Source organism: Zophobas morio, unplaced genomic scaffold (genome assembly GCF_036711695.1).
Source record: "Zophobas morio isolate AGI-343-1 ecotype UQ-CSIRO unplaced genomic scaffold, CSIRO_AGI_Zmor_V1 ptg000058l, whole genome shotgun sequence".
In the NCBI taxonomy this organism is placed as follows: Eukaryota; Metazoa; Arthropoda; class Insecta; order Coleoptera; family Tenebrionidae; genus Zophobas; species Zophobas morio.
The window spans coordinates 49921-122009 of NW_026972163.1; the positions used below are offsets into that span (position 1 = coordinate 49921).

Consider the following 72089-nt stretch of genomic DNA (forward strand, 5'->3'; position numbering starts at 1 on the left):
ACTTTGAATGTGGATAAGTGCTATTTTCTTACGTTTACTCGCAAAATAAAGTCAGTTTCTTCATCATATAATATTAATGGTCATGTACTTCTCAAAGCAGATTCAGCAAAAGATCTCGGAGTACTTTTTGACTCAAATCTTACTTTTATTAACCATATTGAATCTACAGTATCATCGGCATCAAAATCCCTTGGATTTATAATGCGTACATCGAAATTCTTTAACGATTTCTCTCTCCTTAAGACGTTGTATTTTTCGTTTGTTCTAAGCAAGTTAGAATATGCATGTGTGGTCTGGGCCCCATATTACGTGTGTCATCAGTTAACCATCGAAAAAATTCAACGACGATTTCTAAAATATTTATCTTTCAAGATCGATGGAGTATACCCACCTAGACATGTTGATTATGACAATTTACTGCGACGGCATAATTTTCAGTCGCTTTTTAGTCGTCGAAAAGAATATGGTGCTCATTTTATTTGGAAGCTTATTCACAATCGCTTAGACTGTAGGTTCAACATATTATCGCTTATAAAATTTCATGTGCCACGCTTGAACTCTCGATATGCATCAACTTTTGATTTTTCTACACCAAAAACAAATATACTTAGGAGAGCACCGCTGACAACTATGTGCCATGATGCTGATATATTTTATTATGATATTTTTAATGATAAAATGTAATTTCTTCTCTATTAGTTTCTTTAATTGGTTAGTACTTATTATTTTATTGGTTTTTATATTAGGGTTTTACATTTGGTTATTGTAGTTATCATAATATTTTAAGTTAATCATAGATTTGTGCGTAACATTTAATTTAGATTTTGTCCTGTAATAGGGTAACAACCTGTTGGGCAATAAAGGCTATTATTATTATTATTATTATTATTTTGGACACCTTTGCGGGAATTTGATACCTGTTTGACAAGCGTTATTTTGTTATTTTTTTTAAGATAATACTAATTTTCAATTATGATGTTGTACAGAAATTCCTTGGCCACCTCGTTGCTGTGATTTGCCAACTTTTGATTTTTTTTCTTGTGGCCTCATATTAAAATCACAATTGTGCAAACGCCGGTTGCAAATTTGGAGAAATTACAGCAAAGAATTGAGCAAAAATGTCTGTAGATTAATAACAATTCCATTGTGTAAGAAAATGTTTTCAGAAATTTGAGAGGAGGGTTTTACGATACATCGGTGCAGAGGGACAACATTTTCAACATTTATTGTAATACCAAACCTGTCTTTAATATAAATTTAAAAAAAAATAGTCTTATTTACCTCCTCATTACATTGGAAAAGCGATGCTAGATTAGACGATCGATGACGGCTGTCATCGATCATAAATTTGAATTTTAGCGTAGAAAAATCAATGACAACTTGATGAATTTTTTAAATGAACACTCGTTATGTATGATATTGTTACGTTGAACGGGTGATTGAATTCGGCGTAGGTTAAAACTCAACAATTTATTTCTTAACAACTCGAATATACACGAATAACTACTACAGCGAAAGTAACTTCGGCGTAGCTTGTCTGGACACTCGATGGACTCGACGTGATGACTTCATGAATGAATCCTGTTCCCGACGGTGGCCTCTATTTAAACAGCACGCGGTCCTTCTCGAAACGCCTACGTCACCGCTTCTGGACTTCTCCGGAAAAGAGATTCGCGACATCCGTTTCCAGGCCTTTCTCTTTAGCGCTCCGCCGGCCGCTGATGAGTCATCTCCAGAATAAACACACATATACTAGAAGACCCATAGGCGTCGTACCCGGGCGGCGTATGGGTTTCTTTCGTAACAATATTATGTGAAGGATAAAGCACAAAATGTTACTTTTATGAAACATAACTACACCAAAACTATGTACAGCCAATCAAGAAATTAACAAAATTCTGCGGTTTCAAAGTATAAGATTACAAAACATTATAATAGAAGCAAAATTGAGGATGCACAAAATTGATGAAATCCAAAATAGTAAGTACCTACTTACATAGACGGAAAATACATATATACACAATTACCAAAAGTATGCTGCAACAAAATCGACATTTAATCGTAAAACAGCAAAGTGGCAAAATTTTCAGTTCTCTACATAAAAATAATACATGGAAACCTATTTTATTTATAAATATTTCTGATCGAAGTTGAGCCCATTAAAAATTAAAAAGAATACCGAACGTTTGCTGTGCGTACACTTAAATTTAACTCATCAATACTTCTGACGGAAATAAATAGTTTTTATTACATATCTTTACAGTTGTAGACAAAATAATACATTGCAAACAACAGTAACAACACACTTAGGTTTAATAACTACGTTTATTTTCCTTTCGATTTCATATAGTAAAATTACGATTGCAGAGCCATGTATTTTCAAAGTACTTCAATGATTTTGTGTTGATCCAGTATGTCGTTCTAGTGGAGTCCAATATTTATCCACATCAAACATTACCGAATTATGCGATCGATAAGCTCCAGTAAAAATTTACAAGTCACTCCGTGCCAGTCGACCCTGGAACTTCTACTCTATTTTATATTACTCTTCAGATACTGGACATGATATAATGTAATGTAATGTAATACATACATACATTTTACTCTCCCTGCGTTGTTTTGTTCCAAACGCTCAAGTCACACAACAAGAAACTCGATAAAAGGTAATCGTACTGTTTATTAAATATTCATTTTGTTTTATTCCTGCAGGTGTATTATTTTGTGAAAAACAATTTTATACATAATTTAAGACAAAATTCTTATTTCGACATTTGGTAGAAACATAAATAAAAAAGCTCCTTTTTCGATGAAATTGTTGTACGAAATGACGTAAAACGAACATGAAGCACCAACAATATCTTTTTATTCATGAAACTCATCATTTATACATCGAAAATGAGCCTTTTAATTTATTTACAGCATAGCTTTTTACTCTCGCTCACATTACTGCAGTGGTGTAATAAATTATGCGTAGAGTCCTGCGTCGAATTTCACTTTTACTCGTAGACCTGTAAAATTATTTAAACTTTATTAACCTGTGGCAATTGTTCGATAATTTTGCAATATACAGGGTGTTCATTTTATCTGCCTGACAATTTTTGCATAGGCAGCATATTATACACTCCAGAGACGACTTCCTCCAATTTAATATTTTGTTAATAAGCAATCATAGTAATCACAGAAAAAAAATGACAAAGATGTCAACGCCAAATAATGACAAAATTGAAAAAATGAATACTCAATTTATTAATGGATCAGATTACAACGAAAACGAATTTATAATAAATGTTCAAAATGCCTGCCTCCACTATCTTCACAAAGTCCTATCCTACGTTCAAAATTTCTACGAACTCTATCTAACATGTCGGGAGTTATAGATCTGCATAACGCTATTCTCCTTTCACGTAAGTGGTTTTTATTTTCGATTGGGACATTATAAACTTCCCCCAAAGAAAAAATCTAATGGCGTTAGATCAGGGTTCCGTGGAGGCCAATCGTACTTTTCTTCTCTAGCAATAAGTCTTGGTTCAAACGCTTTGTGTAAATAGTTCTTAACGTCTTTCTGATAATGAGCGGGAGCGCCATCATTTTGAAACCAAATTATTCTTCGTATGTCTATCTCTACGTTTTCCAACAGTTCAGGTAAAATATTCTTTAAAAAATTTAGATACATAGGTCTGTTTAAATTTCCTTAAAAAAATGTGGACCAATGACGTAGTTATCAACTAACCATCGGATAAAATCGCGTTCTGTTGAATGTTCGACAATTGTCATTTGGTCTAGATGAAATCGGTTTGCCTTTAATATGTTGAAAACCGAACACAAACTAATCTCCATTTGTTTTGCAATCTGTCTTTGGCTCGCGTGGAGATTTCTGCTACAATTTCAATTAGAGCAGCTTCATTATCCGGCGTTGTTACAGTTCGATTTCTATTTTTTTTTTTTTGAATTGCCAAATTCTCGTAAATTTTTTTCAAGTTTTCTAAACGCTTGATTTGAGCGAGTTCTTCTATTGGAAAATTGGTTGGCGTAAAGACAAACAGCAGCATCAAAATTTTTGTCACACTTTCCCAATATTAATAGTATATCTGTTTTTTCAGAATTCGAAAACATTTTAAAGCAAACGAAAATTGAAAATATTTGGCTGACAGAAATAATTTGTCATAATTTTGGTTTATATATTAGCGATCACGAAACCTGACTTTTGGGAAAATTCACTCTGATGAGTTCATCACAACTAAATTTCAAACATGCAATTTTCATTGTTCAATTGTCATACAAATGCATGAAAAAACATGATTAAATTTTTCAGACGTAAAGACTACATGTTTTTGAAGTATAATACAAATTAAATTTTTTGAGAGTTCGGGTTTGTATAAGACGAATAAAACAATTAACTTCAAATTACTATTTATAGGGCATTCTTCTTTCTGCAGTTAATTAAATAAGTAATTTGTCTCATGTTTTTTTAAGGTTGTCTTATTATTAAAACAATGGAAAAGAAAGTTTTTTTTTAGTTTTATATGGTTTTGTTAAATAAATTGTGTAATTACTTTTTTATTATATCCGTAATATCCGTCATTTAAAAAAACTACATCAACTGCTAATTTGAAAGACTTATCACAAACTGTTGATGAAATCATCTTAAAGTATATTAGATAAATCTTTTGAAAATTCGCTTATACATCACGGTTTATTGTTAAGTTTCAGAAAAGTTCTATGTCAAAGACTTTACACACGCCTTTATTTATTAATTGAATCTTTTATCTTAAAAAAATTGTTAGTCTGTTTAATGTAAAAAACAACCACCAAAAAAGTGAAGTAGAAATTCTTTATTCGGGATTTTTGTTTTGAATTTTATTTATGATTCTTTTTGAGAACAAGTTTTCGTTTATTATAATAGAGTTATTTTGCAAATATCTGATCTGATGTTTTTTCAACATTTCATAGTTTGTACAATACGAAAATATTAGTTTCCCGTTGCCGCCTAACTGTTGTATATCACTATCGCACCTTGCAGGTAGGTATTATACTCAATCTGCAATTTATGTTTTGAGTACTATATGAATCATTATATTTTAATTCCTTATTAGATGTACAATATTATTAAAACTGGTGCAATGTTATAAGGTATATCTAAAAAATTAAAGGTCCAGGTTATACAATATTTTAACTGAGATTAAGTTAATCGCGCATTTCACGAGGCGTTTAGCCACGTCTGATTGGCGTAGAGTCGGTCACGTGGTACTTTAACACCGTGTTAAAAATGTAATTGCAAACAAATATTTAATTGAGCTTCTAATAAGCCGGCTTTAAAAGTGCCATATTTCTGCAAAACTAGTAGTTAGTTAGCACATTTTATGACATATTTGGTCTTGTTGTATACTCATCTTAAACGGCATAAATAAAATAATCAAACGGTGATTTACTTGGTTTGTAAGAGAACTATATTCTACCAAAAATTTAAATATTTTTCCATATATGTTGTACTGTAGGTATGTACTTAATTCAGGGATGAGGGAAGTTCTGTCTAAATAACCTTAGACCATATTTTATCTTTTTTGAAAAAAAGTACGAATACAATTTATATTTTCATAAAGACGGATTATTAATTTCATATAGATTTAAATGTTAATAACTAATGTTATACTCCTATTTTATAGCATACAATGAAGTATGAATTTTTAGGTACAAAATTAGTTTTTAAAATAAAATTTTACAGTTACCACGTGAAGTATTTCTTAATAATAATGATAATAATAATAATAGATTTATTTTCTACAGGTATTTTCACCCAGTTACAGAAAATAATAATAAATTAACTAATATATTTCTAAAAATAAAGTAAACTTAAAATAAAAGAATAGGAATGAAAAGAAAAGCCTACCATTTTTCTACATTTCCACCCTAATTACAATCCAAAAACCGAGATAACCTTTTCTTTAATAAAATTAATTTTGTCAAAATTTATATCACACCAAATTGATATTTTATTGAATGTTTCGCACATAACTACAACTGGAGATTTTATTAAAATGTTAGTCCTGCAAGTGTCACAATAATGATTTAAACCTTTTAAATTTAAATTACGTTTCATTCTGTACTTGTTTGTTTATGCGTGCTAGAAAAGTTTCAGTTTTAATGTTTTGTTATTTCTGTAACTTATATTTCAGTGGCGCTATACTCTGTCTAACGTTATTAACGGATAATATGTATAATAAGTAATTACATAAAAAAATTGTCCCTGCTAAATATTGACGAAGACTAAAAATGATAGAGAAAAGAATTGATATGTAGATTGTGTGACAGTTTTCGTTTCTAATGTCACGAGTCGGCACTGCTTGGAATAGAGAAAAAAAAAATGGTTTAGGCACCAAATGACGTAGTTATTACCAAATAAGTATCTATATATGTATATCGCCTGGTGGATGTTGCAGGGTTGCTGTCTGTTACGCCACTGCATTAATTAATGAGATATGATTTCATACATTGTGTTTTCCAAATTTTTGCTACCGTATTATCTGTAAGAGTCTACGGCTGTTAAAGTGTTAACAATCTCCTAGCGGAAAAATGCGGCGCTCTTGGTTATCTCTGTTTGACCAGAATCGAGTGAAATTGATTGCCACGAGACCCCCGGAGAGTAAATCAGGCCCGACAAGTAACACTTGTTCGGGCCCTTGTTTGAATGTGAACCGAACTGGCACCACAGAGAGAAGGAAAATGATGGCTCGTCCTCGGCGACGCTGTCGCCCATTTCCTTATAAATGTTAGGGAAACAAAAGTCGTGCATTTTAAATGACTGTCATCAATCACCCTAAATGCCCACGAATACTTTTAAATGGATGGTTACATATACTGTTGGAAACAAATTGTAAGAGTGCTCCATCATTTTTGGTCTGCAATATTGCTTACAGACAGGTGATATATTAAGTTCTCCTGCGTCTGCGCTTCGCCGACAGCTCCACCATGGAGCGAGAACGGTCTGCTGCTGGTGCTGCCGTGCTTGGTACAGTAGCGATATTGATTGGCCTCCGAAAGCCGCTGAAACTGGAGCTTACGCTCACCTGAGGCTACGGATTTATACATCGGCTTCATAAACTTGACTAAATAGACTACGTAGTTTGTATTCCTTCCAAGTAATTATTAAGTGCTACAGCGCCGGTAATCTTGTAACGTTTACTCATGATTTAGATAGTTGCCCACAGGACAACCAACTTCAGCGGTCTGGTAGCCGGCGCCGCTGCCTATCCCACAGAACTCGTGCAAAATTCATGAACGGGAGGGCCAGACAATATATAGTTATTACTACAGTAGGGGTCCTTACAATTACCTGAATACTTCAAAGTTTCTATGCCTAACGTCTCCAGAGGGAACTTATTATTACAGAAGGTAAAATTTTCGATGCAGTAATTTTGACAGATCTTCAAATTTTGGGACATTCAGAGTATAGTTTTTACCATTTGTAGTAAAATTTTGCTCAGTTTAAGAGGAGGTTTTACCCACACGGAAAGTAGCCCGTGCAATGGGTTATGATTTTTCGCATCACTGATTTATTATTGCTTAAAAATAGTTGAAAATTTAACTGAGTGTTGTCAAAGGATGTGGCATTTTGCCACCGTTCGAATTTTTTAAATCTAATAAGTAACTGTTGCAATAAAAATTCACAAAATCACATAAAATTGGCTTAAAAGAAGCGTCTGTAACTCGGCAATTAAGTGACGCCTTCGAAAAATTCAAATGGAGGCAGCAAGATCAATGTTTCGTAACTGTCTATATAAAATTGCGACGTTGTAAATTAGAAAATGTTGCTGTAAGACGAAAAATCAGAGCGCATGTTTTCGGACAAAATGTAAGCCGATTTCTGCTCGCCCTCACTTAACTAAGCGGACTGTGGATGTATATAAATGTGTGAATTTCTCTTTTTGCACTCATGACCTTTTTTGATAGCTTTCGCGCATTCACCAGAGTGCGGGAGGTCGAACTTCCCGCACACGTGCATTTAACTTCCCGTTGCCATGGTAACCTTAAAATACTCGGGTAGTGTCAACATTGTGACGTGTTGACGGCGCTGTCAATGGCGTTGTTTATAAATAACTCACAGTTAATCTCTTCAGTTTAAAGGTTTATTCGTCGCAAAAAATATTGTACACAACACGTTCGTGAGCCTGCTTCCCGCATTCACGCAAATGCGGCACTCCCTTCGGTCGTGCCTCAAACAAGCGTTCATGCGGGAAGCAGGCTATCCCGAACTAGTTGCGTAAATTACTATTTTCCCACAAGTGTTTCAAAATGATTCATGTATAGTATTTGCATTCTAATGAAAATATTTTTGTAACGGATTTTTTTCTTTAAACGTTTTTAAAATATGTGAAGGAACAGGTATCTAGACAGCAACCGTAGTCTTTTGTGTCATTGAATTTTGTTTAATCACTCCATTTGTTTTATTGAAATTTACCTCTGATTTAAATTATTCAGCTTGAATGTATCAGTTGTTCATTTAAAAAAGTCATCAAGTTGGCGTTACTTTTTTGCTAGAAGAAAACGTATAGAAAAACACATGTGTTATATGTTATATGTTATTAATTATTAATTGATACTGGTCTATATAACTGACATTTCAGCGTTCTCAGCTGTGATCGATTAAATTTGAGGTTAATTGTAGACATACTTCACAATGTTTACAAAAAATCAAAGCCAACTTGATGACTTTTTAACTGAACACCCGCAATGTTATCATCATTATTATTAAATAAAACTTTAAATCAAAACTTCCTCTATTGTATCCTGCAAGAATAAATCTTAAAGGTAAGAAAAGTTATATGCATCGAATTTCCCTTGGGTTTTGATGACTGATGTTTTCAAATATAAATGTTTTAATATAACTTATACAATTAGTTATAAAAAGTGAAAAGAAATGTTTGTTACTGAAAGCCAGGCACAGGGTATTGGTGATGCTGTACTTCTTATAAAATAAGTATATAACGTAATCTACGAAACTAACTACTGGACTGATTACTGTGACATTTTGGATGTGCTTTAACACTATCGTGTTAATCGTTAATCGCTGACCAAAATTTGTTCGTCTTCACCAACATCTCAAAATTTTTCTAAGTAATGCGTATTTAAATTTTATAAAATAGTTAATAAACTGAAGAAAATTTGAAAATACTTCTTAGAACATATAAAATCGACTGTCCCATAATTTTGTAAAGACTTTTGGACACGAGCATTCTAAATTTCTAATCAGAATTCACCTACTCATCCTTTAAAAAAAATGATGATATATCCAATTAATGAATCAAGCGATTTACTTTTTTTTAACGGCAAAGGAAGTTATGTCTAAATGACTTTAGATCAATTTTTTTAGACTAGTTCCAAAGCGTGAAGCTGAACATGTGGTTGGACTAATAAAGTCACAGCAAAGAAGTATATTTGCTATATATACATTCCAAATCAGATTTTCTTATAAAAATTTTGGGATGATTAAATGATTTTATTTTTTGGGGAAATGCTAATTGCATGGCGTTTTACCAATTTTGTGGTACTTTTAAAATACACTAAAAATGTTGGAGTTTCTGGTGTAATAGTTGTTAAAAAATTTTTAAAAGACTGTAGATACACAAACAAAAACATAAAACCTGTATTTTCATATTTCAAGAATTGTAAAAGTCTAAAAAAGAATGTAAAAATTATCTACTGAATTTTTGTCAAAATGAACTTACAATTACAATTTTTCCCTATAGTTGGTGACAAAGAAAGTAAATTAGACTATTTACAGCAGTTATAGATATAACAAATAATGGTAAAGTTTTTCGAAAACTATTTGGAAATGGAGTCCATCACTTTATGGATGTCGTTAGTCTTTAGCAGTGTTGAGTAGTAGTTACCTACTTTGTGTGGTTAACTACATTTTCAATTATTAACTACAACTAGTTGCAAAGAGTAACTAACTAACTACTAATAATTGGTACTTAAGAGTGAACAAATACTTTCTTCAAGCTGTAGTTAGTAGTTGAGTTTCTGTTAACTACTAACTACAAGTGGGAAAAGGTATTTGCTCACCCTAAACTGTAACAACTAGTAGTTGTTACTTCGGTAGTCAACTGATGCGATTATTGTTAATAAAAAATAGTAATTTGAACTACAAAAGATTCGGAATTCGTTAACTGATCAAAAATAAGGCTTAAACAGTCAGTGTAAATTTAATTTTACTTTTATAGAAAATAATAATATCTCTAAGTTGTATATAACAGATGTACAAAATTTGTGGCCATACAGGATGAGTCACTAAACTCATCGTCCTCGATATCTCATTAATTATTATCAGAGATAGAAAAAAAATACAGAGTTCTGTTTTTGAAGCATAGCACACAACTTTTTTTTTAACTTAGTCTTTTAAAATAGAACATCCTGTATAGTTTTACATACTATTGCAAATTTACCAGTGAATTATTTTCTTTACCAAATTTGCCAGATTATTTACCGGTCACTAATAAAATTTAAATTAAACATTATTTTTGTATTTCTCCTATAACCTATATGTATTTTCGATTGGTACCAAGTTAATTATTAGATAAGATAATAAACAATTTGTTTTGTTAAAAACTTTAGGACATCTAAATCAACATAGTAATATTCCAATTTTGAGGTTAAGTTAGTGAAAATTTTTGGCTTGTTGCATACTTGTACAGCACCAAATAAAAAAAAAATCTGTTCAATCAATAACGAAAAGTTGGTAATGCTACTAACCGGTTAACTTACTGGTTAATGACCACGTAAATACCCGATTCCTGACAATATTTTATATAATCTCATTAGATTCTTCATAAACTTTATAACCATTGTTTACGATTTTTTTAATCTTTCCATTGCCAAGAAAATTGGAATAAGGTGGCAACGTCGTATTGACATTTCAAAAATATACTGTGATTCTAGAGAGCGGATTTTATGAAATTTGCATATCCGTTATGTTTTGCATATAAGTCTTGATATTTAATATGTGAACGAATCATGCTAATTAAAAATGAGTACAGCTATAAAAAATTGCATATTTGCATATATTTGCCTTCTGCTGCATATTTCACGGAACGAGTGCATATTTTGCATTTTTATCAATTTTTGTGCTAATTTGAAAAAAAAAAAATTATTGTCATTCTATCGGCATTTATCTAGAAAGACGAAATTTTATGAATCATATTGGAAATATTGTCCTGAGCTTCAAATAACTAGAAAAGGTTTGGGTTTTATAGTAGTTTGGAGACATCACTGGGTGTTAAGCTTCAGGTAAATTTGCGGCCTAATTACTTTTGGAAATACCGTTCATTCCCAATATTTTGTTCGTTAGTGTATTAATGGTACGTTTAGTGGTGGTCGAAGGGACGTTATACTATTATCTATCATTGTGAGTTTGTATTGAAAGCATTTAAAGGGATACAGGTGTATCAATATGTCGAAGATAACACAAATTAATTTATGGATTAAACTTTTTCCTGAACTTCTTCAAGAACGAACTTTGTTTTTTTTACATCTGTGGACGTAGTACGCAGTTTTTCTATTTACAAATGCATTTACTTTAGAATCACCGGAAAAACTTTTTGTTAGAATATTTCGAAAAATATCTAAAAATAAATTGTTACCAAAATAGTAATTAAATAGTGGATTACTACTATTTTTTAAATTGATCTGTTTATATTTAATTTTTAGTATAAGAATATTATCTTTAAAAACGTGATTTATGTGTTAGTGAGATGTAATTAAACAGTTTGCAATGCGATTTATGTATTTTTTGTAATAAAACGTAAGCTCGGGAAACCTGTTTTTGAATTTTATAAATAAATTTAGTTCGCTTATTAAGCTTTTTTTTTTAATTTTTGGAGCATATGCAACTGCATATCTCTGCATATATTAAGACAGTTACTGCATATTTGCATAAATTTGGTGCATATCATATGATCATATTTCTCAAAATTTTGCTGCATATTTTCCGCTCTCTAGTGACTATAAAGCCTGAGAGATCAGTCAGAATATGTAAAAATATGTAGGATATTTCATTCTAAACAGAACACTCTATGTAGTTGAAAATAATTTTCGATTGTCTTCAAGAAACCATACAACTAACTGTCTTTGACTTTTTTTTATTTCTAATAATGAATGAGATATCGAAGAGCGCGCCCTTAATGAATCGCCCTGGATAGTATTTGTGTTATTGTTTATTTTATACCATACCTTTCGCAGTAACACTTTTTATACAAGGCTGCTGAAAGCCATTGCAAATAAACGTAGGACTGTGAAAAAAATATTACACCTAACTATTTTTTACTTCCCGATCGTAAGCTAAGGAGTCCATCGGGCGAATTGTCACTTTCATAGTACGAAACAAGTGCTTTCCCGTTTCCGTCTATCTGTCTGTCTGGTGTCTGTATCCATTTTTTAATCTTCGAGATTACCAGATCAATTGTTGTCAAATTTTGTCCGTATAATAGGAGTATCATGTAGATAGGAAGTTTTTTTTCTAACTTTTAGAAAATAAGATACTCCTGCACTTGTTGAATATGAATTTATGTCCAATTTTAACGTTATCGTAAACATTACATAAATAGTTATCTTCGAATGTATCCTTATATTTCGAAAGAATTCGACTATAATCAGGTACAAGCATCAGCGGCCGCATAAAAGAAAATGAAATTCGACTGATTTTGTCTCCTTTTAACAGAGGAGTGGACTGGGAAAAATTGAAAACGAAATGCTATAAGAATATGTAGTTTTAATAATAATCCTAAAAAAAAAAATACATACAAGATCAAGTCTGCTTAAACTGTTTAAAATAGTACTTTATTCCTTATAATTTGTTTTTCTTTTATATAAGTTTCGACAAGAAATGACTTTAATCTAACTTTTGAGCCGGTGCTTGTATTCATTTTTTAAACAATCGTTCAGACATTACAGCATACACTTCTAATTCAGCTTGTAAAATATTTTTGGCTACATTCACTCACATTTTTCCAATTGTCGTTTTCATAATGAATAACCTATCTTGTTTACTTGCCATAACTAGCTTCTAAATTAGGTAAGTCAGTATGTAGTGGATAAATGTTAGTTTTATACTGGACAAATGAATTATTTTACACAACATTTTTAGATAAATTTATTTACATTTCAAATATGCTCCAATAAGTTCAGATCAAAAACAGAAAAATATGCTGAATAACTAAATATTTTCAAAGATTTTTCCCATCATATCTTTTGAATAAAAGCAACTTCATCAAAAGAGTTACTCATACGATTGTGTTCTCTACTGAAAAGATACCTACTTGTGTCAGTCATCTTTTGAATACAAACGTCAACCGTAACGCCCTTTGTGGAATCAAATATGTATTAGTGCGCCAGTACCCTTCCGTTTTACCCTTCAACGTCAAAAGCCGACCTGTCTCAATCTCAATGGAGCTTCCATTATTTATCGACAACCGAATCCTGAATCTGAAATCTGCTCTCTGACGTTGGAGATTAAAACCGATTTTATTTATCTATGAGCGCGATGCTTTAAAATTTACTGAACGCTACACATGTGAGGAAGGGTGCATTTTTGAGTACACATTTTGTAGGTCACAAGGTTTTTATTCGGCAAATTCGGTAGCTGCCGGCGGTCGATTAATAACAAAATGTCTGTCGATGTATTTTTATAATAAATGATTCGTGAATTCGTGAATGCACTTGAAGCAGAACGAATTTTCCAAGTCATCGAATTTAATCAATTCAGATAAGGAGTATTGAAATCCTTGGTTCTAATTGAATTTTCTTATAAATGGATAAATTAAAAGCGTGAAAAAATGCTCATCTAATACATTAACAAAGATGATACCTCCGGCAGGGTATAAATTAATTATTAAGTGTAATTAATTCCATAGGCATATCTCATTTCAGAAAGCAGATGCCGATGGCAGGCTGTACCTAATGGGGTACTTGTACAGCGACAGAGTTAAATCGATTAGCGTTGGTTGTCATTTACAACAAGTTTCCCTGTGTGTGAAACAGTCGCACATATATTATCACTCTGATTTACTGGGTTAACGTAACGCGATTACGTTCAAATTGCTCAAATTAGTTCTTGCACAGATTGTTGTATCAATTAATTAGTCGGAGATCTCAGCTTTCTGAAAGCTTCCACTACTCCGAAAATATGAATTATGCTCCCGAAAGCTCATGCAGAAAGCTTACAAATTATTGAGCGGTATGTATTCGTGCCTCCTGTTTCCAGAATTATACGTAATCAAATTTATAGCTCGCAATTGAGAAAGTAAATTACCGTTAGCGAATTACGAGTGCAACTATGAATTGTTACAGTGTTGCTCAAAGCTTCGTTATATTCTAATGAAAAGTCACAATGCAGCATACCTACTTTTTACATTAATTATTACCCTTCGCATATTAAAATAAGCATTCATATTGTAGGTTTCAAAGTTAGCAGCACTAGCACGACTACGTTATTGTCACTGTAAATTTTCCTTTATGTATAAAACAGGATTTCAAGTATAATAATAACAACAAAATTTAACAACTCTGTTAATTAAAACTTGACATTACACTTTTGTATTGTTGCCTGCATTAATAACTGACTACAGGTTTTTTTTTTTATTTTTAGTAAAGTTGGATGTTATGTATTTTCAATAAAACAATCTTCACAATAATAGGTACATTTTTAATTCTTTTAAATTAAAGCTGTCGCCTTAATTGTACACTTTAAATCGACTGATTTTCACTACCTACAAACTTAATATTGGTATGAGCGTAATGTCAACAAGTAATCTTATTATACTTTCTCATAACAGAAACTTTCCTGTGCTACGAAATTGAACGAATAGTAAGTTACTACGTTTGAACATACATCAGTCGCGAAAATCACATCTGAAAAATATGTGCTTTAAAAAATATAAAATAGTAAATTTATTTGCACACCAAGGTAAAATAAGATTTTCTTGCTTTAAGAGGACTGGCAAAGGGCCTAGTCAAGAAAATTTTGTTTGTTTCGCTAGCCAGGCAAATGGACGAACTTCCACGGGAAAAAATTGGTTCAAGGTTACTTCGACAAAACTTCCCTCTCCCTTGAAGTACAGTCCAACGTTTCTTTGGAAAATTATGAAAAAAAAATGTCTTCTGGTAATCTTTATATAGTAAAAACCAGTATTGTAAATGACAAATTCCAAGGAGGTGCAGACATACGGACAATATGAAATATATGCAAAGCAAATAACCAACGGAAAAGAACGTATTATCAGTGTACATGCTTAACTTCGATTGTTTATGTTTATACATGTAAAGAATGTCACGTTTAATTTGAATTGAGTTGTCTCTTCAAAACAGAGGACTAAAAATTATTAATTTTATTCTTATATATTTGACCATAATTAAAAATAAAGACGTATTCTCACATTTTCTAGAAAATTCATAATTTGATCAATAAAAAATTGATCGAAGGCTGTAAGTACAAGGTTTCTATAAATGATTATAGGGTCGTAGTAGGTCATGTAAACCTGCCGCCTCTCAGATTTAACTGTACGGAGATCCGTACTAAGTGCCCAAGGTCCCAAGGACGTATGACAAAGATCACACCTGGACCACACACATGCGTATAACTGATTGTCTTCTCAAGACAGAGGACTAAAATTGTTAATGAAACCCCAATCGAACAAAATGTTATGAATATTATAATTCTTATATTTTATCATTAGTGGAGTTTTTTTTTGTACTGATTTAATCGGTAAAAAAATTGGTCAAAAGTTATTTCGACAGAACTTCTCTTGCTTCTAAAATACAATAAAACCATTAAAACGAATTCCGCTTTTTTGAAAAATTATAAAATTTGATTATGCGTATTTTACTTTTTTTATGAGAACACTTATAAGTTAAAATAAAGATATGTATGTAAGGTTAAAGTAAATGTAAAGAAGCGTGCTGGGCGTACGTTCCAAACGAGTTTTCCCTAAACAGAATTTTGTGATGACGCTACCAACATTTTTGCAAAGATACATATTATTTTGGATAGATGCAGTGTAATACTCGTGATAACAGTCAGTATTGCATTCCCAAATTTTCGGGAAAACGAAGAGAGCCGTTCCCGATTAAGTCAATTAAATAAATTGACTCATTCATTAATTTTTATGAGCGATCCTGTATAAGAAATTTAAAAACTTTTAACGCAACGATAAATCACAAGTATGGACTCATCAAATTTTTCACGTTTTGGATAGGATTTATTTGGCAAAATGTTGAGATGACGACATCAATTTTTTGGGAGGGTGTAAACGAATAAGTTTTCCTTAACGATGTACCATGATTACGATAACCTTAAAATATTTATAAGATTTCAGAGCAATCGGTTTTGCAGTTTCAAAGTTATATTGCAAAATATTTTTATTCAGTTTTAGATTGTTTAATTCGATTACTATAGTTTCTCAGCTTACGCTCAGGAAGTAAAAAAAATGACTCATAATTTTTTTTGAGCCACCTGTATAAGCAAATCTAAAAAATATTAATACAATGATAAATCACAAGGATTAATATTATATTTTGCACATTTTAGTTAGGAATTATTCAGCAAAATTTTGAGATAACGTCAACAATTTTTTGAGGGAAATAATCATATATATTTTGATTAAAATTAAAACGTCTGTAAGATTTCAAAACATTCGGTTTTGCAGTTCCTGATTTATTCAATAAAATAAATGGGCTCATTAATTTTTTTTTCAGTCACCCTGTATAAACAAATCTAAAAATATGAATGCAATAATAAATCACAAGTATATTTATTAGGCAAAATTTTGAGGTGAGGTCATCAATTTTTATAATACTTGTTATGTTATGTTATATTTATATTTTAATTAAAAGTTTACTATTGCTGTGACAACTTTAAAACATCTGCAAGATTTCAAGGCATACGCTTTTGCAGATTCAGTATTAAATTGTATAATGTTGTTATATAGTTTTGATTTTTTTTGCAAAAATTTGGACATTTCGGGTAAAAACTCAACACGGATTCATAAGCTACAGGTATAGGATTATGTTTTTTTGTACAATTTAAAGTCTATTTGCGCCATCACATTGTTGGTGGGGATGATTAGCGTTTTACCATCTACACGATGTTCATAATACACATATAAAATTTGACAACAAACGGTCCGGTAGTTTCGGAGATTATCTGCCTAACAAAAATCGACACAAATGGTGAACAGACAGCAAGTCTCCCGATGGACTCAATTATAATACTTCCTTAGCTTACGGTCATATTATATTCTATATTTGAAATAAATAATGTAATTAACCTAATTTGTACTGCAATTTGTTTTCTTAAACTTTTTTTTGTTGAATAATTTTAATTTTTTGCTGTAGGATAAAAAAAGTTGTTCTCCGGGTTTCAAGAAGTAGCCAGGTGAGACGTTGGCGGGCCAGAAAACCCTCACTTTCCTGCCTTGGTGTACAATATATTATTATTTAAGAATTTTAAAATTCATGGTTCAAAAATGCCTAACGCCGTAGTAACGAAGAACTTTTTTGGTAGTTGTTGTATGCACAAACAGTAGCAAAAATAGTCTAAACAAAGTTAAGTAAATTATTAATGCATATTTTTTAAAATGACTTATCTCTGTCGTTATATAACTTTTTTACATCGAGCGAACTAAAAAACCGAAAAATGTTACAAGACAACAAAAAACTTGTTACTGATTTTACATTCGTAATACCACATAACTGTGGTTAAAAAAAAACAGGAATGTATAAAAACGAATCGCTACAATTTATTCTGTCAACACCTTATTATGTTATAATAATTTACATCCAGACAGTCAATAGATCATTCCAAAGTAATAACAAGACGGTTCAAAAAATCTCAAACCTCATAAAAATGTACATCCGCATTTTAAATTTTGTTTTAAACTCAAACCTCTCTTTGTAACAATCAAGTAACTTGTGGTAATAGCTCTGAAATGTGGGTTACTTAATTAATGATTCCTCAATTTATGCGTTTCTTGGTGAGCGGTAATTACGTTCAATAAACCCATTACTTTTAAATATTTAGGGAGAATCCTCCACATTCAGAACGTCATTTTCCTCGCATCAAGGGGAGCATTATATTCGAGTTCTTCGGAAAATACATAATGCGTTGAAAGAATGAAAAGGTTTTGTGGGACCAGTGCCTTTGTGAATAGTAACGACTAGTTGACAGACACGTTGTCGATTAGGACTTGTTTAACAGCACAGAACAAGAGGGAATATCAGGTGCAGCCTTCTGTAAAAGCACAGATAATGGAAATGAAAATCTTCTACAAGTCTGAGGCGCTAATCAGTGCCTACTGTAAAATGTCTTTGTGTGCTACATTTCCAATTTCAGTGTTATCATTTATGAATGGTTAAATAGCTAAGTGGGTCTGCCCTTTGAATAATTTTCTACGATTTCGCCTGAGGTAAATTGCTGTTTGTTCCAATTTTCTCAACTTTTTGTTAACGGGCAATTTCACACTAATTAATATTTACGAAGAGTTAAGCCGGCGTTATTCCGAATTATTGTTAGCCATTAATCATCCAAAGGGTTTCTAATAAATATGCGTGTTTATGGAGATAATTTAACGCATTCATTAGGTGGGAAAACCTGGTAAATTCAACTGTCGGCGTGGAACTGCGAACTCTGATAACGTCAGGACGAATATTACATGGGGCGACACTGGCAATTAACGAAAATTTGCAAAAATACCTTTTCAAAATGTCATTTAGTTGGAGTGGGGTTCGTTTAGTCCGATGATGAATATTTATGTTTGTTAAATGCAAACCAGAGCCGTCGTAATTACAATTGCATGAGCCCACATCGAAATAATACAATGATTTTTTTATACAATTTTAAATTATTAACACTCCATTGTAGTTCATTAAACCGTCAGATCCGTTTTAATTGCATTCCGGCATCGATTTCTACATTGCCGTTTAAAAACGAATTTTTACAAGCAGAAAATTATGCAGTTTATTAAATCTTACAAACTTTTTGCAGAAGATAAAACATAAAGAGCATCCGGTGGCTGCGTCCATTTTGATTTTGATAAATGGTGCAAAGTAAAATTGCTTTAAACAAAAGTGCCTCAATGGGGTTGACTCCACGGCATGGAATGAAGCTTTCACGAGAAAATTGAAACAGTTTAATACCATATCGGTTGCTGGACAAGGGTGATATATGGACAGGTCGATGTAAAGCAAGCTGCATAGGCCATTAATCAAGGGAGGGCGTGAATCGAAATGTCCACCCGCTCGACGTAGAGCTTCATTATAGTAGTTGATATAACCGAATGGTACCCTTTAATTATTGAGAAGTCACTGTTCAATTTCCGGTGATACGTCATCAAATAATGACTCGCGGGTCAGTGTGCCGATGCTTGAACGAACCTCTAAATATATTAAACTTCTTTTTTGTGACCTGTACTACGATTCAGAAGCTTGTATGTACGTAGTAAAATGTGTTTTGTTGTTTTGTCAAATAAACAAAAGGTCATCCTGTCCACACAGTTTCCTTATTTTTTGTAGGGAAATTGCGATCCAAGATGTAATATTTACGAGGGCTCAGATTAAATTTAATAAATTGTATAAAATCAGACTAATAGTCTCCATCTTGGCGGTATTTACCATTGATAACACTACCATCTTTAAATAAACTGATTTTTTTTTAACTTAAATACTAAATGCAATGAGAGTTCCTTAACTAAGAAAAATGTATGTAAAAATTAACATGGGAGATTGTTTCTGTTCATAGATCCTAAGCTTAACAGTTTAACAGGAGGACCCGCTGGGATTGCACAGTGGCGAACCCCCTCAAAACTAATCTTACTACACGGAAAATTTGTTGTTCTGAACTTGGAGTCCTAGATTTTACGTAAAAATCGATGCTCAATTGTAATTAACAGTTAGAAAAGGAGGTTAACACATAAACTAAAAAATTGCGATTAATGAGCCTATTCCAGACGATTATACTAATTAATTTAGAATTCCGAGGTTATGATTTCGGCTTGATGTAGGGAGTCCGCTATTAAGAAATTAATGATGCAATCCTGGATTCAATTCATTTTCGTACAAATGTTTCGTTTTAATAGCAGTTGACTAACAAATGTGCCTGTTGGGACCTTGACGGCGTAGTGTCATGGATCTATTTTTTGTGATCACCTAAATCCGACCCTGACTACATGAATGCTACATAATTTTGAAAATTTTTGTCTAAATTCTACCTTGTTTCGCAAATATTTCATCAAAAAATGTGAATTTTCAAGTATGCTTGGGAAATATCAACTTTTTTACATCCCGAGTGCAAACGAAGAAAGTAGGTACTGTTGTAGGATAGGGTTCATGAGACGAATGGTTACCTGTCTGTCATCTATTTGTGTCGATTTTTATTAGATAGATCTCCGAAACTAGGGGACTGATTGTTGTCAATTTTTATATATCTTTACAAATACATTCGTGCAATATTTTGCCACAAGTGCCACGGTAGCTCATGTTTTGACGTACAACTAACTTTCGTTGGACGTGTGGATTTTTCCATTCGTTAGAATGTTAGGCTTCAGGTGTGCAAGGGTTGTCCCGTTTAAATAACTTTGGACCAATTTTTGAAGTGAAAATTTCTTCGGCGCAACTCGCATATTGCTCATTTTTACAGGTTTTTTTATAATTTTGATTTTTTTAATATACTTGGCAACAATAAGTCTACCACATTTCTTTATAAAGGGTTTTTATAAATGATTCTAAGGGATTTTAAAAACCCCGCTTGGCTGAAATTATGCCTCATTATAACAGTTCTTACTTGTCATTAATGTCATTTGTAACTTGTCATTCAAAGTCATGGTTTTTATTGTTTTAACGTTTTACAAGTGTGAATTACAATAATTCTCTTTGATATAAACTCAAAACAACAAAACAGTCGTTTTCAAAAATTTTAGTGCTTGCCTATGAAAATTTTGTTTTTGTGCCAGGAAGAGAGGACCGTGAAAATGGTTTACCCTGTTGAACAAGACACCTTCATTGTTATGATTGTCTCGATATCGCAATGGGACATTCGTAAACGAAGTGGGTGGGGGAGTAACCGTTTTTAGAAACATCGTTAGATTCTCACATTAGAGATGTAATCAACAGATTTGTTCGAACTAGCATTGTCAACAAAGAGAAATCTCTGGAAGACTTTCAGTATCTGAGGAAATTGTTGCTGATTTGAGACGACTCCTCAAACATTTTTGACAAGATTTCCTCAGCAGTCATGAGTTCCTGTTGCAACATGAAATTGAACAATGGATATTGACAAAGGATCAAATCATTTTCAACATTCGCTGTGATGTTTAACCGCAACAAATTTGTTTGTTTTCATGGTAATGAATTAGTTTTATTGCTTAATTAGATATGAAGCATTTAGGCAAGCAGGCATACAGATGCGTATGGTATTTGTCGTGCGTTCTTGGGCATTTAGTAAAGTCCAAAACTGAGAGGCGGCACGTTTTCATATATATAGAAAGCCTATACAACAGCAGGGGGTCTACACTGCTCAATGAGGGCTTTTTGACTGATCATGTCACGTAACATATTGATAAGATAAGATAAGATGTTTATTTGATGCTTTATACATATCAGTACATGCATTTGTCAATAAAAAAAGATTTAATGCAACACTTTTCTGTCTTGTACAGAATAGGTTATGGCTTCTTTATCCTACATACAATTTCACACATATGGCAACAAATACAATAAAATACAATCAACGTAGACTATCAACAAATTCTTTTGTAGTGTAGAAAGCCCCTTCTTTCATATATTGAACTATTTTTTGTTTAAATGTAGACTGTGTCAGTGTTTTCCACTCAGTGGGGATTTTGTTATATAGATGTATGTTACGTGTATTTTTATTTGTGTATGTGTAACAAAATTGTTTTTCAACTCTTGTATCTCCAATAGTTGAGAAATCATAAATACACACGGTAGCGTCAAAATTTCCAAGTTTTTGAACAGAGGTCGACAAGAATCCCTATGTTTTACATTGCCTATAATTCTTAGTGCTCGTTTTTGCAATTTGAATATCTTGATGGCATGTGAAGAGCCACCCCAAAGAGCTAACCCATAGGTCATGTGAGAGTGAAAGAGCGAGTAATATGCAGTAATTAATAGATTATGGTGCAAGCACCTTTTGAGCTTTCTTATTAGATAGATACATGATGATAATTTTTTTGAAAGATCATTTACCTGTTGATACCAGGTTAACTCATCATCTATTCATATACCAAGTAATATTACCGAGTCACCCTTTCGCTTTCGCAAATTCGAGGACACTAATAGATATTGTGTTTTATCTGTATTTAGCTTAAGCATGTTTGTTGTAAATCATAAGGTGGCTTTTTCTATGGCACATCTACTCTTTTGCAGAAGGTCCTCATGGTTGTGACCTCTATTTAAGACGCTAGTCTCATCAGCAAACAGGGTACTAATTGATGGTGCCAATGCATCGGGAAGATCATTTATACAGGGTTAGTCACGAGAGAATTACTTCTGAAAATTATTTTTACGCAACCCAAAATACGAATACCATGTACCATTTGATACTAACTGAATTTAAAATGAAATGTTTAATCCATGATTGCTTTGAGTTTGGCAATCTCATTTTGACAATTGTGGAAAAGGAGGTTACGCGAGTGTCCATGGTGGTACCGCAGCCAGTCGGAAATCTCCTCCGGCGCCGCTATTAAATTTGTCAGTGTGCCTCTTGATCTTTTACAACCGATTAATCACGAGAAAATTATTTCTAAAAATTCCTTTTACAGCATTTTATTCAAAGGTTACAACACAAACTCAAACAAGTAAGTAAATAATTTAACTACTAATCTGTTGAAAATGTTGGGCATTTTGGGGGGATGCTACGGCTTTTTTGTAAATGGATGGCCGAAGAATCCAGAGGTTGCAGATTTGCACTTCGAAGAGGCTCTAGGTGACGCAGAGATAGCGAATTAACACATGCACATTAGCGGCGAACAACATTGGTAGAGCACTTACGGCTTCAGTATAGCCCAGATTGATCTGACTGTATGTTCGTCGATCCAATGGGGCTCTAGACGCGAGTCAACGATGAAAAAAAAATGTTAAAAATTAATTAACGTCAAAGTGACACTGCCAAAGTCAAAGCAATCATGGATTAGGCATTTCATTTTAAATTTAGATAATATCAAGTAGTACAGCGTATTAGTATTTTGGGTTGCGTAAAAATAATTTTCAGAAGTAATTCTCTCGTGACTAACCCTGTATATACTGTAAATAGAAACGGTCCCAAAATTGAACCTTGTTTAATTTTAAGAAAAGTTGATTGTTCAGTGTTTACGATGACACACATGCGTTCTGTTAGTAAGATAACTTACCAACATCTCAAGAGGTTTACCCTTGACGCCATATTTAGATAGTTTACCCAACAGAATATTGTGGTTTACACAATCAAAAGCTTTGCTTAGATCATACAAGGTAATTTGCGAATCAAGCCCCTCATTTAAACCTTCTACTATGTCACTGACTATGTTAGCAACAGCTTTTACAGTAGAGCGTCCCTTCATGAACCCATATTGATGTTTTGATATGATGTTATGTTTGTCAAAAAACGAAAGCAATCTATTTTTTATCATCGTTTCGAATATTTTGCTTAGAACCGGCAAGATGGAGATAGGTATATAGTTTGTGATAGATGAGGGATCACCCTTTTTGAATATAGGTAGTACCTTTGCGGTTTTAAGACAATCAGCGTAACTCTTTTAGACTTAAACTTATTCCGGGTTATAGTAATGTTTCTATTTCGTCGGATGTATACCATTCCAGCTTCAGGTTTATAAAATAGTTAAAAATGAATTGAGTAATCGCGTGGCCAACGGAGAGTTAAATCCTGAAGTTAAATATAAAACCGGTATTCCTGCCCTTGTTTCAAATTTAAACCCCAACAATAATATCACCACCATTAATATTTACTATCAAAATACAAGAGATATTCGTTCTAAAACGCATAATTTTTATCTTCGTATGCTTGAATCGTTTTATGATATTATTATAGATAAAATATTGTACAACGTTGTTGATCAGTACTACATGTACTGTTTAAATCCTAAACTTAAACAATTTTTTTTTAAATTCAACTTCCTATTGATGCAACCCATAACGATAGGTCAATATCAAACGACGCAAATGTACGATAACATCGGTATTGCCAGGGCCGGATTTAACTATTCTAATGCCCTAGGCACCAAAGACTGGTGGTGCCCCCAACCCTCCCCAGGAATAAGGGAGTGTTTGCATAACGCCTTTATTAATTTTATTGAACAAGAATCTACCTTCATTTACAATTTATACTTGTAAATATATAGTCTAAAGTATTTATTATCTTATTAAATGATTCCAAGATTGCTGAAGTTGCACAGCATGAGTCTCCCGAAAGTCTCTTCAAAATGTCGTCATTTTGAATAGCAGATTTCGTAAGATTGTACCCGCCTGTTGAAGCCGAAAAAAAATTATACCCTGTTTGTATAACAGAAAAAAAATTAACAGCAATTTGACATTTTTTTTTTATTTGTGGCAATGTCAAAGGGCCTTTTTAAATGTATTAATAATTTACGAATTTTAATTTTATTTTAAACATAAAAAATTCTTCAATAAAAAATGAAATGGCGTTCACTTTTATGAAAATTACAAGAACTGAACACCTTTTCTAAATATGACTGACAACAATAACATTTACAGTACAAAGGTACTAAAATAAAAATCAAATTGTAATGCTACTGCACAAATTGCGAAGCGCCGAAAGTTTACTAAATCTGCTACTGTACGATGCTGAAATATATTGTTTCTTTAACGACCTGTTTAGAAAATCTCCTATTTAAATTCTCAGGAATTTCAGAAACTACTTTATGGTCTTGCACACGGTTTGTACGGCAAACCAACCTTTGTTAGCATAGGGATACGGGTTCTATAAGGTTCAGTATTCTGTACTGATTTGTTCGCAAACTGGCCACCTCTGCACATGTGATTTCCTGTTCAGCAGCGGTGACCTACCACAAAGAATTACTCGCACAATTAAAAATTTGTCAATGAGTACTAAGATAATAATAAAATGTTGCAATTTTTAATTTTAAATATACATTTCCAAAGGTTTTGGGGCCCCTCCAGCTTTGATGCCCTAGGCCAGTGCCTACTGTGCCTTAGTATAAATCCAAAGCTGGGTATTGCACACACCTGAACTACGAAACGCTGACCACCCCAAGAGCATTATCGTCAGCTTTACGAAGACAGCGGTAATGAAACAAAAGAAAATACAAGAAACTGGGACGCAATATAATTTCATATCTATTATTACCATTAGTTTAGAAGCACTGATATATTGTAAATATGTAGTTTTGTATACATAAGTTAGGTTGTTTTGAATAAATTAGTATGAAGCTTTATAGGCTTTTTACTCACTCCCCACAATTCTATCCCAGAATTGTTGATGGTGCTTCGAGCCACGTTCCAAATCAAAAAACTAGGGTTGTGAGACTGCAGTCCAGTGGTACCATCGTTAGACAAGCACCACTTCCGAGACAATTTTCGGTTGGCGGTGTTCTTTATACCCGCACGCCCTCACAGAAATAAGGGTACAAGATACTAACTAAATCCTCCATGGAAGAATTCAACAAGAAAGCCAAAGAGCAAAAAGATTTGGGGAAGAAAATTCAAGCTCTCCTAACCAACACAAGGAAAGATCCGGCAAAAAGAAAAACTCAAAATTGGCGATCCAAAAGGGTAGAACAACTCCAAGAATATTGGAACGAAGTTCAACGAAACCATGAAGAACTGAAGATAGTGTGACCCATCATCGGAACAACCCATAAGTACTTCGAAGTGAAAAATTTCGATCAATTGGAAGCGTTACAGGAAGATGCAAGGAAACACCTAGAGTCAATTGTTCAGACTACAAAAAATCTCCACCGAAATGATCAAAATAAGCAGCGATTTGGCTCAAGACTACAGCAGAGCCGTATGAACTTCTATCCGAAAAAAATCCAAGGTCAGTGGAGAAGCATCGTAGAATTGCATGAAGAAATTTATGTCCATGAGACTGATTTCGGAGAAAAATATGTTGCCGATGAGATGTACGAGAAAGCTGAAGAGAAGTACGAGGCTGTGGTTGACAAATTGAAATAAAAATTCCATCGCCGTCCACGAATCAACATGAGAAAGCAAACATCCAACGATCCCAAATTAAAGTTCCAATTTTTACCGGAAAATACGAAGACACTTTCCACGATTTATTCAAGAAAGTCATCCACAACAACACATCGCTCTCCAAGATTGAAAAGATGCAGTATCTGAAGACGTAAATCAGAAATGAGCCCAGCAGAATCATCCAACATCTCCAGATAACCGAAAACAATCACAAAATAGCATTGGATCTGTTGGCTAAAAGATTTAGCAACACGAGACTTACCGTAAGTAAGTTATTAGGTAGAATTTTGAATCAGCCAAGAATACAAGAAAAATCAGTAGAGAAGCTGAAGAAATTACATGACACAACAAAAAAATGGCTAGAAGCATTAAACAATTTAGACTTTCAGACCGAAATATGGGGACCAGTACTCACCAGAATAATCTCTCAAAAATGGGACGCAGAAATCAACAGGCTGTACGAACAGTTATTAAACAACCCACACGATCTGCAAGAATTCGACAAAATTATGGATTTTCTGCAGACAAGATTTCTATTTCTCGAAATATATAATTACGCCAAATTAGAAAGAAAATGCTCAGTTTGACAAAGTGGAAATAATTTCCAAATTTAAATCATGCAACTACTGCAGAGATTCTCATTCAATTTACGAATGTCCTGACTTCCGAATCGCCAGAAGACAATGTTTCAGCACAGCATGATGCTACAAATGTAAAAGAAGACAACATACATTATTATTACACAACGAACAAAGAAGTGACCCAAAGATCAGCCAACAAAAAACACTCACCTCAACAAAAAAAGAATCTTCAAACTCTGAAGAGCACACGATAAAGAAAATTCAGAGTCATGTTGGAATTGAAAACAAACAAATACTTTCAGCTTTATTGGCTTTTTACTCACTCCCCACAATTGTACGCCAGAATTGTTCATAAATTAAAGCTAGATCTCTTCAAACCTTATGCAATTCTCTTCATCTTGCGCAATTTAATGATATTCTAACAAAGACAATAAAATTTTAGATTTAAGAGAGCCTAATCCGGATTACAATATTGAGGTTAAACGTGATGATCAACGACTTGTAACTGAGGACAACTATTACCCTGTCCTGGCAATTTCACTACAAATACCGGCCACATTGAAATCGCTTCCATTTCTTCTTCTCAGAATAAACGATTCGACTTCAGGAAAGACAATTTTATTACATTAGATACTGGTCTTAATAAGAACTGGTCTTGTTTAGAAATGCACTCTGCAGTTATAATAATATGCTTACATATACATACCTATTTTGTCTAACAAGCGTTGATAAACATTTTCTTAATGACAATAAACTTCATAGTATTTAGAAAGTTGTCATGGTTTCATAATTAAAACAATACTACAACAAGCAATTTTGTTAATTTTTACCAGTCTATTTTTACTGCGTTAAGTAAAAGATGGAAAGATACTATTTACCGCGCTAAAGCCTGTTTATATTTCCTGCAACATACTGCTACGGTCGGCACTCAGATACGTATCAACGAGGGATAAGAATAAGAACAGTCTGATATCCAAACAGGCAAACGAGGTACGGTGACTGTACAGCAGGAAAACGGATTCAACACTTCTTAATTAAATCTTGGTAAAATACTTTATCAAGAAGTCAAGGTACAAAACATCTAAATATAGCTGAATATTCACTTAAATAAATGTGGCGAGCACCTGCCTGCATTGATAAGTCATCATTTATAAAATAGCGGCTCTGTTCAGAACTAGTGGCTTCATCATTCGTTTAAAAGATAACATGACCAATCGAACAAAGATTTATTTATTAGCGTGTTAAATGTACTTTCGTTTAAATGTCGGTATTAAAGTTTTAATGATTTAATTTTTTAACATCCGTTTAAGGATAACGATAAACATCTCATGTAAAAACTACCTATTAATATGACCATTAACGTCAGGTTTTAAAACAAGATTTACTGTGTTACTTCAAATTTATAATAGATAATTCTGAAATAATTAATTTTAATTCTCTTTTATGGCACCTTTGACGCTCGAGATAAATGAGATCTTGTTTAATACCCTAATAACAAGAGAGAGGTGGTTTCTTATGTTTAATACCTCTGAATTTTTCTCGTTAACGTGGGCGGTATTATCTTTGATTGCGAATATAACCGCAAAGGTTTATTTTTTCTTAGAGTAAATTATTTTTAAGAATGCAGAATTCTATTTATGCTATATTTTCTCGTGAAATAAATAATATTTGACTAAACACATAATTTCGGGTATCGTTTTGGTTCTCGTATTTAGTGGAGACAAAAAACTGGTTTCAGATTATTTAGATAGATAATACTAATATGTAATAATATTAGTACGTTTTTATATATATAAGAAGGTAAGAATTATTATACCATCAAATTGTATAATATAATTCCTAGTAATCTAAGAAACATGGAATAGTTAGTTTTCTAATTTTAACAAAATTAATTAGTATTGAAATATTAACAACTGTAGCATCTGAATTGTAAAAAGACTCATTAATTTTGAGATTTCTTGATGTACTTATGCCTAATACCGTTTTTCGATGGCCACTAATTCAAGTTTATGGAAGAGCTAATAACACATTGGACAAAATTTAAATGTCTATAAGAGTTACAAAAGTTCGATCCAAATGAAGAATAATTACAGACACTGAGGAAGTGAACTAAAAAAATTAACAAAAAAAAAAATATCTACTAACGGCGAGAAAAGCATGCACATTACGTTACTTTGCAGCTAGTGCAATAAACTGAAACTTTACCGAGACGTGTTCCTGTTCAAGTAAAATTTAGCGTTTTGTTTAAAGCAATAAACAACTAAAGCAATCCATAAACGATCTCCAAAGAATCTAGGAAAAATTATTGGTCTGTCGGAATAAAATACAGACACAGGACAATTCACTTCTCAGATACTATGTGTCCGTAGACAGGAGTTGTTTTTTTTTTTTGTTGACGAAACACAAGTCCATACGATTTCAGATTTTGTTTAAAATCAATTTAAATAAATGAAAAATATTTTTATTCTGGTTAGAAAATGTAATCAATCTAACTAATCCCACACATTGGAGTGGGTAATTTAAATGAGTTCATTAATCTTACATTACCTAACTCAAATGAGTGGGTAAGTTAAATTTATCCCACTTTCGTCGATAAAAAAAAAACGTACGCTGGTACTTAATTACTCGTATCGTGAAAACGTAAAGATAATCTTCAAAATACGTAGTTAGTAAATTATTTGGCCAAAATTAAAATTTGAACTGCACACGTAAACATATGTTAAAGCAATAAATACTTATTAATTTCATATTTTTTAACGAATAACGCATAATACAGATGTGTAATTAAAGATAAAAATCGAGTGAAGTGTAGCAACAGATTGTATCTTATGTTTCTTTCAGTGATTTTAATTGTAGATAGAAACTTTATAATGACTTTCATGCGGTTTATCTCGGAACAAGTCTGGAGAAAATCTCTCTATACATACATAATTTTAAGCGGTATCGCTGAAGGCAACACAAATCCAATAATTAGAGAACTAATTAGTAAAATTCGATTTAAACGACACGGACGGCATTCAAAGTGTTTCAACAGTCGGCACAGTCGGCTGATTAGTCCCTCGTCAAGTGCAATTTCTATCGGGTTTAAATTGGATTGAATTAGCTTGTGTTTGTCATAGGAACATGTAGAGATGCTCCCACGAGATACATTCTGCAAGGATTATATAGACTAATCCCGCTTTCCGAGGACTAACTAGACTTACTATGCGCGTAGTCTGCACACCTGATGCCAGATATAACTCATATATAAGTGAAATTATTGGCTTTACCACTGGACATTTTATAAATGGCCTGGATTAATTCCACATTTTTTCGACCACGTAAAAGCGGCCTCGGCAATAAACAACTTACATTTACTGCACGCTAGTTCATTACGGTTTTCCTTAATGACGTAGGTAAGATAGAAGCCAATATTTTATTAAAGAGAATATCAATTGATTTTACGTAAAACCAGTTTTAGTGCATTCTCGGTAGACCACGGGTTATTACTCTCTATTAGAAATTTATTCCATAATGGATGGTTGTTTTCGAAGGCGATAAACAGAACGAGAACTTTTAAAGTCTAACTTTATTATTAAAATATCCCTAAGAACTATTTTATTTCTCTTCATAAAATATATTCCATTTATTGAGCTGAAGAGAATTAAATCGCTACAGTTGTTCATTGTAAGTTTAGGACATAAAAAACGTATGCTTTACGTAAACATAAAATTTATGTGTTTTAATGTATGGAAAACTTGCTACCGTAATATTTTCACTTTAAACGGAGGTTTCACAATATTTGCTCGAATGTGCCAGTGAAGCAACTTCCAGTGTCCCTATAGGGCTAGTCCTATGTTTTTGAAGGTCGTTACATCGAAGGGTCCTTCAATATCCAAGACCATTCCTAACGTGGAGAGTTTGATCTGTAAGAGTAAGACTATATCCGTGGATCTTGCTGGGATGTAGGCATGTTGGTTCGGATGTAGAGGTTGCTTATTTAAGGAGGTCTCCCGAATCTTTTTTTCACTTAGTTTTTCTAGTGTTTTCAACAAGAATTATGTTAAGCTATTTGGTCTGTAGGATTTAGCCAAGGTGTAATCTTGCCGTTCTGGCTTAGGTATAAGGATGACCTTGCTTTTCGCTGTGCATTCGGTATGTAACTGTAAACCACACACGCCCGATGCGCCTTCACCTCTGCAGGAGGCCAGGATAGATGCCGTCCACTCCCGGAGATTTATATGGGGAAAACGTGTCAACTGCCCACTCCAGTCTTGCCTCCGTGACTACCTTTGCTGTCAGCGCCCAGTCCTTCGGGGAAGGTGGAGTACTGATTACATCCTTTTTTGAATCGGAGATAGTCCTGGAAACATAATATGCAGCAAAAGTTCTGCGGACTCTTCTAAGGTGGCTGTAAAGGTACCATCTTCTTCCTTTAGGAAACCTGGTTGATGTGCATATATAGTCCTTCAAGAGAACTCTCTTTAGTCTTGTGATCGAAGTAGTCAACGTTATGTCGCTGCAGAAGGACCTCCACGTTTCCCGTTTCTTAATTTTTTCTTAAACTCTTTCCGGTGCTTCCTAGTCTTCAGTTTTCTTAGTGGTTTTTGTTTAATCCCGATGGAAGTACGTTCCGCCATGGTGTACCTTTGCGCCAACCTTGCTTCTTTAGGGGGCCATTTTTCTCATAAGCTGACATTAGAGAGTCATAGATAATGGTCAAAGTTTTCTCTATATCTTCTGTCGATTTATATTATATTGGTATTGACTGTACGGAGGTTCTCTGTTTGACTTCCACTTTTTGACTGTGTAAAGCCCAGTCCGTCAGTTTAGGGTTCCTGTATGTCTTTGTCTCTATGTCTCACAACTCATCTTTATCTACGATTTTACTTCCCCAAAGGTATGTAATAAACATAGTAGACAGTAAAAGAAACGAAAAAATATGTTGCATGTAATTACGACTTATTTTCAGAATGAATAAAAAAGAAAAAAAAATTGCTATTCAACCGACAGATTTTCCATACATACAGCAGAACGTAGACCCCTAGTTACAGTAAGATAATCTCTCCCATATATAACTCAGGCTTCTTCTTGGTCTCCACACGCCCCTAATTTGTCCCCAGTAGATATGGAGTATGCTGAGTCGGAGAACCCCAAATTTGCCTAATCCTTCTCATAGCCTAGGACACTTTGGGTAAGTTGTTCAAGTGGGCAAGCAAAATTAGTGTGCCTTAAGAGGATGTCGCCCATCTAGTCAGCTAGATGCCATGAGGTGTTACGGAAAGTGTAGCTTCAGAAGGAGGTCCTAAACATTACTAGAGTTACACAGCCCTAAAGTACTGCAATTAGGTTCCAGTTGTTATCAATTATTATTAGACAATTAGCGAAATTACGTTCCGTACAACGTATTATCCGTTAACGTACACAATCGCCAATAGGTACACTGCATTTTCTATGTTTCGATAGATATAACAGGTTTGTCTACGTTTTGCGTGCTGTACGTTCTACGGAACGTGGTTTCGCCAATTGTGTACTGAAGGATCTGACCTTAATGTATGTACCAATTGACGTTAGTATTGCCATTTCTAAAAAATTTAAGAATTTCAATAGACGGACAACCAAAATTTCATTGCAGATTGCTTTGGTTAACTAACGGAGCTTAAGTACAAGCTTAGTAGGACAAATATTTTTTCAGTCAAAGAGCGTGATTAATTTTGACATACATGTACATGGGCACCATTAATAATAACATGAAATTAGGGCACCTTACTTACAAATCGACTTTCGCACCTACGAGTATCTTGTAACGGGAGAGAAGATATCAATAATTGCAAATGGATATTACCGTAGTACTATGCAATAATAAGTAAGAGTTGACTGAACAAGATTTTAAAAAATAAATAGATCAGAAATTTATCAAATTCATCCAACATTAACAGTAAAGTCCAAAGTGCTTGCTGCTTTTCAGTAATTTTTTGTCAGTTTTGCCAAAAATTCCAAGAACATAGCCGAGAACATAGCATTTTAACTGTAGCAGCATAATAAACATTAAAGAATATCTTTTATCCGACACTTGCTATTATTTTCAATTTTACTATAGTGATTTTAAATAAGGAAATAAACTGTGTACCAATTATTGTAAAAAAAAAACACTTTGCCAAAGCCAACGTTGGTAAATTCCTCAAAAACTCACTACTGAGCTTACTCTACATGTTTTTTAGACTGTGTAAAGGACAATGCAAATTGTACACAATTTTTTTTTTTTTTCAAAATACAAATTAATACATTCAACATTAATTATACAAATTTTTGTTTCCAAATTCTTGAAAATCAATTTCATCACTCAATGGCTTGTTATTTCTTCTACTAGGTTGACGTGTTTCTTTACACACATTTCCCGTACGTACCGATATAAGTTCATTATATTCTTTGGATTCATTACCTTCCAAAATCTTCTTTGGTGCATCTAACTTGGTGGTTAGCTCTCTACGCTACTAAACATCCAGCTGCCATATCACTTCAAAGCTGTAAGGTCACCACCAGCGTTGACTAATAATGTGGCCGAGAACGCCGGTAACAATGGCCTGTATATAGGGTTGAATCCGACAGCTTGGATAGCACACTTCTGGTTTTGGTAATTAAGGGAGAACCTTTGATGAGGGAAGTTTTTGGGACGTAAAAGTCCATATTTTTTTTATAAACAACAAAAACATTTACTGAATTCCCTTCTGAAATAATAGCAAAACTTCTGGGTTTATTGTTTTTGTATCTAGTATTTTTATATGTAAATAACTGTCTTTGTCTAGAATGTCGTCAATGGTTAATTTGATCAACCCGTCAAAAGGACAGGCCCCAGAAATTCCAAACAAAAAAGCAACCTAATTTATACAAGTATTATCATTATGTAATAGTCAAATAAGCGAATATACCTTCATTAATAGATATTTGTCATTTGGGACCTCTATAAATTAAGAATCCAGAATCCATCCACCTCTATAAAGAATTTTTTGACGCCTTCTCCCTCGAAAACAAACATCTGAAGTGATCACCGTTACTTTTAGTAACAAATGCAACGACAATATGCCTAGGCTATTGCAGCTATTATAGCGGTGATGATAAGAATAATATTCCTGATAGTAAGTACAAACTTTTCAAAAAAGTCCTTGTTTAAGTTGTAATTTCAGAAAAAGGAATTTCAAAGATCGTTGTCAGAAATTTTTCAGGTTTGTTTATCACTGCTAAAGTTGCTTAGCATCAGTGCCCACCAATTGTTCATCGGTTTAATGAACATCATTCTGATGGTAATTTTGGTCTCATTTGACAAGCTCCCATTATACTATGTCCACCCGGAACTGCTGAAGGTATAAGACGTGAAAGTCGCGTCTATTAATTCAAACAATCCGAAAATTCTCCCCTTTTTTCATGTAGAATGATTCAGAGTGATGGAGGGGCGGCCAAAATAGCCCAGCGATTACGCAGGGTACAAAGACAGCTAAAAAATTAGTTTAGTGATTGTTCAAGATACGAGTCGATTGAGAAAATTAGTCTCATGTTACCCGCGACCTTCGCAGTATTAGTATGACGCTGCAACCACCTGAGCTCTTACTGAACCTTCTTCTTATATTACAATAAAATGTTTTACAATTTTAATTATTTTTGAGAAAATCTGGTTGCCTAGAACAAAAATGAAGGCGGATTAATAAAGCACAAGTACAGGAATAAGTTGTTTTATAAAATTAAGACAGCATTTACGATGTAAAACTGTGAGTTCATGTCATCAAGTTGTTGGTGGGCATAATTAGATAAATTTTGATTAGCGTTGTACCATCTGCACGATATTACTAAAATATGTACCTATAAAATTTGACAACAATCAGTGCAGTAGTTTCGGAGATTATCTGTATAATAAAAATTGACACAGATGACTGACAGACAAACTTATTGTGTCGCACACTAAAGGTCCAGAAAACAGAGCTAATTGCAATACTTTCTTAGTTTACGCTCAGGAACTAAAAAAATCGAAGGAGTTTTTTTTACTGTTTTGTAAATATTTTTAGTTTTCGGTAGTGAAGCCACATACTCCTAACTACATTCTTTAGATATATAATGTTGTATCAGTATTACTAAAAAAGGTATGATTACCTTCATTCATCATCATCAGTATTATTGTTATTATTATGGCAACAAACGCGCTAATCTCTAATCCTTCCGCCTAACAACTGGTCCGTTCGCAACGACAAACCTGTTACAACACAATGGACATAATCTACCAAAAAAAAAAACACAAAAATTCCAGCCAACGGGCTGTATGACTTTTTTACGTCCTGTGTGCAAACATGCTAGATACAAATTTTTGATCGGCGTAAAAGGGTCTTTAAAAATTGGCTTGACAGAAATCCGACCTCCAAGGGTGTTCAACAATGGCTATTCAAAGACTGCCTCGGGTGGTCCCTTCACCTACTTGATCTCCGTTTCAGTCCAACTGACGTAGAAAATGTGCACAATGGCTTGACATTCATATGAAAGTATTCAGTCACTGCAATTACAGTCTGGCCGACAGTCAGTCAGATTGATTCATCAGGGGCGACGACGTAGCTGCAGATTTCGCCGTCATATAAACGCCAGCAATCAGTCTGGTTCGCAGTGAAGGATCATCGCACATCTGTCCTTTGGGAAATTTAACATTAGAAAGCTGGATTATTATGAGATTTGGAGTCGGTTCGGTAACATCTGCGTTTGATTGTTGACCCACAGTTTAATCGCGGCATCGCTATAGTCAAAACATTACAGAACATGGCCTATAAATGCCGTCCAAGGAAAACCATTAGCACTTCCATTCATCAGAGTTGTATTAAAATTACTAATGGATTCGTGTTCGCACCCTCAGGTTCACGACTGGAAAGTTCCAAATTTCAAACTGCTGTTACATGCAAACACACGCAAAATTTGTAAAAGCAAGAATTACGTGCGAAACTTTTTGTACAGCTTATCCGCAAAGGGCTTTGTTCTGTATTAACGCTGTTCCATAAAAGTCAGACACTGGTACAAGTTAACCGTAAATTCACCATTTACATTTTATGGTAATTCATTCTTTGATCATTTTATATAAACACATTTGTTAAATATATACAATATACAAGGTGTTTTTCTCATCTAAACGATAAAATTATTTTATAACTGTCACCTGTTGAACAAATAAAACATATCACAATTTACAAATAGAATTAACTCATTTAGGTATTAGACAAGTTTTTCGTAATACCACAACAGTTCAAAATTCATTGTAGCTATCCTACCTTCTCTTTATTTCTAAAAGTATCATAATTAAATAAATGGCTAAACTTATTGCTTGTGAGTGAAGCCAGCCAAGTGGCCAATCAAACAACAATATCGTCAGTGAAATTGTCTTTTTAAATTCTAGTCCTCAAGCAATAGGGGCTCTATTTGGCCAATATCTAATGCAGATTGTCTGTTTCCATCTGTCTCGTCACCTTGTAGTGTCAGTGGAACCGATTACTTCGATATTTAGTTATATAAGTACTTTAAGATTATCAAGAAGGTAGTAGACACTAACCAAAAGTGTGTTACGCGTTCTCCCTACAATGTCATTTGTTTAATTCAATCCAATAAAAAATGTCACTTATAAACTATTTAACAATCTACAACGAGGTATCAGAAAATTTACACGGTTGGTAAAATACCGAGAGAGCCATTTAAAAATACAATCAAAGAAAACCATGGAATGCTTTCTTGATATTTTATTAGAAGCCGGCTGATTTCTTTTAAAAATGCTATAAAATAAATACTGCAAAATATTTTTCAATGTTTGATGATTTATTGAAAAGGGTAAACCTTTCGTTTAGTTATGGAATATAATTTCATTGGCTGCTTCCTCTGGCTCGGCAGTAACCCCATCCCGTCAACTCAATTTTACAGTACGTTTTTAATAGTTTGGGGCCCTATTTCACAAATAACTCGATCAATATTGTGCGTAAGTGCCTGAACGGTTCGTAGATTGTCAGCATAACATCGATTTTCAACGTCACACCACAAAAAAGTCTAACAGTTAAAAATCATTGCAGCTCCGTGGAGGCCAAGGAGCATTATACCAAAACGACCGATTACACGATTATTAATGTGTAAAAGATCGCTTGTTGGACAACTTGTGTGGCACGTAGCACCCTATTCGTGGAACTAGAGGTCGCCCAAATCCAATTCCTCAATTTCTGGCCAAAAAAATCGGTTAAAAAGCACCAAATTCTCGGCTAGGTGTACAGGACGAACACGAGGATAACTTTAATTATCAATTAGTATGGCAGTTTCACGAACTTTCTCCAAAAACCTGTATATACAGCAAGCAAGTTTGGTTCGACCAATTTTTTTTTCAAAATTAGGTCTATATTGACAACATGGCACTTGCTTTAGAAATAAGTTTTCCATATCTCCCAGCCTTATTCAAGCGTAAATATTCATCTGATAGGGTGGAGGTATGATATCGTGTATCTATTAATTTTTTGAACACGAAAGAGCAGTCTAGATCAAAATAACGTTCGATTTAAAAAGAAACCAGCAGTTGGCCCATCCTATATAAAAACAAAAACCCGATCAAAAACAGTTATGGATTCTTGAAGATTTGCCTTTGACAGAATTGTCGTCTTCGTCAATTTCCCTCAAACTTTCAAAAATCTATGGCTGTCTTTAGTCGTGTTATTTTTGCTGTTTTGGTAGAAGTCACTAAAATAAAAAAAAATCTGGAAATATATTTAGGACAACTAGAAAGTAGATATAGTCATATGTTGTGTTGTATGGTATTTATTGTCTTCTTTGGAAGAATTTGAAACATGTTGAACTGTATCCTGTTTGAATATTGAAGATATTTTATAAGTGGCTTTATATACTGATCATTTACTAGCAATAATAGTAATAATAATATTAAATTATATTTAGTTATAATTTAGTTAAAAACCTCAGTAAACCATACATGCAAATGTCACGGTTAATTTTAGTATGTTTCTAGAAAAACCTATTTTGTGTATTTTTATTTTATAATTTGTGTCCTGCATGGCATGCTTTTGTCGTTAAGCTGCGACAGACGATATAAATATTGAATTAGAATGAATTACTTTTATCGTATCTGTTGATTTTGAAATTAATTCAGTTACAAAAATGTAAAAGAGTTCGCAAGAGCTTTCTATGGCAAAAAATTAATACCAAAGCGGGCGTACAATAAAAAATATAGTTGGAGCAGACGGTGAAAATTAAATTATTTACTGCTTTTTTAGAGTGTAGAAAGAACCGCTCAATTGACGTTAATTGAAAATTACATTTTTAATAACAAAATAATGTGAGATTAGAAAACATTTTAGTGCAAATATGCTTAACGCAGATTATTGAAATAAAATTAATAAATAATTACATTATTACATCCACAAATTATGTGGTAGTCGACACCTTCACGTCAACATAAGGAACAAATTGAATTCTGCGTTTATTTGTCTTCTTTTTTTTTGCTAATTTGTACATTATGTGTCAATAGTGAATGGTTCTTTAATAAAATAACGATCACTAGTTAAATTAATCATTTTTAAAGTGGTTTTGAGAAACATTTCAGAGTGACCGGTTTTTTTCTGCCGATCAGTGTAGTTTTTTAGGTAAATGTGTTTCTTTAAACCTAGTTTATGAAGGAAATTCAACCAAATATCTCTCAATGACACATGATCTCCAAATGGTTGTTTTCTGTCTTATGCTGGGACTAATGCAGTACTGATAAAAAACACCTTGTATTTATTAGCTCTTCAGACGTACTAACACAACACATTAAGATGGTACCTTTTATTTTCCCTATTTCCGCATGTTAGATACATATACACTCGCCTTTAAATATTCTTAATTATAAGAAAAGACTTTGTCATTGACCAGTCTGAAAAGTTTTAGCACTGAAAAGAAACCTCGTCTGCTGAGGTTTTCAAAAAACATTTAGTAAAGGTTAAAATAAAAGTAATGTTTTAAGGAATTTATGTTACCATGTTCTGAAATGTGATATAATAAATATGAACAAAGTGCAATTTTAAAAAACGTGAAAATACAATGTCAATAGATAAAAATTAAATTTTGCTACCAATATGACTGTGTATGATAATGTATGTGGGGTGAAAATTAATTTATAGCAAACGGAGCAGGATTCATGTAGCGATTTTGTCAGAAAAACCAAGTGTTTGTAAAAACTGACCACATCGACACGAAATTTAATATACTCCTAAATGCATTGCTTATAGGTTTGATACGGTGCCAATTCCGAATGAACTACTGTAGAGAAAGTAATGACACTCTTGTTTATGAATTTGTGGCAGTACAATATTTACTCTTATTTTTGTTTCAAACAATATAAACACTTTTTTTAATGTAATGAATGCAACGAAGATTGAATTGCATTAAAATACAATTAAAACCGAAGAACTGAATTGTACAAACAATTAGATGGCCATAACCAAAGCTTATTTAAAAAGATTTTCAATGAATAGATTATAACTATTGCGTGAAACAAGTAAACAAACGTTAAATTACACTTACTTGCATACAAAATAACATTACAATTTCTAACGCTCTTTCTCTTTGCAAAGTCTTGCAGTGTAGTATGCTTTCCTCATACCCTTATTTTTTTAACTATAATATATTTCCAAATCCCACCACTCGTACATACCATAAAATTTTTTATAGTCTTTAACAATGACATAAATATTCAATAGACATGTAATTTTAATGCGATATTCATAGGCCGTCTCCAGATTCCATCTGAAGAATGTGTGTAATGGCTGGGTTTCCGTCTCAGGTAAGGTTGATGTTTTGCAAGTGCAGTACTGGGAATTGCAAATGGTGCAAATATAATGATAATTACGCATGCAGAAAGAGTGGCCGCTGTCTGGGTCTCTCCCGGATGGCGCCGATGACCGTGTCTGTTTTATACGATCACGGACCAGACAGTTCTAAAGCTTTCGTGTGATCCCTGATTTCTTTACATCACGCGAACACCTACACACAATCAACTCTTGGTGTAATAATTTAAAATATCAATTGGGAATTATCAACCTTACAAACCTGTTTGAATCATGCAAGTGTACTGAATAGGTCGAGAACATAAATTAAGACATATGAGAAGGATAAAAAAAAAACTATATAGCGAAGGAGAAATTTTCGTTTTGAGCCTGTTTTCAACACTAGAGAAAGCGTATTGGAGCAACAAGACAGCATCAGTTAGTGATATACCCGGACATATTTATTCGTAAATCCAAGGCGTTTTTATTTTTAAAGAGTTGTATAAAAAATTGAATCTTCAAAATAATGGACTCCAACATGTAAAAAATTTCAGTTGCTCACGATTCGGTTTTGCCTTGTTTTTCATCTACAACAATGACCTTACCTTATTTTATGGTGATAAAAAAATGCTTAAACGTGTATTAAATATCTGCAACATATAAATCACATGCGCATAAATAACATAGCAAGCAATAAGCAAAGTGGTTGTTTTCATCTTAGAATTAAGAATTTAGATAAAAATTACACAATTACACAGTATTAGGTGAAATAATTAAACAAAACACCCTGATAATAATTTTTGCGGGACAATAAATACAACGATCTTAGATTTCCAAGAATAATTTATCCAATAAAATCGTCAACAAACGAAAAACTAATACCTAGCAATAAGAATAACAAACAAATCGACAAGAGATAAAACAAGAATTTGTCGTACACCCTTATCAGTCATTAAATATTGTCAAAAGGATATTATTACAATATTCCTCTAAGCTATAACTCGAGAATTTAAGAGCCATTTTGAATTGACAATAATCCTGGAAACGCAATTTTAGAGCTTGTTTAGTACGTTGCACTGAAAGTTCAAATATTTGAAACTTTATGGTTGAGTGATTTAATTGTTTCGTCACATTTTTACACTGTACAGAACTCGTAGAATACTATAACACTGGTTGCCTATTGCTGTTTATCTGTAATCTATCTGTTAGAAATATACTTCCGAGGCCATTTTAATGAACCGATTACTTCGAAATTTTAAATATATTTTAATATAACGAAAATGGTAAAAATTAATTATGTCATTTAAAATCCTATTAGGTAAGTCTTACGTTAGATGTGGAGTATAAAGACTACTTGTGGTTTAATAACTTACTCTCATTTTTATTTTTACGGGTGGTACGAATTGTTCTAGGCAATTAAGTTACGTATAGCCTTCTTAGAAAATTTGATGATTAAGTGGTTAACACTGATTAGGAGATCTTAATTAAAACTTATTTATTCATCCCACACAAAAAATGTCTGGATGTGTGTTGCTAATGGAGAATATCTCAATTATAATGACTAGACAGCGGATTTCTGTCGGGTTACGTCACGATTATAAGTGGAAACGCGCTGGATCGCCGGGACTCAGTAGCGGGTGATAGATAATCACTGAATTTATTCGTCACTTATTCCATAAATACAATTAACGATTTATTAATCAAACGGCTAAGTAAATGAGAACGGGAATTAACAGCAGAGTGCAACGAATCAGCATTATTCTAATCTCAAATAAACGAAGTGCAGTCCGTAACTGCAATGAATTCCCATCCCGTACGAGCCGTACCGAGTTTGGCCTTGATTAGCCCGACAGAAATCCGCTCTCTAATAATGACTGTTCGGATCCACATTTTTTCTATAATTGACATCGTACACGTCAGAATTAGTGTCTTTTTTTTACATCACATACACAAGAATTAATGTCTTTTATTAATGTTTTTAAAAAATCGAGGAAACATGATGTCAACAAATTTTAGTACTTTAATTTTTTGAAATTGTAATTTAGTCTTAATAAAAATGATTTTATTTAATAGTATACATTTCATCGTAGCTACTTTAGTCGCAGAAAGCCCAGTGGGTTCTTAAGTTTAGACATATAACTTTCGCTTCCTGAGCGTACGCTAGGGAAATTTATTGTAGTAATAAAATCCATTTGACGAATGGCAAATTTTGTTTTCTCGATGTAAACATCTTGAGATCTTAGAAAATGAAAAAGTAGGTCTTCTATTTCGGTCTGTCAATCGTCCTAATTTCTTAACCTATTGGAGAAATTGGCGTAACGTTTTAGATTTATTTTAAGAATATCGTGTAAGAGGTAAAACTACTCCCCACCAAAAGTTTGATGACGTCATATCAAAATTTTGCTAAGTAAATCCTATTTAAAATGTATAAAACAGTATGCCTTTGCACATGTAGTCGATTAATAGGTTCCTGTTTTTAACCTTATGCATGAAGATACTTTGGAAAAAATTCAATTTAACATTGAAACTGTGATATTGACTCTGAAAATTTAGACAGACTTAATGGTTATTACGAACGTGATAAATTGCTAAACACTATGTACCTATACATCTTTTCTAAAAACTTTATGACTTAACCGTAAATTTTATTAAGTAAATTTCGCTTGTAATTTGTGGTACGACATGCTCTTTTGTTTGTAATTTAATAGCGTATTCCAGGTTAATTAAATATTGTTTATACAGGGTGTCTACAAAACTAGTGAATGGAGCAATATATTTTATTGATTAAGTAAAAAGTGTGAACATATTTTTCTAGCTTAATAAACTATTACCATATCTATCGCTCTTATCACGTAAAATCATTCATGAAAAATTAATGTTCAAAGATGATTGAACAAGTGATTATTTTTCTACCTTTGCAAATTTTCGTTTCACTTATACGTTCAAAAATAATCGGTATGATGCAAAAGTTTTCTCATAAAAGCAGGCTATCATCAGCGCATCTAGATATAATAGATAGAGAGCTGATATAAAAAATTTCAAAAGAAGTAGGTAGGCTTAGCTTACGTACGAGTATATATATATTAATTACAGCCTCCCTTTATGAGAATCATTTTGTATCATATGTTATATAACTAACTTCAATAAAATTATCAAAATATACATAAGCATATCACTTTTCTTATGAAAATAGGGCATTTTTTAGTTCTTAAACAAAAATAACTCATCCAATTTTCCGCATTTGAGTTTCACTGAAGTACATTAAGAAACTCTCAATGTTTTCTTCTTTAATCGTGCACATGAAATTGTTCCGCTTCTTTAAATCCACGATAAAAAGAATTTATGAGCGAAATAATACTCTGTAATCCGACATTTTTTGATTTTATTTTGATCTTTAAAAATCAAAAGCTTCTGAAGAATGAATCTAAATTATCCAATTAAGTTAATTAAATATTCCGTTTCTGCTTTAAATTGGATAAGAACAATCGAAACACGATTTAATACCAATTTGCAATTCTTGCTGAACTCACCTGAACAAAATAAGCCAACACAATGTTGAATCTTATTGATCGTAGTCGAGTGCGTTCCGGGAGTCTATAAGCACTAGGTATAAGGAAGATTTTAAATTCTCATAAAACTGACAGAATCCAGGTCGGATGGGAAGGGGGTTGGATTTTACTTTAATATCCAAGTCTTTTGTGTTTCTTGAAAACAGCATGCTGCCATAAACGCATTCGCTGTGTAGCAACTAAAATAACATGTCCGTGGAAATTTCATCAAGATAAACCGATAATCACTAACACCGGCTAAGCGTCAACATAAATAATTCATTAAAATTCGGTGGCTTTGGATATTTGCATTATGCATTCCACTTTGGAAAATGAATGGCATACAAGGTTTTTTATGTTGTTGTATACACTAGACAGATCGGCCAAAGATTGTCGTGAAAATAATATTTATTTGTTTTTAGACTCTTTTGGAAACTATTAATATTCAACTATATCAAAACTATTATTAATATACTGAATTCATAGTAAGGGATATATATTTACTATTTTATACAGTACCGGTCGAATTGTTGTCAAATGTTATATGTATTTAAGGAATATCTTGTAGATCCTAAAACGATAATTTAATAATTGTTTAATCATTCCCACCAACAATGAGATGACCTTACCTCAAAATTTTGGCCTAAGACTTTTTATAATTTTAATCATCTTACTGTTTACTGTCTTTTCTCTCATAGTTTTCGATATCTTTTTCCTCTGCCAAAGCCTTTTTTAAATCCATTGCGCATACGAATAAGCCTTTATCTGCGGCGAAAATTTGTTTTTGCTATCTGTCATACTACAAAAATCCACTCTTGGGTAGATCTACTAGATTTGAATTTGCTTGTGGTTTCTATTTTTCTAAAGAGCTTATCTTCTAATTTCTATCTTCCATCTATAGAAGAAGCCGTTCGTAATAATATTGGGTTTATTTTTTTCTTCATGCAATATCAAATCATAATTCTTCCCTGTATTGACATATACTATAGTAAATGAACTTCATTCTAATCGCAGTAAAATTATCTTTCACAACCATATACATTTTACCTTTTCTTTCTTTCCATAACTATGCTGAAGTTTTTTTTTTATTATTATCCTTATCTAATGTGAATAATAATTGATAATAATGTTAATAATACTTTGGACAGATTTTGACGGAGTGCGTTGTTTAATATGAAGATTAAAATTGCGTTATAGATTGTGCCAGCAGAGAAGAAATACCTATCTGGTGCAGACTTGATTTTCATCCTAATTAATTTCTCCTGAAACGTTCGTCTAACAATACCGAGAGCTAATTCCGGCTTCGCACCGAGATATAATTCTGTAAATATCTGTGTGTTATTATTATTACTATAAATGTCCTCTTTGTGGTCGTGGAAGAGCTGTTTATCTATGCGAATATGTCCTTACTAATATGTTTATAAGTGTTAATTCCATCATTGTATGCACGGACTAGCCAATATATGTATCTATTGCTCAGTAAATATGTTTAGAATGGACAATATGTAAACTATTACTAGTCGATGTATACACTGACGATTCCCGCTTAGTCAAAGTGCACCATCAAATAACACATAGGTAGTCACATTATCTTACAGTCTACTGGTGGTTTAGAAGCATTTATTATATGTATTTATTGTTGTTGTGTGATGTTTAGCAATAAGTGCTACTGTAATTTACTTACAATAAACACAAACGCCATAAAAATGAAGTTTTATCAATGCATTGAAAAAATTCCACAAAAAAACTCACAACTTCGTACAAATTTGCAAAAATATCTTATATTAAAAGCGAAAGTCAAAATTACAAACACTGCCAAGAAAAGAAAACCGACATTTCGACATTTGTTGTCAGAATTTATTTTTTGTATTTAATAAATTTATAAAGAACAAATTAAATTGTGATGTTTTTTGACTTTGACTAACAGATTAGCAAAGTTATCCGTTTCCATGCGCACTTTGACTAAAATCGCACGTCAGTGTATACATTCCCTGAAATGTACGCTTTGACTCTTAAGTGCTCATTCACAATGGGCATAAATGGGATGTCATAAGCATTAATGCATAAAAATTTATGTTTAGTGCTCTATGCTTGTATTCGTGCACAATGAGTAAAAGTGCTCATTCACAATGGGCATAAAGTATAAGGATGTCCTAAGCATTATGCTCATTGTGAAGCATAGAGCCTTAAACATAACTTTTTATGCATTAATGCTTATGACATCCTTATGCTTTATGCCCATTGTGAATGAGCACTAACATATATGCAGTGGCGTAGCAACAACTTAAATTTTCGATGAAGGGGGGTGTAATCCAAACAGTTTTGCCAAATTTGCACAAAAATGCCAACTAACATGATAAACATATTACTTGGTAAAATTGTAATATCTGTCTACATTATTTACTTAATTAACTCTATCACAAATATTATCAAAATCTTTCAAATCTTTTTTGACGACAACATTAACAGATATTTTGAATGATCAACGTCCAATGTACAATACGTAGCTGACTTTTTGTAAACTTTAATGATCTAAACCTTCATTCATGACGGATTTTAGCAAAAAAAAGTCAAAATGGGCAATAAAAACGGGGGATTTAGGCCCGAAAAATGGCAAAATATACGCCTTAGTCAAGTTTTAGAAAAAATTAATTTTGTCGGTTTTCTTTGAGATCTAGGTACATTTATTTTATTATTTCACATAATGGGCGATCCTAATCTTCGTTAAACAAATTCGATATTTTTCTAAATTTTCGGCAGAAAAATGTTTCCTTTTATCTGTTAGGACATTTTTATACCTACAGAAGGATCTCTCAACATCACACGATGTTAAAGGAGAATATTTAAAATTAAAATTTTCAGCGGGTTTCATTTTTATTTTTTTTCTACATTTTCGCCTTGTAATTCTTTGCTGGCAGATTTAAGTTCTTGGTACCCGGTATTTTTTTGAAAAGTATCTTGCAGCTTTTTAAATGCCATTTCTACCCTCGCCGGGGTATCTCCCAATCGTTTATACTACTATACTATATCCTACTACATATATCCCCAGACTGACGGCCCAATGGTCTCTAGTCTAGTTATACTTGTTTTTAAGATGGTAAAGTGAGTTTTATATAAGCCAAATTGAGGTGCTTTTGTTGGAAATAGTATCGAGCATCTAAAAAACTATAGCTTTATCTTCAAGAATAAAACAGTTACAGAAGTTGTATCAATTAAAAGAGACACCCTGTATAGTAAAATTTTCTCGTCTCAGCTGCATTCAATTTTGGCGTTTTTAATTGTTCAATTAACAACTTGATTTTATACTACATATATAGAATGTGATGAATAATTATTGTTTCAGTTGGTATCAACAAATTTTGCTTGAAATTGGTAGAACTGTCACCCCCCCTTTCTTTCTGTTGTCAAAATTGACATGGTTGACAATGACATTTAACTTGAAAGAAAATTGGTAAAGGATTGTTGTTAAAAGTTGACACTACTATAACTTAAGTTTCTTGAGCGACAACCATTTGAAGTAGCTTAGACAATAAGAAACATTTCCCAGAATTGCTTAATTCCACTGTCAACTCAAATAGTATTCATTGATTAAACTATATTTTTCATGGCAAAAAATTTTGCATATGACTGTTTTTTCCATTCAACTTAATTTTTTTTTTAATGTAGATAATCGAATGATTTGCCAACTATTTATCATTTTGGCAGCTTTTGAAAGCTTCTGAATTGGGGGGGGGGGGGTACGCTACCCTCTCAAACCCCCTCATTACGACGATCCTGTGTATACATACTTACCTACAGTGCATTTTTTTTAAAAGTGGCCATGGGGATTCCGATGTAAAATTTTAAACCCCATGTTAACTTTTGTTACGGTGAAAACCCAGAAATGATTTTTGCCGTGGAAATAGCTTTAGGATCCTAGTTTTTCAATCCCCACCTCCACTTTTTGAAGTAGACTGTTAATTTGTGCTTTAAAAAGTAAAAATGATTTTGGTTAAAAAGTTTACGTACATCATAGAAAGTTTTGAGGTATCATAATTTAATCGCTTAACACTTTTATTGCAGTTTTTATAAAAGAAACAGAATGATGGAGTTCATACATAAATGAAGAAAATAAAAGATAACTGCGTTTTTAATCTACAAAATCGAGGCAACCTACAGGGTTTCTATAAATGATTATAGGGTCGAAGCAGATCATGAATACGTACCGCCTTTCAGATTTGAACTTTAATAAATGCCTAAGGGCGCATGACTTCGACCACACGCATCTGTATAATTGGTTGCCTAAATGTTTCATATCTTATTAAAAAATAAATCTAATTCATTACAACAAAAAGAAACAAATTTATTGCGGTTGAATATCGCAGTAAATGTTGCAAAATGTTCACCATTTTGTTCAAGACACACGTTCACTCTCTTTTTCATTTCAAAAATTGTTCAATTTCATGTTGCAACAACTCCTGACTGCTGACGAAATCTTGTCAAAGATGTTTGCGGATTCAGCTTAAGTCGTCTCAAATCATTAACAACTTCCTCAGATATTGAAGGTCTTCCAGAAGATTACAATAAAAAGGATGACTTTAAATGACAGCTTACAAATGACATTAATGACAAGTGAGAAACACTGTATAAATCTGGCATAAAATACTGCACCAAAACTTTGGGCAATTTCTTTTATCGATAAGTCTTTAATGATAATCCAGTGACCATTTCCACTTTTTCTTTAAAAATGTACTGCAGCATGTTGACGAATTTCCGTCACTAAAAACCAGTAATCGAACGAGTAATCAAAGTTTAGAAACGTCAGGTAAATGTGTGCTTTTACGTGGCTGCCTACAATATTACCGACAAAAATATCCAAATATTTTTTTTTTTTTCAAGAAATATCCTTTAATTTAAAATGTGACATTTAATAACATCGATAAAAGATTAAATTACATCCAGTAAAAATTTCGACTCTGAATCTTTACTCAAACATAAGTTAACATGGGAATCCCTACGGGTACTTTTCAAAAAGATGCACTGTATTATAACAGAACGTATTTCAATGTAAATGTGTTATATATGATTATAAATATTGTTATAATTTTGTTTTGGGTCGTTTTGTTAATTGACGTAAAGTATTAAATATGCTAAGTACGTGTAAACAGCTAATAAGGGTGACATCGTGAGGATTCTTGTAGTATGTGGCACACCATGTCGGCATAGTTGATTTCGCGATTCCATAACAGTTTAGTCAACTCCATAAGTGGTAACCACTTTGTTTAACGTGACAAATAAAATTGATCTTCGCTTTATATCTACCTTACTGGAATTTAAAAACCTAAAATCGGCGAGCGCTTCCCTGTTTTGCTGGTGATGTTGTTCGAATAACAAGAGATTTTTAGATTCCGATTTAAATTCCGATCGTGTACGACCGAAATGATATAATTCCTTGCTGACGGCCGTGCGACATAATGATAATAAAGGTTAAAATATATGGGTTCTGAGCTGCAGGAATTCTCGATGTTTATCTAGAGTCCATCCGAATTTATGCAGTATCGACCCTCTTCTACAGGTGACGTGTTAAAAGCGATCTTTCTAACCGCCCTCATCTAACATGCAAATGTCGATTCGCCCTTTTTGTTCTTTCCACACTACCTGCCGTTTAAATTTATAGAGGTCATTGGTCTCACTTTTCGAATTGGGGGATGAACGGCACCTGAATTTTTATACGTTCTCAGGTAAACAACTTGCCAGCTTTTCGCCGTTTATTAACTTTAAATTTCAAACCGTAATGCTCGCTTGTAATCCGATAGGCTTTGTTTCGAGTGATGATGTTGCTGCATGTCAACTTGTTTGCTGGCTGTAATCAACTTTTGATTTTATTTTTACGGGGGCAACGCCAGTTTAAGACCGACATCTGCCATAAGAAGCTTGATTGACGTGATACACACGCAGTGCATACAGCAGAGCCGTAAAACACAACATTTAGACTGCGCTGCCTGCTATCAAATTGAAAAATTATAGGACGACAGAAAATGGATGGGCAAAAACCAGAACCTCGTAACGAAATTTTAGAAAGCGCAGAATAAATAGGAATACTTAAATTACAATTTGAAACATAGGCTTGTAGCCATACGTACACGTCTACTTTAACTTTTCGTAATAAATTACGGCTTATTCTAAATCTAAATCAATTTCAAATATAATTTTTGGTTTCAACAGGTCGTTAACAGCACCGGACACTCATTTAGGACGCATACTTTTTCACATTCAACTACCGCTATATAAAATAAGCTGACATGTTTAGCATAGGTATAATTTCTGAATGAGAGATATGCAGAGTACTTTACTCCTTCGTTTACGAAACGAAACGAATTTTATAAACATGACCACTAAAATTTTAATAATTTTTGTGAAGTCAAACCAAATTATTGCAGTAATAATCATGCAAACAATTGCTTTACATTCAGCAATAAGTTGGTACCATGAAAATAATTTTCGGACCGTTTTGCTGTGTATTCAGGAAACAATATCAATCAAATTTCACTTGCTTTTATGTGGCCGCTGATGCTTGAAGGTGATTATAATCGAATTCTTTCGAAGTATAAACATAAATACTCGAAGTTAACTATGCAATTACTAATAAAATAAGAGATCATTTTCCCGTAGGTTATCTGATTTAAATTTTTCTATCGTTCGCACTTGTGCGGACGGTACCTTGCAATTTGCGCCCTCACGCCTCAGGGGCCGCTAGAGATGTTATTTACGCCATTCATTTTTACTTTATAGAGTTTATCACAAAACAGAAATTGCAAAATCAAATTCTATAATTTTTCAAAAAAGCGTGATTTGTTTCATGGGCGAGGAAAGTTCGTCGAAAAAAACTTCGACCAATTTTTATTGTTTTTTTAAAAATAGAATAATCATAGGAAATGCCGAACCAGGGCCAGCTACACACGAAGTGAACTTTAGTGCTGCTACAAAGAAAGCATGGATCTATGTCGGCCGTGTCAAAAGAGGCACTACCTGTGAAAACGTGACGTCTTTTTTAACCAACAAATACAAGGGTAAACAATTTGAAGTAAAAGACTTGCCGGGTAACCAAGATGCAAGAAGCACATCATTCAAGGTGGGTGCAGACTTGGATCTTCTAGAACACTTATATAAATCAGATAATTGGCCTGCCGGCGTACTAGTAAAGAAATTTAACTTCAGGTTTTTTCGAAGACCCGCAGTTGGTAATTTCGAATAAAAAAAATTTATACCAATCAACGGAACAGCAAAACGATCTAAACAGAAGTTATAATCTATTTTTCTTGAACTGTCAGTGCATCCGCAATAAAGTGTGCCAGCTTGATGTATTCCTAGAAGAAAACCGGATTGATATATTTTGTGCTTGTGAACATTGGTTATTACCTGCTGAACTACATGCATATAAGTTATTAGAATTTGAAACTGTAACCTCCTACTGCAGACCAAATAAGAAACATGGTGGAGTGGCCATCTTTATTAGAAGAGGACTTGTTGCTGTTGAAATACCAGTTGGGAATTTCTGCATAGAAATACATTTTGAAGTAAGTGCTCTTCACTTAGTTGATGAGAATATTATTGTTATTGTAATATATCGGTCACCCTCAGGCGACATTGAAATTTTTTACAAAAATTTCGAAAGTGTTTTAAATTATCTTTCAATTAAATTTAATAAGGCTTTTTTCATTGTAACAGGAGATTTTAATATAGATTTTTTAATCAACAGTAACTATAAAAACCGATTTGTAGATTTAAGTTCCTCTTATTATTTGGAATATACTGTAAGAGATCCAACAAAAATAAATAAAAAAAGTGTAACCACCTACGACAACATTTTGACAAATATTTCCAATAAATATGCTGTTAACGTTTGCGACAAAAAGTTTGGAGATCACCTTGGTATTTGCTTCACATTTGAAAAAAGTTGTCCTTTAAAATCTAAGAATGCAAATAAAGTTATTAGAATTGTCAATGATAGGTGTAAATTATTGTTTAAGCAAAAACTTGAGGAAGTGTCGTGGGAGAAAGTATATATGTGTCCTGATAACAGTGTTAATGAACAGTGGGACAAATTTATAAACTATTTTACACCACTATTTAATGAATGCTTTCCATTAAAAACCATCAATACACGTTTGAACAAATTAAAGTATTATAATTGTCCTACTGTTAAAGAATTTAAAAAACAACTTGACAAACTGTATGTAGTAAAAGAATGTGACCCTAATTTTAGTACTATTTATAAGAAAGTTAAAAAAGAGTACAATAATGTTTTGCAATGTGCACGAAAACAGTACTACAAAAAAAAAAATTGACACTGCAGAAAATAAGTCCAAATCTGTATGGAACGTGGTTAATGAAATTCGAGGCAATCACTGTAGTAATAATGACGTAAAATTGTTAGGCGATCCGGATAAAATAGTAAATGACATGGCGAGTTATTTTGCAAATGCAGGTTCAACCCTTTTAAATAATCTAGATCTTAATTCCAGTTATCATCCTTCCAATATTAATTGTAACGAAAAATCGCTGTACGTCTATCCTACCACTGTAGAGGAGATCGCTAGTATTATAAATAATCTTAAAAACAAAAGAAGTAGTGGTTATGATGATGTATCAAACGTTATTATTAAAAGTTGTGCTTTTCAAATTGCCGCTCCCTTGGCACACATAATAAATAACTCTATAAAGTTTGGGATCTTTCCTGATAAGTTGAAGTTAGCCGAAATAATTCCGGTCTACAAAAAAGGAGATCCCGGTATCATTAGCAACTACAGGCCAATAAGCTTGCTATCTTCCTTTGCAAAAGTTATTGAAAAAGTAATGCATGATAGAATAAAAAATTTCTTTATCAAGAATAAACTATTTAGCCCCGAACAACATGGCTTCCTGGAAGGAAGATCGACGGATACTGCGGTATTCCAGTTTTTGAGGAAAATAATCGACAGCTTAGAAAAAAAAGAAATAATCTTAGGGCTTTTTCTTGACTTATCGAAAGCATTTGATTGCTTAAATTACGACCTTTTTATCTTAAAACTAGAGAAATATGGAGTCAGGGGCCAGCTCTTGCTTGGGTCAAGTCGTATCTGTCCAATAGATATCATAGGGTTGTTTTAGAAAAAGATAACACAAAACATGTTTCTCGAGCAAAGAAAGTTGTGATCGGAATTCCGCAGGGTAGTATAATTGGGCCTTTATTCTTTATAATATATATTAACGATTTGCATAAGGTACAAGACGGTAACAGCTGTGTCGTAAACTTTGCGGATGATACAAATTTGTTGGCCTGTGGAAAATATTTCCCTTCAACGCTAAGAAAAGTAGAAGATCTCATGTGCCGAACAAACATCTGGTTCAATAATAACAAATTAGTACTAAACAAAGACAAAACTGTGGCTGTTACATTCCAGACTAAGCAAAATTTAGAGCTACCAAATGTAATACAGGTTGGTGACACTGATATGAGGTTATCAAAATCTACCCGATTTTTGGGAATCGAAATAGACTCGACCTTGAGCTGGAAGGATCATGTAGAATATTTGTCAAAAAAACTTAATACAGTCCACTATTCTATCCGCGTACTAAAAACATACTTAGATAAAAAACAGTTGCTAATGATATATCATGCTAACTTCCATTCTCTTTTAAGATATGGAATAATATTTTGGGGTCAAAGTACAGAAATCAATAGAATATTTATTTTACAAAAAAATATTTTACGAACCATTTTCGACTTAAAGTTCAGGGAGTCATGCCGGGGAATTTTCAGGTACAACAATATCCTTACAGTGACAGGACAGTACGTCTACTCGCTATTAATATTTATGTATCAAAATCAAAATGATTTCGAAATTCCAAAAAAACAACAAAACTATAACACCCGAAACAACAATTTGATGTTTCCAAAGCACAGACTTACGCTGAGCGAAAAAAACTGTTATTATGCGGCAATTAAAATGTATAATCATCTCAGTGACCCAATAAAAAAAATACAAAAATTGAATATATTCAAAAAGGAGCTATGCAAAATGTTGGTGCAACTAGAGCCATACAACTTGGACGAATTTTATAATTGTAAATAATTAAAATAACTTATCATTTAAGTCAAAATTTGTGTTTTATATGTAGTTATCATTTCGTTTGTTAATTGTGTTATAAAAATGTCTTCGTTATATACTGCAAATTATACTTTGCCCTGTATGTTTATCGATGTTATTTTATTGTTATTTATTTATTTTATTTGACGTTTCTTGCCCTGTTTTATATAATGTACCTGTGCAAGAATAAAGATATTCTATTCTATTCTATTCTATTCTATTTATAACCAACACGTAGTAGAATCAGTTAAGAATCAGAATAAGGTAGGTTTTTAATTTCGGTTGTCGTTTGTCGTGTCTAACAAAGAATTACATTTCAGTGTTTTAGCAAGTTTCTTGGTGGAATAAAATCCTGAAACCTGAACCAAAATATCCTAAATATCAAAAAATAACATTAAATATATTTTATCGGATAATTTATATACTATAGTTTCAGTGTCAAATTAACAATTCATTTAATGTTGTCATTGCTATCTTTATTTTTTATAAATAATTGTGCCCCGTTTTTAAATTTATGGGGTACACAATTACAATTCTACACTGACCCACTTGTTGCTTGAACGAGCCGCTACTGGGATAACTGTTCTAATTAGAAGGAACGCCGGATTGAATCTGTTGCCGGCTGCATTTTAACGATTATTTTAAATTTCATTTTCATGTAAGGATGCCATGAAAAACTGTAATTTCAAGATGTTCGCACAAGCAATTCATCGGTTGTTATTTACGACATTGAGATTCATGATACTAATTCAATTTTTATACTACTGAATACTGGCTTACTACTTAGTTATTTTGAACCCTTGTTTATCCCCGAATATTCTGAATACTAAATTTCGGAAATATTTAGTATATATAATATAAAACAATCAGAGGTGTAGCAAGAGCTTATGTGTTGGGGGGGGGATCCAAACAGTTTTGCCAACTGTACCAATTAATATGACATATATTTGATAAAGATCATCTCATTCAACGACTTTCCTGTGTAGCAGTTGTCATACAGTATTTCCAGTATTTCCAATTATCACTGCAGTATGCCAACATGTCTTTTTGTACAGTTAGAATAAAGATTTAAAGTTTAAAGTTATTTTAAAAAGGGAAAATACCAGTTCTTAAGTCTGAAACCACTGTAAAACCAGCGACAAACTGCATTCACAACAACAACCTACACTTGGTTTGTCAAGATTTTGTGTACATTTAAGTGTCAAAACAGAAAGGCACAAAAGTGACAGACACAATTGATATTGATTAAAGTTGTAGGCTGCCTTTCGAATCCATCAACTTTTTCCGGTCAGTTTTTAACAGTTAAACTGGTGTTTTGTAATTCATAACTAACTGTCTAACACGAACCTAAAATGAGCTCTGTAACACTCCATATAATTTAATTTTTCTTAGGTTTTATGTACTTCTTAGAAGCTACAATTTTGTCATTCCTCTCTTCTTCTTTAGTATCAATATTTAATTTTTGAAACTTTTCTCGTTTCAATTAAATGTATTCAATTTTGGCGTTTTTAATTGTTTAGTTAACAACTTGATTTGTCACTTTATATAACATGATCAACAATTACTCTTTCAGTTGATGTCAACAAATTTTGCTTCAAATTGCTAGAACTGTGACCCTACCTTGTTGTCAAAATTGACATGGTTGACAGTGACATTTAACTTGAATGCAAAATGTTATGAATTATTTTTAATAATAATGAAAAAACTTTCAGAGTTTAGCAGTGACTACAAATATATTTAAACTCTGAAAGTTTTTCCATTATTATTAAAATTAATATGGAGTTTAAACACGTATCAGCCTCATCAATACAAACGTTATGAATTATTGTTAAAATTTTACACTATCATAACCAACCTTTCTTGAGCGTTTAAAACTAATATACCGCCAACCATTTGAAGCAGGTTAGGTAATAACAGCGCAAGAAACATTTTCCAGAATTGGTTAATTCCACTGCAAACTCAAATACAGTATTCATTGATCAGGCTGACAAAAATTTTTCCACAATACTGCTTTACCGTACAAGTTAATTACTTTAATGGGATTAATCGGACGATTTACCATCGATTTATCATTTTGCCAACCTTTGATAACTTCTGAATTTTGGAAGATTACGCTATGTTCCTGTAGCCCCCATAACGACGACCCTGACAGCAACTGTTAACTATTACAATTTCCCTCTATAAAAGCGTTTCGCAGTTTAAACTTTGGTTAAAGTAAGACTAAACACAAAAATTTTAATAATTTTTTTGAAGTAGATTTCGATATCGGAGATGAAAAATGAAAAAAGTAAGGGATATTAGCCCTGGAGTACTCTGTTGGTGATACTGAACTATTTTGAACATCTCGTATACACTTATACAGGTTTGGCGGTCCGAATATTTTGGGAGGAGTTCACGAGATCCGGATATTTTAAAAATTTGGATCGGATCCGGATTTGGAGTCTTGTAAAATCCGTGATTTAGGTGCATCTGAATTGGCATAATTCGGATAATGGAATGAATGCGGATCGTTACCCGGATCTAAAAGATTTACATTTTAAAATCCAGATTTTATACAGCTTTTTATTTTTGCAAAAATCGTACTATGTTCTGCTGCGTCCGAATGTAAATCGTTCTAGATTTTTCACTTTGCAGAATTCGTCACCTTAGAACTGGTTTGCCGCATATCCAGATCGCGTCCGAGGGATTTTCGACTCTACTGTTTGGTGCAGATTTGCCGCATGTCGCACTTGGGTGAAGCGAAACATAGTTTAGATTCAGTGCTGATTTGCCGCATATCCAAGCAGAAATCGATACAGTACCGTTATCCGTTTTTACGTACTTCCTTGCTGTTTTGCTTTTCAGCGTTAGGTTTGGGGTTGGGAAAGATATCGTATTCAACTTCACGCGCAGAACAATAAGAATAATGTGAAATAAATAAAAAAGAGACTTAACAATTTTGATGAATCTGAGATTAAAAAAAAGCAACTGTAATTTGTGCAACTCTTTTTCTGTTGTTATAGATGTTACAAATATTTTCGAATTTTTTTTTTTTAAGAAAGATTGTGTTTCAAATTATTAGATTCGAAATTTTACAAATTTAAATTTTAAATAGATTTGTTGCTCGTTAAACAAATAATTTAATTTTTTACTTAACAGTAACATTTTTATTTAATGATTTCTCGGAAATGATTGAACTTATTTTCTCTAAAATTTTAGTCAACAAAATTCATAATGCTGCATACCTGTATTCGTATTTGTGGAAATGATATTTCCACATCAATAATTACAGATAATAATAGATACATTTTTCAGAGATAATTACATTTTTGACTTGTATCTTTTAAAAAGAATTATTTCCGAATTTATAGCTATTTACAATTTACGACTTACTTCAAGAATAAATTCCGTATTAGAATTTTACCTATAATAACTAAATAGATGATGTTGTTAACTTATATAAGGTACCTTACATCGAAACGAGTAATTTGTTTTTTAATATGACATTGCCTTTCTTTATCATTCTATTTGTCTAACAATTATTGTTGTGCAATTATACGCGTGTAAGTAAAAATAACTTTACAATGACTTATTTATGGGTAAATTTTTTTACCAATTAATTTAAGTGGATGGTTATATGTAATGGTAATAATAGCCGCATAAAATTCACTCACTGTTTAGGTATACCAGATATCAAAAGCTATTAAATCCAAATGTTATTGTTTATTTTATTTATGTCTCGAGCGCAAGCTAAAGAAGTATTGTAATCAGGTTCATCGGGCGACTGGCTACTTTTATGGCTTCTCAACGTTTCATGACTCCTATAATACGAAAACATAGGTCTCTCGTTTCCGGTTGATAAAACGCTGACCAACATTTGTAATCATCCTCCCCATCATATAACGTCATCTCCAACTTTTACAGCAATAAATGTTATATAAATTTTAAAAAATAACATACTTCTTCATTTGTTGTTTATTAAGTTTTTACCCTAAGCACCCAGATTGAATTGAATTACCATAACCCTAATTTCTTGAGATTTTGGAAACAGGATATACTACATAAAGAAAGTTAAAAGAATTTGAAGTAATGTAATGATACTCTTTTTACATAAACATACTATTATTTATCAATTAATTGGGCATCGTCCAAAATACTGTTCATAAATTATAAGTGCAGGAAGTTTATGCAAAAGCATGCAAATACATTTTTTGCGTATAATAATATGTATTACTTTAGTATTAAATATCTACTCATTTACAAGAATTATTAAAATTAGTAAAAAAAAGTATTCAAGTCTCTGTCTAGTTTAATACCTTACCTTATTAAAATAATAAGTTTAATCAATTATGTAGTTAGCAAACAATGACGTTTAATTTATACTTAGTAGGGTTCACGGCATTAACTTTTCACATTGCATGTTTAATTCGGAGTTATAATTTGAGAATACAATTTACCCGTTTATTTATTTTTGTAGTTTAGTAGTACTTCAGCAAATTTAGAAAACTGTATGTTATTTAAAAATACCTACGTGACAAATCACGAGGCCAGGCAATCTAGAGATCTGACTGCTGGTTTGCGCGGGAAATACTGCATACTTTTTAGATAAAAGGAGTCTATGATAAGCGCACGTAGGAGATGATAGACAGAGAGCTAATATATAGAGCTAATGTATTGGAAAGAAATAGGACAAGTTTACGTGCGCACACCACAGCCTCCCTTTCTTCTCTAAACAGTTTGGGATCATACCATAGTATCATAAATAATAATTGACAAAGAGTTCGCAAAGGAATCCAACGGAAATATTTATACAATTGTTTACAACTACCAGTAGAAATAATTCTTTCATTTTCAACTGAAAAGCGTATAACTATATTAAGTACTAGATATTATGGAGTTAGGGGTAGTCAAATAGATTTGGGTTGCAGTCAACATATATAATTGTCACTGATTCATAAGACATGGAAACGAATGATTTATTTCCAAATCCAAATATACTGCATTTACAGTTTTAAACAGTATCACTGCTAATTTTCTCTGGTTGCCCGACAATAGCTACTTGTAGTCAATATCCACGTAATGTAATAAAATACTGGAATCTAATTGTTTCAGACAACAACCCATTTTTACCCGAGTGTTCTTTATCAGTTTGAATATTTTATATAAAAAAATTACATATTAAGCTGCAATTTTAGTAGGACTGCAGCGAGTCAACGAGCCGCCATTACTCCGCCAATGCAAAGAAAATATCATTTTATTATCCTTTGTAAAAATAATTCCTTTCTGTAAAACACATTTAAATTTGGTACTCCGTAATTCGTTCACAATTCACCATTTAACAATGGAAATTAACAATGCAATATTTGGATTCTACCATTTTTAGGTAAAATGAATGACTGCAATGAGTTTTATCAAATGTAGATTTTATATAAAAATAAAGAAACATAAGTCTCTTTATTTTAAAAATATTTAGAAAAAATCGAATCAAAACATCAATAACTTAACATTCATTGTTCGTTATACTTACTTAACTACTTCACCACGCGATTTCTAATATCGTTTCAATTTTTCATTTATTTCACATTATTGGTCCTTGGTGTATTACTTGTTCTGCGCGTGAAGTTGATTAAGAAATCTTAATCTTAATTATCTCTGAAAAATGTATCTATTATTATCTGTAATTATTGATGTGGAAATATCATTTCCACAAATACGAATACAGGTATGCAGCATTATGAATTTTGTTGACTAAAATTTTAGAGAAAATAAGTTCAATCATTTCCGAGAAATCATTAAATAAAAATGTTACTGTTAAGTAAAAAATTAAATTATTTGTTTAACGAGCAACAAATCTATTTAAAATTTAAATTTGTAAAATTTCGAATCTAATAATTTGAAACACAATCTTTCTTAAAAAAAAAAATTCGAAAATATTTGTAACATCTATAACAACAGAAAAAGAGTTGCACAAATTACAGTTGCTTTTTTTTAATCTCAGATTCATCAAAATTGTTAAGTCTCTTTTTTATTTATTTCACATTATTCTTATTGTTCTGCGCGTGAAGTTGAATACAATATCTTTCCCAACCCCAAACCTAACGCTGAAAAGCAAAACAGCAAGGAAGTACGTAAAAACGGATAACGGTACTGTATCGATTTCTGCTTGGACATGCGGCAAATCAGCACTGAATCTAAACTATGTTTCGCTTCGCCCAAGTGCGACATGCGGCAAATCTGCACCAAACAGTAGAGTCGAAAATCCCTCGGACGCGATTTGGATATGCGGCAAACCAGTTCTAAGGTGACGAATTTAGTTTATCTACATTATCAGTGCGTGTGTTTCGAGTGCACCTTTAGGTGATTTAGATGATAAAAAAAAACAATTTGCAAATTGCATAGAAATGTTTCCATAGTTCAACATAATTTGAGTGCATATTTTTGGTTTATCCCCTTAGTACATGCATATGTATACTTAATATGCAAAATCCGAGTTCTTTGTTTTATTCAATTACACAATTTTTTTATATTGCATGAAGAAAATAAAGTAAAAAACAAGTTATGATGATTCTAAATCGTGTACAGTGATTTGGATGCTCAGTTTTGAAAAATCCATATTACAAAACCTTATCTACGTTCGGATTCGATCCGAATCCATAGATAAGTAGATGAGATGTGTAGATCCATACACGACTGTTTGGGAGCTTACATCGATCTTCTAGAATTCATGTCAAAATAAAACGTGGTTCCCGGTATCGAAAGCTTTCTTGGAGTCGGTAAAAGCTGTGAAGAGTTTCCGACCTTTCAGGCGTGGATGCAAACGAGCAATTGTCGTTAATGTAAAAACGTTATTTTCGCAGCTTCGTCCCTTCCTAAATTTAGATTGACATTCAGGTAATACTGAATGAATATCAGCCCATTCAACTAACCTTGATGCAAAATAGATGTAAATACCAGAGAGCGGATTCGCGAGCTTGAAATTTTGTACACTGGTTGGAGAGCCAACACCGTAGTGAACACAATTTGCGTGATATCGCTCCGATTTCATATTTGAGCGATTGGACGGAGTGGCTTCGCTTGCCTTATCGCCATTACATATTACTTACTTATATTATACATTACTTACTTTTTATGCGCTAGATACAGAAAATTCAGCGACTCAACTCTTATTTGAGTTTTGACCGTCAGCATCACCAGCTCCAATGACCCCTACCACTAAAAGCATGCTTATATAAATTGCCATTGAGCATTATTCTCTCTATTGCTGATTGACAGTATAGAGGTATAGACCATAAAAAGTGTATCTCTCCGAATTTATTTGAAAAGTAAGCTGCATTGTTAATTTTATTATAATTGGGAGCCTATTTTTTTTTCGATTTTGAATGAAACTTGTTTGGTTTTTTAATTTTAATTTCAATTTTTGGGGATTAATTCAATTTCTAGTTCATAATATTAATATCGATCAATCACGGCCTCCTTTGTCTGAAAAGTTGTGGATCATACAGTATTAGACAACCATTGCCAATGGCTAATTGCCGTAATTTCCTGAAGACTTTCTACTGTCGGTTTGCTGAAGTGCAAAAATAACTTTATTTTTATCACGTAAAATTATGTTAAATCTGTTAAATATTTGTACCATAACCTTTTCAACGTCTAATACAAATTAGGATTTTTACACCGAATTAAAATTTTATGACTCCACAGAAAAACTGTTTTCATGTTCGAAAAATAAATAGTTTGTGTATCGAACCATAATATTTGGGTCTCTAAAAAATCTGACTTCATAGAGAAATCACAATGGCCGTCTGTTTTATTTTTCGTTGTTAAATTCTGTTTCTGCTTCGGAATATGGATCCTATTATTTTATCTTACCGACATAATTGGGATGCAAATGTTTGTTAATCACGAAAATAACTGTTTTATTACTGTGCAAAATCGTAAAATTTTTAATTACCAAGTTTTCAAACACCACAAATAATACCTAAACACGGAAAATGCATTATAGTATTTTTGTTTCTCTCAAAATATTTACCTATTAACATTTATCGAGTGGATGAGTATTTCCTAAATAAATGTAAATTTGGTCATTCTATTATTTATCTATCTTTAGCTATTTTAAGCAGAAACTTAAGACAAGTTATTGCAAAAGAAAATTTCATTACACCTGTGTCTGTGTGATCTAGAGTTTGTGAAATAAACTACTTCCGTATAATTTAGACTCTTCCGATTGTCGTTCCTCAAGTGATTTTCTTCTTAATCTCCGACATTTAGATTTTGTTGTCTTATGTTGTACACCCAGCAGTATAAAAAATTAGCTTCATTTGTTATATAAGTGACTAAAAGTAAGTTAAAATAATCTTTACACTACCACAAATACGTGCCGAAGGTGAATAATTTCAAAAAATAAAAATTTACCAATTTTCGTTAATTTAACTACAATGGTTGCGCGTGCATTCTAACAATTTGGTGGTATTGTTTGATGAATGATGATATCATTTTATAACGTAGATATTGCTTTACAAGTTCCCAACTAAATGGTTTGAATCCGATTTAATTCAAAATTTTATTGAAAAGAATGGGAAGTTGTTAGTTATGATAACAAGTTACAAATACTGTAACCCTAAAAAATTACTGATAAATTTTAGTGGCGCAAAAACCGTGCGTAACAGTTCGCTGAAAATGTACGCACGATCATGAATCTAAATGGATGACATTTAGATATGTTATCATTAAAGGAAAAGTAAAAAATGTGAAAGCAACCAGTCGTCTAATAGACTCGATTACAATACTTCCTTAGCTTATGCTCAGGAAATAAACATGGCCATTCTGTTTGTAGATGTAGAACCATATTTCTTATAAAATTCAATAGTACAATCATAAAAATTGCTGTATATAATATAAACCATTCGTTTCTTTGAAATGCAACACAATGTCATAACAAATAACTCTAAAAATATAACAATTTAACATTTCTACTTTAAACCAAAAAATGTATAGGTACATAATTGATCGTTCTCGAAAAAAAGTCTTATATTCTATCCGCAATTTTCAACGTAAAAGTAATGAGTTTCTGTTCATAAAAAAATTGTTATCTGTTATTTGTTAAGACATGAGTATGAGATAAAAGCCACGCTTAATAACAAGTTGACTATTACACAAAAATCGACTCATGATAAGGGTAGAAGGATAAAATTTGACTGCATACGTGTCATTAGTAAGTTTAAATTTTTCTTGTTTTATAATCAACATAAGAAAGTAAACCTCTCTTTTTACAATTCGAATTTTCGAAACATAATACGGACACATGTATTCGTAAAGATCACACTAAAACCGTATTTTGTCATTAACTTTATCTTCTTACGTTTCTTAGTTTCAATTTTATTACAAATGAAACCTCTGTAAACAACCATAAAAAAAACATACAACCCAAAAAATAAAAAATAAAAACTTTGATGTTTATTTTATTTCAACGTTTTGAATTTACGTGTTTGAATTATTGATAACAACCTTTAAAATTGCGGAACCATTAAGTTTCCCCTTCAGCTTTTTATGTGGAACAATTTCGTCTTCTTTATTTTACCATGAAATGCATCCCGTTAACTCTTTACGTTGTGCGGAGATCTCTCGTACGATAACACCCCTTTGATGACATATGGATTCGAGTCGGGAATAACATAAAGACGAAATTACAGCGTCTAAATCCAGGGACATTAATCTCTTTCTTATCTTAAAGAGACAGGATAATTAATAAAAGTTAAGATACTGTCAGTCAATTAGCTACAAAGTGTGTGGGGTTTTTGAACATCAAGGAGCACTTACTGCAGACCGTAGCACCACAGCGTGTGCAATTATTACATTCCCGAACACAGAATCGTCTAACTGCTGTGTACTTATAGGGGATAATCCCTATGCCAGTCATTGTGGTCACAGCAACAATCAGAGGATTAGGGAATGCTGACTCAGCCGTTTCAGCTCCGAACTTGTTGTTGTTTTTTAATCTTTTAAATTGTCTTAATTGGGTGCTATTTTGATTTCCGCTTTTATAATTTAGCTTGAGGCGGCACAAGCTTAATCTCCGCTTTTGTTTCGACAATGAAGCCATTTAAAGTAGACAATGCCGTTAAAATGTGTAATTAGTTCTATGCGAAACTTAACACTGCCAACTAAGAAATAATTATTTATTAAAATAAATAACAATTAATTCTAAATTAAGAATCTACATTTTTGTGTGTTGTTTTTAGTGGTGTATTTTTTGCAAATTCAATTCTAGAGGCAACGAAGTTCTGCAGTCTACACCTATTATTAATTGATAATGGATGATAATGTTATTTATAATTAATTAACGAGTGTAAGTGACATCTTGTTTGACAGGAAATATGTACTAAATAGAATGTCATCATTAAAATTATCGTTTCGGAAACTGAAAAACTTGTCACTTTTTACAGGATGTCACATTTTACCAAAGAACTATTTAACACTTGAACCTTCTTCGACATGAGGAACATTGAAGCGTAAAATTAGAGCAATTTGCGTTGATTGTGTTTCAAATAATATGATTTTATTGTAATGTGTCTCAGTTTTTGTTAAATCATCAAAGTTGTGGACCGTATGGAAAACAGATTTCCCTTTTTTTGTTAATCTAACAAACAGTCGATAACGGGAGCAAAATGGGAACAATCGCACATTACGTGTTATTCACGCTTGTTCAATACGCTTGAAAAATTATGGTTTCTATAGTCGGTGTTTCAGGTGTATGCAGTAATGCAGCCGTGTAACTAAATTATATTGTATGGCACGATATAACTTTTCATGTTTTAATACTTCAGGGAATTTTAGCCGGTTCAGCTACAAATTGTATAATTTCCATGCTGAAATAATAGTAGTCGAATGTATGCCTCCGCACAAAAGTTGAAATTGAAATATGAATTAATAAATAGACAAAAATGTTGATACTTTGCATTTTTGTACCTCGCATATTGTACGGCAAATACTGGAATTACGTTGCTAAAATTCTTCAGCTTGGGGAGTTCCTAAAGTATGCATGGCGTTTTTCTAACTAAGCGAGAATTACTTCAAAAACATAATTTTCAAACAGAAATTTTAAAAGCTGAAAGTATTTTTACAAAGAATCTTTGCGTTATTTGCAGTAATAAATAGTTTAATGAACATAAAATATTTTATGTCTTGCGATTGAAAGAGAATATGAGTTGACAGTGCTTTTACAATTTCTCTGGGTTTGTTTTTCCTTATATCGTATGAGCATGTCGGAGCAGCACCTGATCTTGACAACATATCGACAGCATCAAAGCGGAATAACAAATTGATTTTTTTGAAACCGCACAATTTGTACATATACAAGAAACTGATCTGGTGCAGATAAACTGTTAACAGTTGCAACATATTGTTGAAATATATTTTCGGTATTTATTTAGTGCTAAGTCAACATTATCAACAAAATGAACACAGTATTAGAACACAGTACGCAGTGAAAATTGTATTAGAAAATGAATAAATAAATAATTAAATAAATAAATAAGTAAATGAACTTTATTCATTTTTATATTACAGTTTATAAAATGACCTGAAATAATTGGGCTGGTCAATTTTCCAATAAAACAGAGACAACAAATTGTAAATTTAATTACACATACATCGATTTATAAATTGAATAAAATTATTACACATCAATGAATTCGTTAACGCTGCAAAAACATTTGTAAAGTAGAAAATTTTTCACCTCCCTTTTGAAAATATTGATATATTATCAATTCGTTTAAATTTTAGGTCTAGTTTGTTGTATAGCTGTACGCCTACATAGTTTGGATGTTTTTATGTTACACGAAGTGTGCCAAATTTTGATACAAGTGCATACATCATGACTGCTTGAAATAATCCAAACTACACGAACCTCAAAATATCAAAAGATACTGTATGTTTCAGTGTCCTCAAAATGTAGCTGTGAAAGTTTTTTGTTGTCAATTAATAATCCCAAAATATTTACTCCATTTTTCTGAATTATTGTTTTTCATTTAATTTTATACATAAGGGAGATTCATAGTTAATATTTTGAGATATAAACTGAACCATACAAGTCTTCAAGGTGTTTAGCTTCAGCCCATTCACCGTTAAGCCCCAGTAAACACAGTTGTGATGTTAACGTGTCAGGTACGTACTCACAAAAGAACAATAAGTACATCGCATGATTATGTCTTAACGATATACCTGGAACGTAAGCTATATAACATCACAATGGAGTACTCATGCTATGTAACAAACACGTAATGTTGACTACATTTCCTAGATATCTCATTATTATGTCGCAGCGATATAGCTTGCATATTCTAATACTATTAAACGAGCAAAGTTTGTATATATATATATATGTAATGGGTTTCTCGAAAACGGCTCTAACGATTTCGATGAAATTTACAGGTTAGGGGTTTTTTGGGTCAAGAAATCGATTGATCATAGTTTTAACTTCTGAAAATTACAGCTTCATGCATTTTCAGCAATTTTCAGGCAGTGAATTATATTTGTTGCTAGGCAACATCAGATGACACTACACGAACACGAGATTGTTTTATATGAGAAGTTTGGGTGACAGTCTGACAGTACGTTTGACGTACCGTTTTATCTTCAATTGTACGTACCGAAACATGCTCCACTGTATAGAGGACGTTGAAATTCACCTCCTGAGGTGAGAAAATTTACCAAAAACTAAACAGTGAGCGGATAAAAGGCACACGAAAGTGTGTTGAATTGAGATTATTTTGTCAAGCATTCATTTCAGAGGTTCCACGGTCAGTGTCAACATGTGATCGTTTTCGGGGATGGGACCGTGTTATTTGAGTTTTTGGGCTCAACGTTTCGCACACTTTCGTAAATGGCATCTTCGGGAGCAGGGTTGAGATTGAGAAATTAGGAATAACACAAAAGAGCACGGTAACTCAGTATGTTAACCACACCAGAGGCGAAACTCTTCTGGCAGTAAGAATGTGGTTGTGACCTTTTTCTAGAGTCGAGAGAGAGAACTAGGAAAAAAAAACGACAGAGAGAAAACTTGGGTAACAAATGAGATGTCAAACAATAATTCCAGTTTTCTGTTCTTTAATCTCTACATGTCACTTATCAGTGTTTAAAACAAAGACTGCTTATGGAATTTCTTTTTTAATGTGTATTTTTAAGTAGCGCGTGTACTTCAAAATGCATACTATACGCATATTTATCTGTCTTAATCTGATCTAATACTACCAAACGAGCCGAGTGAAACTCGGTCAACCAGATATTAAGCATTTAAACATCACACTGTGGTACTCCTGTTATGTAACTAACACCTAATGTTAACTGCATTTACTAGATATCTCATTATTGTGTCGCTGCGATATAGTTGGCAGGTAAGCCTTGTAACATCACAATGGAGTACTACGGTTATGTAACCAATAAGTAATGTTAACTGTAGTTACTAGATATCTGATTAATATATATATATACATGCTTCGGAATGTTATTAGTTAATTATGCAAAGTGTTTTTCAGTTGATTTTACAAAATGGCATGTTAAATCGAAAATTAACGTTTCTGACAGGGCAACAGCAAAAAACATTTAAAAACATACATATCGAGTATTATATAGCTCTATTTTATATTTATTATTTACGTTTGTGTTGCAAGTAAATAGTATATTCATAACAAAAGATGCTGAGTCTTAAAAAAAGAAATTTCTTCCCTGTCTTAAATCTTGCACAAGCGAGATGACGCCAATAGTGAGTTGCTCTTAATTTTTTTTTTCATATTATATTTTCTGTAATTATATTTATTTATAATTTTATTTTTATAAGTGCATAACGACCTGCGCTTTATAAAACAGAACAAGAGACTTAATGCACATAGTTTATGATCAGAATTAAAAAATGTCCCATCTAACAGGTAATACGAATTAAGACTAGTAATGAGACATTATTTTTTAACCTCTGCCTATGCGTCACTGCCAAAAAGGAACAATTATACATATACAGAATTTTGAAATGACCTCGAAAAATAAAATGATATATTTCATTATTTTATTAATTCTAATGCAAAATATGTTGATCGGCAACAAAAGCAACAAAAAGAAAAAAATCGAAATTAAAAACCAATCTATTTCAAGGTCAGCGATATCGTTCTTAAATAAAAATGAATTAAATAATTTCTTCACTTTGATCGTAAGGAAAATAAATAATAATTTGAATACAAAACAATAATTGATCATCGAGTTTTGTGTATTGACTTTCGCACTCAGTTATAGGTATATCTGTTTAACATTAAATTTTCAAAAGTTTAGATTTTTCCAATGTAATCTTGGGCTCTAAAATAAACTGGTAATGTATAATGTATAATTATAATTGAGTATTTTTATGGTTGATCTTTAAATTATTATTTATTCAAAAAATTCACTTAATTTCATATCCAATATGTAACTAACTGAAAACTGATAATAAAGCAGCAGATATGACGAAATAGTGTAGGCTTTTTTTAATGTCGGTAATAGAGTGTATGTATAATAACTAGAGAGCGGAAAATATGCAGCAAAATTTTGGGAAATATGATCATATGACATGCATCAAATTTATGCAAATATGCAATAACTTTCTTAATATATGCAGAGATATGCAGTTGCACATGCTCAAAAAATTAAAAAAAGCGTAATAACCGAACTAAATTTATTTACAAATTGCAAAAACACCTTAACTTTTATTACAAAAAATACATAAATCACATTGCAAAGTGTTTAATTAGATCTCACTGAAAAATAAATGACATTTTTAATATAATATTCTTATACTCAAAAATAAATATAGGTAAACAGAACGAATTAAAAAATAGTAGTAATCGACTATTTAATTACTATTTTGGTAACAATTTATTTTTAAATATTTTTCGAAATATTCTAACAAAAATTTTTCCGGTGATTCTAAAGTATGTATTTGTAAATAAAAAAACTGCGTACTGCGTCCACAGATGTAAAAATACTTATCGGATTAGAGCAGGCACAACAAAACACAATTCCTTCTTGAAGAATAAGTTCAGGAAAAGGTTTAATTCATAAATTAATTTGAGTTATCTACATATTGACACACATCTCTATCGCTTTAAATACTTAAATGCAAACTCACGATGAAAAATAATAGGATAACGTCCCTTCGACCACCATAAAACATACCATTAATACACTTAAGTAACGAACAAAAATATTGAAATGAACGGTATTTCCAAAAGTAATTAGGACCCGAATTTACCTGGAAGGATGGCTTAACACCCAGTGGTTCCTCCAAACTACCATAAAACCCAAACCCAGTTATTTGAAGCTCAGGACAATATTTGCAATATGATTCATGAAGTTTCGTTTTTCTAGAAAAATGCCGATCGAATGGCATTTTTTTTTCAAAGTAGCACAAAAATTGATAAAAATGCAAAATATGCACTCGGTATGTGAAATATGCAGCAGAAGGCAAATATATGCAAATATGCAATTTTTTATAGCTGCATTCATTTTTAATTAGCATGATTCGTTCACATATTAAATATCAAGACTTATATGCAAAAAATAACGGATATGCAAATTTCATAAAATCCGCTCTCTAATAATAACCAATAGCCCAATACATCGATCGGGTATGTTTCTGTTGTTGTCTTCGTTCGACACCACTGTATTTACAGTATTTAAGCAGGTATACGTTTCCGCCCCTAAAATCCCACGTACGGCATCTTTTGCCCAAGTAAATACAGCACCTGGAATGAAGACAGAAACAGAAATAGTTTTACAACACCTTATCAAAATTTAAAAAAACCACTATGGTATTATTTGAAATTTATTGTTAAAGATTGTATGGTCAATTAGATGTGGGTCGTCGTATTCTTTAAAAAGTGACCTTCGTCAGTGAGTTCGTAATGCTTAATTAATAATTATATTCAGAGCGAAAAATACAACGGCTTTATTAGAAATACACCAAAGACAAGTTTTTTCATTGTAATAATTTCTAAGAATTATTTCTGTAAACTTGTTCACTTGAAATGTTATTTTGTAAGTACCTGCTTGGCAAATTATAAATAGAACATCTGTAAGGTGACCAGATTTCAAAAGTCCGAAACCGGAACATTAGTTTCCATTTCCATCGTAATCTGATATATAACTGCTTTGAAAATTTTTAGTTGTAATATACTAACAGTACTGACATCTGCTGACATTTAAAACAGTGCAGTGCTGACAACCGTATCGATACAAGTTTTGTTCCCAATTTTTCACAAAATAAAATTACTATTAGTGATTTATCCGAGGATTTATCTTTATTCTTATCAGATTTATAGAAATCGGAACATTCACGGAACGAATGTTTTAATTGGAACATTTATTGGACGAAATTTGAAATCGGAATTATTAGAGTATTGAAATCGGTACAGTTCCGATCAAATCGGAACGTTTGGTCACCTTAAACATCTGGGGTTAATATAGGGAAGACCCAACGACACAAACAAAGCCATAAAAATTCTTTGCCCATTGTCCCTGAAACGGGACAAGGTTTTGAAGAGTTCATTCTTCGAATTTTGATTTTATAACGACGTTTATAAAGCGATGATGGGTAGCAAAAAAACTAGAGAGAGGTTAATTTTGATTTTATTAAATTTATTTTATCTAGTGAAAAAATAACGCTCAACTTCTGCATTTACTATCCACCAGATGTTTGGGGGGTGCAGTCGGACCTTTGTTGGTTTGGTTTGTCTATGAGTCGGACGATCCCTTTTTTCCGTATTTATGGTTATTGCACTTCAGACTCACAGTGAAGCTGTCGAATTCCATTTGGCCATTTGGTTCACAACCACCGAACCTTTCTCGTGAATCCGTAAATCACTTCATTTTTAATGCAGTTTTGTGAAAATTGTGCCATTCAGTGTGGATTAAATTTACACTAGGTAAGTTAATATAATTCTAATGAAGTAATCATTTTAATTTTTACATGCTTCTGTTGTTTTTGATAACTGTACGTAAATAACAACAACAGTTTTTTCAGACAAGCTGGAAATACCACCATTAATCACTGAAGATACTCCCGCTGATTTTGAAGAACTTACGGTGATTGTTTTTGAAAGTGAGGCGCTTTGCCATAACATGTTGCAAAGGTATGTTACTGCAATTTTTTATGAACTAGGTGCTAATGAACATAATTTTACTCTAGACTTGAAACAAATACAAAAAATATGTGCGAAACAAAAGAAATTCTAAAGGAAACGAGTGAACAAATCTCCAATATGAAAACGTCATCAAATGTGACAAATCAAAAAGAAAACAGTAATAGAAGATATGCCGCCAAGACCACAGGTAAACAAATTTTGAGGAATTAGAAGATTATCTCTGCCTACTACAACAAGCAGGCTTCTTTGTAAGTTAAAAAAATACAATTAGTCCAGTCAAATTAGCGATCAACCTCGAAATGAGAGATAATAAGCTGAATTTTCGTATATACCTTCATTTTAGCGTTCTAAAAGTTGTCTCAAAAGTCTCATAAAATCTCGTGTCTGCGTCGTAAGTTATTCAAGGTCAAAGGTCAAGAAAAACATTATTTTGCGATTATCTCGGTTTCTATTGCTCTAATGATGTTAACACCTATTATCATAATTGTAGAGCACAAATTTGGGACAAATTTTATTTGAAACATTTTTTGATACACTTAATCGTTTTTGAGATAGCGGGCAGTGGGCGCGCAGCGTTCATCCATACATACTGTAATGCAATCAACCGTGAAAATATCTGTGAATACTACCTTGAATTTTGAAAAATTTGTATTATTTATCAGTTAATACATTGCATTTAATAACATTTTGCATATTTGCAATACATTTATTTAATGATACTTACCTACTTTGTGTAATTAAAAACTCTTTAAATGACATATTTATTGTAGGTATATCTTAGGTTAGATTATTATATATCTTAAAGTTATATTAATTTTTTCAAAGTAAATTTTAAGGAAGTAAAACGAGTTCATATATTTTAATTTTATCTTTATTCAGCAGCTGGACATTTCTTACGATTCATCTTGCAGTGAAAATCTATAAATTTTTAATAATTTAAAGAACAAAAGTATCAATTTTCTTCTTATTCACCGTCATCTTCTGGACGTTCGGGAATTTCTGTTTCATCGTCGTCATCTTCGGTGCCCTGAATTGTTGTTTCCAGACCTTCCCGTTATAATCATGATAAGAAAATAAGTATTTAAAAACTTGCACATTTTAAAGATACAAATAAATTGAGATATACAATAAATATTTCATTAAATGAGTTTTTAATTACACAAAATAGTTAAGTATTATTCTATGAATATATTGAAAATATGTAAAATGTTATTAAATACAATGTATTAATTGATTAATAATACAAATTATTCAAAATTCAAGGTAGTATTGACAGATATTCACGGTTGATTGCATTACAGTACGTATGGACGAGCGCTGCGCGCTCACTGTGCTCTATCTCCAAAACGATTGAGCGCATGAAAAAATATTTCAAATAAAATTTGTCCCAAATTTTGTGCTCTACAATTATGATAATAATTGTTAACATCATTGGAGCAATAGAAACTGAGATAATTGCAAAAAACTGTTTTTCTTGACCTTTGACCTTGAATAACTTACGACGCAGACACGAGATTTTATTAGACTTTTGAGACAACTTTTAGAACGCCAAAATTAAGGCGTATACAAAAATTCAGCTTATTGTCTCTCATTCTGAGGTTGATCCCTTTTTTATGCTAAAATGACTGGACTAAATATATTTATATGTAGGTACTTACATAACATAATTTTGGATATTATATACAGG

At 32.5% G+C, this 72089-nt stretch overlaps 1 long non-coding RNA gene across 1 annotated transcript in view; it reads left to right on the forward strand.

Moving 5' to 3' along the window:
* Positions 1-69927: 69927 nt before the first annotated feature.
* LOC135143300 (uncharacterized) overlaps positions 69928-72089 on the forward strand; it is a 2950-nt gene continuing 788 nt past the window's right edge. The window contains exons 1-2 of the long non-coding RNA XR_010282744.1: positions 69928-70390; positions 70447-70650. This is a non-coding gene — a long non-coding RNA (uncharacterized LOC135143300). The remainder of the gene's footprint in view (positions 70391-70446; positions 70651-72089) is intronic.